General features: G+C 43.7%; 3 protein-coding genes across 3 annotated transcripts in view; 1 reads left to right on the top strand and 2 right to left on the bottom strand.

Moving 5' to 3' along the window:
* Window positions 1-22,376: 22,376 nt before the first annotated feature.
* Window positions 22,377-24,481, bottom strand: LOC118942787 (uncharacterized). Its single transcript, XM_090199048.1, has 4 exons — window positions 24,308-24,481; window positions 23,903-24,040; window positions 23,111-23,182; window positions 22,377-22,515 (listed from the first exon to the last, which is right to left on the bottom strand). Exons 1-4 carry the CDS (start codon window positions 24,479-24,481, stop codon window positions 22,408-22,410), a joined length of 492 nt encoding a protein of 163 aa, XP_090055174.1. The 3' UTR covers window positions 22,377-22,407.
* A 5,998-nt stretch (window positions 24,482-30,479) lies between these two features.
* On the bottom strand, window positions 30,480-32,534 carry LOC149978208 (uncharacterized). Its single transcript, XM_090201357.1, has 5 exons — window positions 32,320-32,534; window positions 32,083-32,142; window positions 31,734-31,892; window positions 30,888-30,947; window positions 30,480-30,705 (listed from the first exon to the last, which is right to left on the bottom strand). The coding sequence occupies exons 1-5, from the start codon at window positions 32,473-32,475 to the stop codon at window positions 30,619-30,621; spliced, it is 522 nt and encodes a 173-aa protein (XP_090057483.1). The 5' UTR covers window positions 32,476-32,534; the 3' UTR covers window positions 30,480-30,618.
* A 34,059-nt stretch (window positions 32,535-66,593) lies between these two features.
* LOC149978207 (interferon gamma 1-like) overlaps window positions 66,594-67,500 on the top strand; it is a 2,795-nt gene continuing 1,888 nt past the window's right edge. Inside the window, exon 1 of the mRNA XM_090201358.1 lies at window positions 66,594-66,937. Coding sequence (XP_090057484.1) covers window positions 66,785-66,937 — 153 coding nt within the window. The 5' untranslated portion in view covers window positions 66,594-66,784. The remainder of the gene's footprint in view (window positions 66,938-67,500) is intronic.

The following is a 67,500-nucleotide window of genomic DNA, read 5'->3' as shown; positions in this document are numbered from 1 at the left end:
AGCTTTTATTTCTTTCATCACATTGCCAGTGGGTCAGAAGTTTACATACACTCAATGAGTATTTGGTAGCATTGCCTTTAAATTGTTTAACTTGAGTCAAACATTTTTGGTAGCCTTCAACAAGCTTCCCACAATAAGTTGGGTGAATTTTGGCCCATTCCTCCTGACAGAGTTGGTGTAACTGAGTCAGGTTTGTAAGCCTCCTTGCTCGCTCACACTTTTTCAGTTCTGCCCACATATTTTCTATGGGATTGAGGTCAAAGCTTTGTGATGGCCACTTCAATACTTTGGCTTAAGCCATTTTGGCACAATTTTGGAAGTATGATTGGGGTCATTGTCCTTTTAGAGACCCATTTGCGATCAAGCTTTAACTTCCTGAATGATGTCTGGAGATGTTGCTGGGGCGGCAGGGTAGCTTAGCGGTTAGAGCGTTGGACTAGTAACCGGAAAGGTTGCAAGTTCAAATCCCTAAGCTGACAATGTACAAATCTGTCGTTCTGCCCCTGAACAGGCAGTTAACCCACTAAGCTGTCATTGATAATAAGAATTTGTTCTTAACTGACTTGCCTAGTTAAATAAAGGTAAAATGATTTCCACATAATTATCCTGCCTCATGATCTCATCTTTTTTGTGAAGTGCACCGGTCCATTCTGCAGCAAAGCACCCTCACAACACGATGCTGCCACCCCCGTTCTTCAAGGTTGGGATGGTGTTCTTCGGCTTGAAAGCCTCCCCTTTTTCCTCTAAACATAACGAAGGTCATTATGGCCAAAAGGTTCCATTTTTGTTTCATCGGACCAGAAGACATTCCCATGTGCTGTTGCAAACCGTAGTCTGGCCTTTCAATGGCGGTTTTGGAGCAGTGGCTTCTTCCTTGCTGAGCGGCCTTTCAGGTTATGTCGATTTAGGACTCGTTTTACTGTGGATATAGAATCTTTTGTACCTGTTTCCTCCAGCATCTTCACAAGGTCCTTTGCTGTTGTTCTGGGATTGATTTGCACCTTTCGCTCCAAAGTACGTTCATCTCCAGGAGACAGAACGAGTCTCCTTCCTGAGCAGTATGACGTCTGGGTGGTCCCATGGTGTTTATACTTGTGTACTGTTGCTTGTACAGCTGAACGTGGTACCTTCAGGTGTTTGGAAATTGCTTCCAAGGATGAACCAGACTTGTGGAGGTCTACAAAAAAAAAAAGAGATCTTTTGATTTTCCCATGATGTCAAGCAAAGAGGCACTGAGTTTGAAGGTTGGCCTTGAAATACACCAACAGGTACACCTCCAATTATATTACATTATTTCACTTAAATATATATACACTCCACTACCCAGATACATGTCTAAATACCTACCACCTCCACTACCCAGATACATGTCTAAATACCTACCACCTCCACTACCCAGAGACATGTCTAAATACCTACCACTTCCACTACCCAGAGACATGTCTAAATACCTACCACCACCACTACCCAGAGACATGTCTAAATACCTACCACCTCCACTACCCAGAGACATGTCTAAATACCTACCACCTCCACTACCCAGATACATGTCTAAATACCTACCACCTCCACTATCCAGAGACATGTCTAAATACCTACCACCTCCACTACCCAGAAACATGTCTAAATACCTACCACCTCCACTACCCAGAGACATGTCTAAATACCTACCACCTCCACTACCCAGATACATGACTAAATACCTACCACCTCCACTACCCAGAGACATGCCTAAATACCTACCACCTCCACTACCCAGATACATGTCTAAATACCTACCACCTCCACTACCCAGAGACATGTCTAAATACCTACCACCTCCACTACCCTGAGACATGTCTAAATACCTACCACCTCCACTACCTAACATTATCATGTCTAAATACCTACCACCTCCACTACGCAGAAACATGTCTAAATACCTACCACCTCCACTACCCAGAAACATGTCTAAATACCTACCACCTCCACTACCCAGAGACATGTCTAAATACCTACCACCTCCACTACCCAGAGACATGTCTAAATACCTACCACCTCCACTACCCAGAGACATGTCTAAATACCTACCACCTCCACTACCCAGAGACATGTCTAAATACCTACCACCTCCACTACCCAGAGACATGTCTAAATACCTACCACCTCCACTACCCAGATACATGTCTAAATACCTACCACCTCCACTACCCAGAGACATGTCTAAATACCTACCACCTCCACTACCCAGATACATGTCTAAATACCTACCACCTCCACTACCCAGAGACATGTCTAAATACCTACCACCTCCACTACCCTGAGACATGTCTAAATACCTACCACCTCCACTACCTAACATTATCATGTCTAAATACCTACCACCTCCACTACGCAGAAACATGTCTAAATACCTACCACCTCCACTACCCAGAAACATGTCTAAATACCTACCACCTCCACTACCCAGAAACATGTCTAAATACCTACCACCTCCACTACCCAGAGACATGACTAAATACCTACCACCTCCACTACCTAACATTATCATGTCTAAATACCTACCACCTCCACTACCCAGAGACATGTCTAAATACCTACCACCTCCACTACCCAACATTATAATGTCTAAATACCTACCACCTCCACTACCCAGAGACATGTCTAAATACCTACCACCTCCACTACCCAACATTATCATGTCTAAATACCTACCACCTTCACTACCCAGAGACATGTGTAAATACCTACCACCTCCACTACCCAACATTATCATGTCTAAATACCTATAACCTCCACTACCCAACATGATCATGTCTAAGTACCTACTACCTCCACTACCCAGAGACATGTCTAAATACCTACCACCTCCACCACCCAGAGACATGTCTAAATACCTAACACCTCCACTACCCAGAGACATGTCTAAATACCTACCACCTCCACCACCCAGAGACATGTGTAAATACCTACCACCTCCACTACCCAGAGACACGTCTAAATACCTACCACCTCCAATACCTAACATTATCATGTCTAAATACCTACCACCTCCACTACCCAGAGACATGTCTAAATACCTAGCACCTCCACTACCCAGAGACATGTCTAAATACCTACCACCTCCACTACCCAACATTATCATGTCTAAATACCTACCACCTCCACAACCCAGAGACATGTCTAAATACCTACCACCTCCACTACCCAACATTATCATGTCTAAATACCTACCACCTCCACTACCCAGAGACATTTCTAAATACCTACCACCTCCACTACCCAACATTATCATTTCTAAATACCTATAACCTCCACTACCCAACATGATCATGTCTAAGTACCTACCACCTCCACTACCCAGAGACATGTCTAAATACCTACCACCTCCATTATCTAACATTATCATGTCTACATACCTATCACCTCCACTACCCAACATTATCATGTCTAAATACCTACCACCTCTACTACCCAGAGACATGTCTAAATAACTACCACCTCCACTACCCAGAGACATGTCTAAATACCTACCATCTCCATTACCTAACATTATCATGTCTAAATACCTATAACCTCCACTACCCAACATTATCATGTATAAATACCTACCACCTCCATTACCCTAACATTATCATGTCTAAATACCTACCACCTCCACTACCCAGATAAATGTCTAAATACCTACCACCTACACTACCCAGAGACATTTCTTATACCTACCACCGCCACTACCCAGAGACATGTCTAAATACCTACCACCTTCACTACCCAGAGACACGTCTAATAACCTACCACCTCCACTACCCAGAGACATGTCTAAATACCTACCACCTCCACTACCCAACATTATCATGTCTAAGTACCTACAACCTCCACTACTCAACATTATCATGTCTAAATACCTACCACCTCCACTACCCAGAGACATGTCTAAATACCTACCACCTCCACTACTCAACATTATCATGTCTAAATACCTACCACCTCCACTACCCAGAGACATGTCTAAATACCTACCACCTCCACTACCTAACATTATCATGTCTAAATACCTACCACCTCCACTACCCAGAGACATGTCTAAATATCTAGCACCTCCATTACCCAGAGACATGTCTAAATACCTACAACCTCCACTACTCAACATTATCATGTCAAAATACCTACCACCTCCACTACCCAACATTATCATGTCTAAATACCTACCACCTCCAATACCAAACATTATCGTGTCTAAATACCTACCACCGCCACCACCCAACATTATCATGTCTAAATACCTACCACCTCCACCACCCAACGTTATCATGTCTAAATACCTACCACCTCCACTACCGAACATTATCATGTCTATATACCTACCACCTCCACCACCCAACATTATCATGTCTAAATACCTACCACCTCCACTACCCAACATTATCATGTCTAAATACCTACCACCTCCACTACCCAACATTATCGTATCTAAATACCTACCACCTCCACTACCCAACATTATCATGTCCTAGTCAGAAACGTGATACAGTATGTGACCTGCTGTTATACAATATGTTGATCTGCTCAGACGTGCATATATTTTTGTCAATATTTGTATCAATAGTTCACTACAGTTTATCAGCATCACACTGGCTGCCTTTTGACTGTTTTGGTGAGAGATGTCGTACACAGAGAAACTAGGTATGAGAACAGTTTGTAGCTAATCCTAATGCTATGCTGATGACGTAGATTAGGAACTACCAGTAACCAGCTGTGGTTAGTCTTATAGATAATGCTGATGATGTGGTGTAGGAACTACTAGTAACCAGCTGTGGTTAGTCTTATAGATAATGCTGATGATGTGGTGTAGGAACTACTAGTAACCAGCTGTGGTTAGTCTTATAGATAATGCTGATGATGTGGTGTAGGAACTACTAGTAACCAGTTGTGGTTAGTCTTATAGATAATGCTGATGATGTGGAGTAGGAACTACTAGTAACCAGCTATGGTTAGTCTTATAGATAATGCTGATGATGTGGAGTAGGAACTACTAGTAACCAGTTGTGGTTCCAACCATGATGCTCAGAAAGACACTCAGCTTTTCTCTCCCCGCTCACGTATTCCGTTCAGTAATCCTTATATAGTGCACTACCCTATGGGCCCTGGTCTAAAGTAGTGCACTTCCCCTATGAGCCCTGGTCTAAAGTAGTGCACTTCCCCTATGTGCCCTGGTCTAAAGTAGTGCACTACCCCCATGGGTCCTGGTCTAAAGTAGTGCACTACCCCTATGGGTCCTGGTCTAAAGTAGTTCCCTACCCCTATGGGCCCTGGCCTAAAGTAGTGCACTACCCCCATGGGCCCTGGTCTAAAGTAGTTCCCTACCCCTATGGGTCCTGGTCTAAAGTAGTTCCCTACCCCTATGGGCCCTGGTCTAAAGTAGTGCACTACCCCCATGGGCCCTGGTCTAAAGTAGTTCCCTACCCCTATGGGCCCTGGTCTAAAGTAGTGCACTACCCTATGGGTCCTGGTCTAAAGTAGTTCCCTACCACTATGTGCCCTGGTCTAAAGTAGTTCCCTACCCCTATGGGCCCTGGTCTAAAGTTGTTCCCTACCACTATGGGCCCTGGTCTAAAGTAGTGCACTACCCCTATGGGCCCTGGTCTAAAGTAGTGCACTACCCCTATGGGCCCTGGTCTAAAGTAGTTCCCTACCCCTATGGGCCCTGGTCTAAAGTAGTCCCCTACCCCTATGTGCCCTGGTCTAAAGTAGTGCAAAACCCCTATGGGCCCTGGTCTAAAGTAGTGCACTACCCCTATGGGCCCCGATCTAAAGTAGTGCACTACCCCTATGGATCCTGGTCTAAAGTAGTGCACTACCCCTATGGGTCCTGTACTAAAGTAGTGCACTACCCCTATGTGCCCTGGTCTAAAGTAGTTCCCTACCACTATGGGCCCTGGTCTAAAGTAGTGCACTACCCCTATGGGCCCTGGTCTAAAGTAGTGCACTACCCCTATGGGGCCTGGTCTAAAGTAATGCACTACCCCTATGGGCCCTGGTCTAAAGTAGTGCACTACCCCTATGGGCCCTGGACTAAAGTAGTGCACTACCCCTATGGGTCCTGGACTAAAGTAGTGCACTACCCCTATGGATCCTGGTCTAAAGTAGTGCACTAAATAGGGAATAGAGTGTAATTTGGAACATATCCACTTGTTCAACAGCCTCTTATCTCTTTAACCTCAAATAACTTTGACAACAGCCTTAACAACGTTTTCAGGACCAATGCATCTACAATACAATACAATCCTCCCTTTATTGATCTATTTGTACAGAAACTCTATATGTTGTGAGGTCACAGTGGCCTTATGGGTGACGTGTAGAGAGGAACTGCATTGGCCAAAGTGGAACAAAGTGAGCGCTGAAGGGCTTGGAATACAAGAGCATGTGAAGTGGCCTGATCCTTATCAAGTGTTTCCTGTGTGGCTCATTTGGTAGAGCCTGGTGCTTATAAAGCCAGGGTTGTGGGTTTGATTCCCACGGGAGACCAGTACAGGAAAAAAACGTAATGTGTGCACTCACTACTGTATGATATCAATGTCTGCTAAACAATATATACAGTGGGGAGAACAAGTATTTGATACACTGCTGATTTTGCAGGTTTTCCTACTTACCATTCCTACTTACCCATTCCTCCATGCAGATCTCCTCTAGAGCAGTGATGTTTTGGGGCTGTTGCAGGGCAACAGGGACTTTCAACTCCCTCCAAAGATTTTCTATGGGGTTTAGATCTGGAGACTGGCTAGGCAACTCCAGGACCTTGAAATGCTTCTTACGAAGCCACTCCTTCGTTGCCCGGGCGGTTCGTTTGGGATCATTGTCATGCTGAAAGACCCAGCCATGTTTCATCTTCAATGCCCTTGCTGATGCACTCAAAATCTCCCGATACATGGCCCCATTCATTATTTCCTTTACACGGATCATTCGTCCTGGTCCCTTTGCAGAAAAACAGCCCCAAAGCATGATGTTTCCACCCCCATGCTTCACAGTAGGTATGATGTTCTTTGGATGCAACTCAGCATTCTTTGTCCTCCAAACACAACGTGTTGAGTTTTTACCAAAAAGTTTTATTTTGGTTTCATCTGACCATATGACATTCTCCCAATCTTCGTCTGGATCATCCAAATGCTCTCTAGCATCAGATGGGCCTGGACATGTACTGGCTTAAGCAGGGGGACACGTTTGGCACTGCAGGATTTGAGTCCCTGGCGGCGTAGTGTGTTACTGATGGTAGGCTTTGTTACTTTGGTCCCAGCTCTCTGCGAGTCATTCACTAGGTCCCCCTGTGTGGTTCTGGGATTTTTGATCACTGTTCTTGTGATCATTTTGACCCCACGGGGTGAGATCTTACCTGGAGCCCCAGATCGAGGGAGATTATCAGTGGTCTTGTATGTCTTCCATTTCCTAATATTTTCTTCCACAGTTGATTTCTTCAATCCAAGCTGCTTACCTATTGCAGATTCAGTCTTCCCAGCCTGGTGCAGGTCTACAATTTTGTTTCTGGTGTCCTTTGACAGCTCTTTGGTCTTGGCCATAGTGGAGTTTGGAGTGTGACTGTTTGAGTTTGTGGACAGGTGTCTTTTATACTGATAACAAGTTCAAACAGGTGCCATTAATACAGGTAACGAGTGGAGGACAGAGGAGCCTCTTAAAGAAGAAGTTACAGGTCTATGAGAGCCAGAAATCTTGCTTGTTTGTAGGTGACCAAATACTTATTTTCCACTATAATTTGCAAATAAATTCATTAAAAATCCTACAATGTGATTTTCTGGATATATTTTCTAATTTTGGCTGTCATAGTTGAAGTGTACCTATGATGAAAATTACAGGCCTCTCTCATCTTTTTAAGTGGGAGAACTTGCACAATTGGTGGCTGACTAAATACTTTTCTGCCCCACTGTATAGGAGGTAACCTGGGCTGAATTGGTGTGATGTATAGGAGTAAACCTTGGCTGAGTAGTGTGATATATAGGAAAGTTGTTCTTGTAAAAATGTAAAATTTGCATCAACAATATTACATCCCAAATGGCAAACTATTCCATACATAGTGCACTACGCTTTGGGCCCTGGTCAAAAGTAGTGAACTATATATGGTGTGATTTTGGATACATGCAGAGGCTGAGTTTCCACACTGTAAGCATTACTAGAAATTGAAGGTGTCTAGCAGCAAAGTTATTTCCAAACCACAGTGAATTGTCTACCAAGGTAAACGTGTCTCTGTGGCTGCTACACTTCCTGAATTCCCCACAGGAAGTATGATGCTGTGTAGCACTCAGCTATTTCTACCAAAATGAAACTATATCTCTTATCTTTATCTAATCTAATCTATCCTTTATGTCATGTCATCTGATCTTTATGTCATGTCATCTATCCTTTATGTCATGTCATCTTATCTTATCTTTATCTAATCTAATCTATTCTTTACGTCATGTCGTCTTATCTTTATGTCATGTAGTGTTATGTAATCTTATCTTCACACTTATCTTTATGTTATCTTAACTTTATGTTATCTTATCTTTATGTTATCTTATCTTAATGTTATATTTGTTATCTTCACCTTTATCTTATGTTATCTTCAAATGTGTCTTATATTTATGTTGTCTTATCTCTATCCTATGTTATCTTATCTTTATGTTATCTTACCTTTATGTTATCATATCTTTATGTAATCTTATCTTCACTCTTATCTTCATGTTATCTTATCTTTATGTTATCTTATCTTTATGTTATCTTATCTTCATGTTATCTTATCTTTATGTTATCTTTATGTTATCTTATCTTTATGTTATCTTATCTTCATGTTATCTTATCTTTATGTTATCTTATCTTTATGTTATCTTTATGTTATCTTATCTTTATGTTATCTTATCTTTATATTTATCTTATAGAATAAATGAAATACAATATTTGTATCGTAGAATAATAGAAAACAATGGAATGGAACTTTATTAATGTTGTCAATCAATGTTGTCATCCAGAATGGTTTGTCAAAATGTGTATTGGGATGGATTTGATCAACTCTGTACCAAAGGGATAAATGATCAATTGACAGAGAGAGATAAAAGTGATTTCTGTCCAACCACAAAGTGGATTACTTGTCATCGTACTGCTGATGTAACTGATACCCACGTAGGGCCTTTCTTCCAGTCAGTCAGTCACTGATTATAGAAGGAGAACTGTTTCCTCCAGTCAGTCAGTTCTGAGAGATGGAGAAATGTTTCCTATTGGCTCTCAGGCTGACATAGTGACATGCGTGTTGGTGGAGAGTATTTCCGTAAAGCAGTCTGTGGTTTGCTGCTGTTTGACTGAGTCTAACAGAATCAAATCTAATCAAATTGTATTTGTCACACACACATGGTTAGCAGATGTTAATGCGAGTGTAGCGAAATGCTTGTGCTTCTAGTTCCGACAATGCAGTAATAACCAACGAGTAATCTAACCTAACAATTTCACAACAACAACCTTATACACACAAGTGTAAAGAGATTAAGAATATGTACATAAAGATATATGAATGAGTGATGGTCCAGAACGGCAAACGCAAGATGCAGTAGATGGTATAGAGTACAGTATATACATATGAGATGAGTAATGTAGGGTATGTAAACATATAAAAGTGCCATTGTTTAAAGTGGCTAGTGATATATTTTTCACATCAATTTTTCCATTATTAAAGTGGCTGGAGTTGAGTCAGTGTGTTGGCAGCAGCCACTCAATGTTAGTGGTGGCTGTTTAACAGTCTGATGGCCTTGAGATAGAAGCTGTTTTTCAGTCTCTCTGTCCCAGCTTTGATGCACCTGTACTGACCTCGCCTTCTGGATGATAGCGGGGTGAACAGGCAGTGGCTCGGGTGGTTGTTGTCCTTGATGATCTTAATTTCCTTCCTGTGACATCGGGTGGTGTAGGTGTCCTGGAGGGCAGGTAGTTTGCCCCCGGTGATGCGTTTTGCAGACCTCACTACCCTCTGGAGAGCCTTACGGTTGTGGGCGGAGCAGTTGCCGTACCAGGCGGTGATACAGCCCGACAGGATGCTCTCGATTGTGCATCTGTAAAAATAACTTAAAATGTACTACCCTCTCCACTACTGTCCCGTCGATGTGGATAGGGGGGTGCTCTCTCTGCTGTTTCCTGAAGTCCACGATCATCTCCTTTGTTTTGTTGACGTTGAGTGTGAGGTTATTTTCCTGACACCACACTCCGAGGGCCCTTACCTGCTGAGGAACTTAAAACTTACTACCCTCTCCACTGCTGTGGATAGGGGGGTGCTCCCTCTGCTGTTTCCTGAAGTCCACGATCATCTCCTTAGTTTTGTTGGCGTTGAGTGTGAGGTTATTTTCCTGAAATCACACTCCGAGGGCCCTCACCTCCTCCCTGTATGTCATCTCGTTGTTGTTGGTAATCAAGCCTACCACTGTAGTGTGGTCCGCAAACTTGATGATTGATTTGGAGGCGTGCATGGCTACGCAGTCGTGGGTGAACAGGGAGTACAGGAGAGGGCTCAGAATACACCCTTGTGGGGCCCCAGTGTTGAGGATCAGCGGGGTGAAGATGTTGTTACCTACCTTCACCACCTGGGGGCGGCCCGTGAGGAAGAACAGGACCCAGTTGCACAGGGTGGGGTCGAGATCCAGGGTCTCGAGCTTGATGACGAGTTTGGAGGGTACTATGGTGTTAAATGCTGAGCTGTAGTCAATGAACAGTATTCTCACTTAGGTATTCCTCTTGTCCAGGTGGGTTAGGGCAGTGTGCAGTGTGGTTGCGATTGCATTATTTGTGGACCTATTGGGCCGGTAAGCAAATTGGAGTGGGTGTCAGGTAGGGTGGAGGTGATATGGTCCTTGACTAGTCTCTCAAAGCACTTCATGATGACAGAAGTCGTTTAGCTCAGTTAGCTTAGGTATGATATTGTCCTGTCAGTACAGTCCTGTAGGTATGATATTGTCCTGTCAGTACAGTCCTGTAGGCATGATATTGTCCTGTAGGTATGATATTGTCCTGTCAGTACAGTCCTATAGGTATGATATTGTCCTGTAGGTATGATATTGTCCTGTCAGTACAGTCCTGTAGGTATGATATTGTCCTGTAGGTATGATATTGTCCTGTCAGTACAGTCCTGTAGGTATGATATTGTCCTGTAGGTATGATATTGTCCTGTAGGTATGATATTGTCCTGTGGGTATGATATTGTCCTGTAGGTATGATATTGTCCTGTCAGTACAGTCCTGTAGGTATGATATTGTCCTGTAGGTATGATATTGTCCTGCCAGTACAGTCCTGTAGGTATGATATTGTCCTGTAGGTATGATATTGTCCTGTCAGTACAGTCCTGTAGGTATGATATTGTCCTGTAGGTATAACATTGTCCTGTAGGTATGATATTGTCCTGTAGGTATGATATTGTCCTGTCAGTACAGTCCTGTAGGTATGATATTGTCCTGTAGGTATGATATTGTCCTGTAGGTATGATATTGTCCTGTCAGTACAGTCCTGTAGGTATGATATTGTCCTGTAGGTATGATATTGTCCTGTCAGTACAGTCCTGTAGGTATGATATTGTCCTGTAGGTATGATATTGTCCTGTAGGTATGATATTGTCCTGTCAGTACAGTCCTGTAGGTATGATATTGTCCTGTAGGTATGATATTGTCCTGTAGGTATGATATTGTCCTGTAGGTATGATATTGTCCTGTAGGTATGATATTGTCCTGTCAGTACAGTCCTGTAGGTATGATATTGTCCTGTAGGTATGATATTGTCCTGTGGGTATGATATTGTCCTGTAGGTATGATATTGTCCTGTCAGTACAGTCCTGTAGGTATGATATTGTCCTGTAGGTATGATATTGTCCTGTAGGTATGATATTGTCCTGTAGGTATGATATTGTCCTGTCAGTACAGTCCTGTAGGTATGATATTGTCCTGTCAGTTATTGAGTTATTGCTCCATAACAGTAGCAGTAGCATGCTAGTTGATCTCAGGCAGCCCACCTAAACAAGGGTTGTGGTCTGAGAAAAATGGGTTATTTTGTGGTCTGTGATCGGCATGGTCGTGTCAGAGGCCGACCCCTTCCAGGAACTCAAGCTGAGCCACACAGGCAGACGGTAGTGAGTGGGATGGAGGAGCTCAGGTCCTCAGCAGTACACCGTTTCTAAACCATTTCATACAGTAACTATTAACTAAGCCTGTGCTGTCTCCTCAGAGGAGAGCTGCAGATTACTATGTAGGATAATGTATAGAATGGATCCATGACGTGACTTGTGTGTCTATTACTGTATGTTGTGGAAATGGGTTCAATACTTCACACAGCAGCACAATTAAAGTAATCTACTGTTCTTCTTTAATCTGGTTTTATTTTGCGTCATCTCTCTCACTTTCTCTCTGTCCCTCTCTTTGTCTCGTTTTCTGTCTCTCTTTCTCTCTTTGTGTCTCTCTGTGTCTCTCCTCTCTCTGTCTGTCTCTCTCTCTCCTCCCTCTCTCTTTGTCCCTTTCTCTCTCTCTCTTTCTCTCTCTGTGTCTCTCTTTCTCTCTCTCTGTCTTTCTCCCTCTCTCTCTGTCTTTCTCCCTCTCTCCTCTCTCTCTCTCTCTTCCTCTCTGTCTTTCGTTCTCTCCCTCCACATTTCAAATGAGATGTGAGTTATAAAATATTACCACTAGGGGGAGTAAATCCAAGCAAATGAGACACCTTTTAGTTTCACATGGTTGAAGACCAGTAGATTAATAATGAGTCTATCAGTTTTTAGTTTCACATGGTTGAAGACCAGTATATTAATAATGAGTCTATCAGCTTTTAGTTTCACATGGTTGAAGACCAGTAGATTAATAATGAGTCTATCAGCTTTTAGTTTAACATGGTTGAATACCAGTAGATTCACAAGGCTGAAATCTGAGCACTACTTTCTCACAGGATACGTTCCAAATGGCACCTTATACCCTACAGAGTGCACTACTCTGAGTACACTACATTGACCACTACTTTGTGCTATAAAGGACATAGGGTGCCGTTTGGGAGTCCGACTAGTTCAAGACAATGCTGATCACCTATTAAAATCACAAGATGCAGTGATGGATAGAATGGATTGGTTGACACGTCACAAACGGCTGTTTCTCATATAGTTTTGGGTTCATAACTGATTGGATTTATCCAGTAGTTAATTTGTACATCGGGAGGTTCCGGAACAAAAAGTGAGAACGAGGGGAGAGGTGTGGGGGGGGGGGGGGGGGGGGAGTTCTGAGGTAGCGGAACGCATGAGAAAGAATAATCTACTTTGAAATGAAGCGTCAAGCATATCGTCGTCGTATTTGCGTATTGACAACGAGCAGAAGAGTTGAGGCTCTTACTGAAGTTACACACATGGGGAACATTTTTAGTAGCCTGGGATCCGGGAAAAAAATGTGGCGTTTTATCAACACATTTCATCTAATTCTATGTCATTTTACACGTGTCACGTTCTGACCTTAGTTCCTTTGTTTTGTCTTTTGTTTTAGTATGGTCAGGGTGTGAGTTGGGTGGGTTGTCTATGTTAGTTTTTCTATCATTTTCTATTTCTGTGTTTGGCCTGGTATGGTTCTCAATCAGAGGCAGCTGTCAATCGTTGTCCCTGATTGAGAATCATATTTAAATATCCTGTTTTCGATTGTGTTTTGTGGGTGGTTGTTTTCATTCTTTGTGTGTCTTCACCAGACAGAACTGTTCCGGTTGTTTCTGTGTTGTTTTGTTATTCAGTGTTCCGTTTTGATTATATTAAAAATCATGAGCACTTACCACGCTGCACCTTGGTCACTTACCACGCTGCACCTTGGTCACTTACCACGCTGCACCTTGGTCACTTACCACGCTGCACCTTGGTCACTTACCACGCTGCACCTTGGTCACTTACCACGCTCCACCTTGGTCACTTACCACGCTGCACCTTGGTCCTCACCTTCTTCCACCACCGACGGCCGTTACAACATGACTGGAGACTTTGACAGAATATGTTTTAATATGGAGGTGAAAGTAGCGAACACCTGTTTAAGAGAGGTGATGTCTAGCAGAGTAGAACACCTGTTTAAGAGAGGTGATGTCTAGCAGAGTAGGACACCTGTTTAAGAGGTGATGTCTAGCAGAGTAGGACACCTGTTTAAGAGAGGTGATGTCTAGCAGAGTAGAACACCTGTTTAAGAGGTGATGTCTAGCAGAGTAGAACACCTGTTTAAGAGGTGATGTCTATCAGAGTAGGACACCTGTTTAAGAGAGGTGATGTCTAGCAGAGTAGGACACCTGTTTAAGAGGTGATGTCTAACAGAGTAGGACACCTGTTTAAGAGAGGTGATGTCTATCAGAGTAGAACACCTGTTTAAGAGAGGTGATGTCTAGCAGAGTAGGACACCTGTTTAAGAGAGGTGATGTCTAGCAGAGTAGAACACCTGTTTAAGAGAGGTGATGTCTATCAGAGTAGAACACCTGTTTAAGAGAGGTGATGTCTAGCAGAGTAGAACACCTGTTAAAGAGAGGTGATGTCTAGCAGAGTAGAACACCTGTTTAAGAGAGGTGATGTCTAGCAGAGTAGAACACCTGTTTAAGAGGTGATGTCTAGCAGAGTAGAACACCTGTTTAAGAGGTGATGTCTATCAGAGTAGGACACCTGTTTAAGAGAGGTGATGTCTAGCAGAGTAGAACACCTGTTTAAGAGGTGATGTCTATCAGAGTAGAACACCTGTTTAAGAGGTGATGTCTATCAGAGTAGAACACCTGTTTAAGAGGTGATGTCTATCAGAGTAGAACACCTGTTTAAGAGGTGATGTCTATCAGAGTAGAACACCTGTTTAAGAGGTGATGTCTAGCAGAGTAGAACACCTGTTAAAGAGAGGTGATGTCTATCAGAGTAGAACACCTGTTTAAGAGAGGTGATGTCTATCAGAGTAGAACACCTGTTTAAGAGAGGTGATGTCTAGCAGAGTAGAACACCTGTTTAAGAGAGGTGATGTCTATCAGAGTAGGACACCTGTTTAAGAGGTGATGTCTAGCAGAGTAGAACACCTGTTAAAGAGAGGTGATGTCTATCAGAGTAGAACACCTGTTTAAGAGAGGTGATGTCTAGCAGAGTAGAACACCTGTTTAAGAGAGGTGATGTCTAGCAGAGTAGAACACCTGTTAAAGAGAGGTGATGTCTAGCAGAGTAGAACACCTGTTTAAGAGAGGTGATGTCTATCAGAGTAGAACACCTGTTTAAGAGAGGTGATGTCTAGCAGAGTAGAACACCTGTTAAAGAGAGGTGATGTCTAGCAGAGTAGAACACCTGTTAAAGAGAGGTGATGTCTAGCAGAGTAGAACACCTGTTAAAGAGAGGTGATGTCTAGCAGAGTAGAACACCTGTTTAAGAGAGGTGATGTCTAGCAGAGTAGAACACCTGTTTAAGAGAGGTGATGTCTATCAGAGTAGAACACCTGTTTAAGAGAGGTGATGTCTATCAGAGTAGAACACCTGTTTAAGAGAGGTGATGTCTAGCAGAGTAGAACACCTGTTTAAGAGAGGTGATGTCTATCAGAGTAGAACACCTGTTTAAGAGAGGTGATGTCTAGCAGAGTAGAACACCTGTTTAAGAGAGGTGATGTCTATCAGAGTAGAACACCTGTTTAAGAGAGGTGATGTCTATCAGAGTAGAACACCTGTTTAAGAGGTGATGTCTAGCAGAGTAGGACACCTGTTTAAGAGAGGTGATGTCTAGCAGAGTAGAACACCTGTTAAAGAGAGGTGATGTCTAACAGAGTAGAACACCTGTTTAAGAGGTGATGTCTATCAGAGTAGAACACCTGTTTAAGAGAGGTGATGTCTATCAGAGTAGAACACCTGTTAAAGAGAGGTGATGTCTAGCAGAGTAGAACACCTGTTTAAGAGAGGTGATGTCTAGCAGAGTAGGACACCTGTTTAAGAGAGGTGATGTCTAGCAGAGTAGAACACCTGTTTAAGAGGTGATGTCTAGCAGAGTAGAACACCTGTTTAAGAGAGGTGATGTCTAGCAGAGTAGAACACCTGTTTAAGAGAGGTGATGTCTATCAGAGTAGGACACCTGTATAAGAGAGGTGATGTCTAACAGAGTAGAACACCTGTTTAAGAGGTGATGTCTATCAGAGTAGAACACCTGTTTAAGAGAGGTGATGTCTATCAGAGTAGAACACCTGTTAAAGAGAGGTGATGTCTAGCAGAGTAGAACACCTGTTTAAGAGAGGTGATGTCTATCAGAGTAGGACACCTGTATAAGAGAGGTGATGTCTAACAGAGTAGAACACCTGTTTAAGAGGTGATGTCTATCAGAGTAGAACACCTGTTTAAGAGAGGTGATGTCTATCAGAGTAGAACACCTGTTAAAGAGAGGTGATGTCTAGCAGAGTAGAACACCTGTTTAAGAGGTGATGTCTAGCAGAGTAGAACACCTGTTTAAGAGGTGATGTCTAGCAGAGTAGAACACCTGTTTAAGAGAGGTGATGTCTAGCAGAGTAGAACACCTGTTTAAGAGAGGTGATGTCTAACAGAGTAGGACACCTGTTTAAGAGAGGTGATGTCTATCAGAGTAGAACACCTGTTTAAGAGAGGTGATGTCTAGCAGAGTAGGACACCTGTTTAAGAGAGGTGATGTCTATCAGAGTAGAACACCTGTTTAAGAGGTGATGTCTATCAGAGTAGGACACCTGTTTAAGAGAGGTGATGTCTAGCAGAGTAGAACACCTGTATAAGAGAGGTGATGTCTAGCAGAGTAGGACACCTGTTTAAGAGAGGTGATGTCTATCAGAGTAGAACACCTGTTTAAGAGAGGTGATGTCTATCAGAGTAGAACACCTGTTTAAGAGAGGTGATGTCTATCAGAGTAGGACACCTGTTTAAGAGAGGTGATGTCTAGCAGAGTAGAACACCTGTTTAAGAGAGGTGATGTCTAGCAGAGTAGAACACCTGTTTAAGAGAGGTGATGTCTATCAGAGTAGAACACCTGTTTAAGAGAGGTGATGTCTAGCAGAGTAGGACACCTGTTAAAGAGAGGTGATGTCTAGCAGAGTAGAACACCTGTTTAAGAGAGGTGATGTCTAGCAGAGTAGAACACCTGTTTAAGAGAGGTGATGTCTAGCAGAGTAGAACACCTGTTTAAGAGAGGTGATGTCTATCAGAGTAGAACACCTGTTTAAGAGAGGTGATGTCTATCAGAGTAGAACACCTGTTTAAGAGGTGATGTCTAGCAGAGTAGAACACCTGTTTAAGAGAGGTGATGTCTATCAGAGTAGAACACCTGTTTAAGAGAGGTGATGTCTAGCAGAGTAGAACACCTGTTTAAGAGAGGTGATGTCTATCAGAGTAGAACACCTGTTTAAGAGAGGTGATGTCTAGCAGAGTAGAACACCTGTTTAAGAGAGGTGATGTCTAGCAGAGTAGAACACCTGTTTAAGAGAGGTGATGTCTAACAGAGTAGGACACCTGTTTAAGAGAGGTGATGTCTAGCAGAGTAGAACACCTGTTAAAGAGAGGTGATGTCTAGCAGAGTAGAACACCTGTTTAAGAGAGGTGATGTCTAGCAGAGTAGAACACCTGTTTAAGAGAGGTGATGTCTAGCAGAGTAGAACACCTGTTTAAGAGAGGTGATGTCTATCAGAGTAGAACACCTGTTTAAGAGAGGTGATGTCTATCAGAGTAGAACACCTGTTTAAGAGGTGATGTCTATCAGAGTAGAACACCTGTTTAAGAGAGGTGATGTCTAGCAGAGTAGGACACCTGTTTAAGAGAGGTGATGTCTAGCAGAGTAGAACACCTGTTTAAGAGAGGTGATGTCTAGCAGAGTAGAACACCTGTTTAAGAGGTGATGTCTAACAGAGTAGGACACCTGTTTAAGAGAGGTGATGTCTATTAGAGTAGAACACCTGTTTAAGAGAGGTGATGTCTAGCAGAGTAGAACACCTGTTTAAGAGGTGATGTCTAGCAGAGTAGAACACCTGTTTAAGAGAGGTGATGTCTAGCAGAGTAGAACACCTGTTAAAGAGAGGTGATGTCTAGCAGAGTAGAACACCTGTTAAAGAGGTGATGTCTATCAGAGTAGAACACCTGTTTAAGAGGTGATGTCTATCAGAGTAGGACACCTGTTTAAGAGAGGTGATGTCTAGCAGAGTAGAACACCTGTTTAAGAGAGGTGATGTCTAGCAGAGTAGAACACCTGTTTAAGAGAGGTGATGTCTAGCAGAGTAGAACACCTGTATAAGAGAGGTGATGTCTATCAGAGTAGGACACCTGTTAAAGAGAGGTGATGTCTAGCAGAGTAGAACACCTGTATAAGAGAGGTGATGTCTAGCAGAGTAGGACACCTGTTTAAGAGAGGTGATGTCTAGCAGAGTAGGACACCTGTTTAAGAGAGGTGATGTCTAGCAGAGTAGAACACCTGTTTAAGAGAGGTGATGTCTAGCAGAGTGGAACACCTGTTTAAGAGAGGTGATGTCTATCAGAGTAGAACACCTGTTTAAGAGAGGTGATGTCTAGCAGAGTAGAACACTTGATGAAGAAAAGGAGACTCGTAGACTCTAGGAGCTCAGATGCAGTAATTGAATAACCTACAGTAATATAGGAGCTCAGATGCAGTAATTGAATAACCTACAGTAATATAGGAGCTCAGATGCAGTAATTGAATAACCTACAGTAATATAGGAGCTCAGATGCAGTAATTGAATAACCTACAGTAATACAGGAGTTCAGATGCAGTAATTTATTAACCTACAGTAATATAGGAGCTCAGATGCAGTAATTGAATAACCTACAGTAATATAGGAGTTCAGATGCAGTAATTGAATAACCTACAGTAATATAGGAGCTCAGATGCAGTAATTGAATAACCTACAGTAATATAGGAGCTCAGATACAGTAATTGAATAACCTACAGTAATATAGGAGCTCAGATGCAGTAATTGAATAACCTACAGTAATATAGGAGCTCAGATGCAGTAATTGAATACACTACAGTAATATAGGAGCTCAGATGCAGTAATTGAATAACCTACAGTAATATAGGAGCTCAGATGCAGTAATTGAATAACCTACAGTAATATAGGAGCTCAGATGCAGTAATTGAATAACCTACAGTAATATAGGAGCTCAGATGCAGTAATTGAATAACCTACAGTAATATAGGAGCTCAGATGCAGTAATTGAATAACCTACAGTAATATAGGAGCTCAGATGCAGTAATTGAATAACCTACAGTAATATAGGAGCTCAGATGCAGTAATTGAATAACCTACAGTAATATAGGAGCTCAGATACAGTAATTGAATAACCTACAGTAATATAGGAGCTCAGATGCAGTAATTGAATAACCTACAGTAATATAGGAGCTCAGATGCAGTAATTGAATAACCTACAGTAATATAGGAGCTCAGATACAGTAATTGAATAACCTACAGTAATATAGGAGCTCAGATGCAGTAATTGAATAACCTGCAGTAATATAGGAGCTCAGATGCAGTAATTGAATAACCTACAGTAATATAGGAGCTCAGATGCAGTAATTGAATAACCTACAGTAATACAGGAGCTCAGATGCAGTAATTGAATAACCTACAGTAATATAGGAGCTCAGATGCAGTAATTGAATAACCTACAGTAATATAGGAGCTCAGATGCAGTAATTGAATAACCTACAGTAATATAGGAGCTCAGATGCAGTAATTGACTAACCTACAGTAATATAGGAGCTCAGATGCAGTAATTGAATAACCTACAGTAATATAGGAGCTCAGATGCAGTAATTGAATAACCTACAGTAATATAGGAGCTCAGATGCAGTAATTGAATAACCTACAGTAATATAGGAGCTCAGATACAGTAATTGAATAACCTACAGTAATATAGGAGCTCAGATGCAGTAATTGAATAATCTACAGTAATATAGGAGCTCAGATACAGTAATTGAATAACCTACAGTAATATAGGAGCTCAGATGCAGTAATTGAATAACCTACAGTAATATAGGAGCTCAGATGCAGTAATTTAATAACCTACAGTAATATAGGAGCTCAGATACAGTAATTGAATAACCTACAGTAATATAGGAGCTCAGATACAGTAATTGAATAACCTACAGTAATATAGGAGCTCAGATGCAGTAATTGACTAACCTACAGTAATATCCAACGTTCCCACAGACAAGCTGTCTGATGTAGAATCTGTTTTAACACCACACAAAGTATTAAAATGGCAGGGTACTTTGACTCTGACAAACAGAATCTGAGATCAATCAAAACAACCTTGTCTTGAATCCATCAATAGCCCAGTCCAAGATGTGTGGAGAGACATATTGTAGGCTACAGTATGAGGAGGAAATTACAGTCCTAAAAATGCTTTCCAGTTTCACTGACTCACCCAATGATACGTAGCTCACTATCTGGTGATGGTCGATGCAGCTCAAAAGCATCTCTCTCTCGTTTTACTTAGTAAAACAATATTGGAAGTTGATGAATGTGTTGGTAGTCTATAGCATAGAGTCTTCTCTTTTCAGCAGGAGACATCTGCTTTCCAACATGTGTTTTTCCTAGATTGTATTTGAAATATTGAGAAAGGCCTGTTTTGTCTGCCTGCTGTTTGTTCACTGACGCTTCGATCACACCGTTCGGTGTGGTGCATTCGTTGGATTTATCGAACATATGAGTCAAACTGAATGCGTGGACGGCTTGACAGAAATGGTAGCAGAAGGTGAATGCGTGGACGGCTTGACAGAAATGGTAGCAGAAGGTGAATGCGTGGACGGCTTGACAGAAATGGTAGCAGAAGGTGAATGCGTGGACGGCTTGACAGAAATGGTAGCAGAAGGTGAATGCGTGGACGGCTTGACAGAAATGGTAGCAGAAGGTGAATGTTGAACTGTTGTTGAATACAAACAGATGAAGCTGCGTATTATCTGCGTATTATTTTGCGAATTGTCACTGTTGGTGTCTTCCAAGAAAGACAGATTTGCTGCGCGTTCCCGACTGTAGAGTTCATTGTTATTGGGCTACAATCCACAGCTATTTAAATATATATATTTATCATCTGTGGCTAAATTTTCTTCTCGTGGTGTAGTAGCCTATTCTGAATAATTAAATTTATTTCTAACAGACAGCGGTAATTCTTTAACTTTGGCAAATGTATTTTAATGTATCAGGGGTGCTACACACTTCGCGCGATTCTATAAGGAAATAAATGATGAAGTGCAACGCTGGAGAGATGAGCGTTTCAGGGTCATGTCTACCAGGACAGAGAGGGAGAGAGATCGAAAAGGAATCTCCTTCTAGTTATGTGAGAGATACTGGCGCAATGTTCATACAGCCACGCGTTTGTCCCAAATAGGTTTTGCACAAATCATAAACCCGGTCCAACCCAAATCTACTCATAGAATATTAGGCCTGGGCTGAAAATGTACTTTTTCACATGTTTTTTTGTGGGGCGGGAGAATTAACAAAGAAGCAGCTTGAATAAACTTTGATCGCTTTTGTTAGTGTTTACATTGCAAAAAGTGAATAAAAATGATTTATGCAACAAGAGGTTCCGGAACAAGACCTTCCAAAACCGAGGCTCAAATTAAGCACTGCGTTTTGTCGCAAATCGCATGTTTGAAATTTAAGTGCTCATCGTTCCTTCCTGATTCCCTCCTAAAAATCACGAGATTTAGAAAACTCCTGATTTTAGAAATACAAATTGTATTTTATTTTGATAATAAAAAGGCAGACAGATATTTGGTATAAAAAAAAAACATTAACTTAAACAATACATTAAATATATATCATTTTGAATACCACTATGTTCACCTGTCACAGACAATAACATCCTCATTTATATGAAAAATAATAATAATATCATATTTTATAAAACAATAAATATGAACCTAAGTAAATATAACTAAAGAAAAACATGTATTAAGAAAATACACTTTTCCTTTTAAATACTAAAATACTGCTAAAATCCTACATGGAGTAGATATGATTCAAAGCTTTGACAATTGCATTGATGGGTGGGTGGATGGGTGGATGGGTGGATGGATGGGTGGGTGGATGGATGGGTGGACGGATAGGTGGATGGGTGGATGGACGGATGGGTGGGTGGACGGACGGATGGGTGGGTGGACGGAGGGGTGGGTGGACGGAGGGGTGGGTGGACGGAGGGGGGGGGTGGACCGAGGGGTGGGTGGGTGGACGGATGGATGGGTGGGTGGACGGATGGGTGGGTGGATGGGTGGGTGGATGGGTGGGTGGACGGATGGGTGGGTGGATGGATGGATGGATGGACGGATGGGTGGACGGGTGGATGGACGGATGGGTGGATGGGTGCATGGATGGGTGGATGGATGGGTGGGTGGGTGGGTGGGTGGGTGGGTGGGTGGGTGGGTGGGTGGATGGGTGGGTGGGTGGAAGACTACTGGCATTTATCCGTTGACGTTTCCTTTCTCTCTCTCATGTCACTGATCCACAGGAGGACGGTCTTGAACTCTCCGATGGCCTTGTAAGTCCCGTTGGTGTCCAGCTGCCAAAAGAGGGAATGAATGGTTGACAACATATCATAAACACACTCTACTTTTGGATACTAAAGTCATAGGGGATGGAACTGATTGGATACTAAAGCCATAGGAGATGGAACTGATTGGATACTAAAGCCATAGGGGAGGGAACTGATTGGATACTAAAGTCATAGGGGATGGAACTGATTGGATACTAAAGCCATAGGGGATGGAACTGATTGGATACTAAAGCCATAGGGGATGGAACTGATTGGATACTATAGTCATAGGGGATGGAACTGATTGGATACTATAGTCATAGGGGATGGAACTGATTGGATACTATAGTCATAGGGGATGGAACTGATTGGATACTATAGTCATAGGGGATGGAACTGATTGGATACTATAGCCATAAGGGATGGAACTGATTGGATACTATAGCCATAGGGGATGGAACTGATTGTGAAGTCACAGAGGTGCAGATAAGAGTTCAATCTCAGGTAAATGTCAACAGTTGAGGAATCATTAAAACAGGTCAATTAGATCTAGAGATGAGTTTTGTTTTGTCATAAAGCATAGTGTTGAGATGTGTAAGAGGGTTGGATAAATCATATTCACCTTCTTAAATGTGTTCTCCATCTTCCTGATGGTTGTCTTGGTCCATGTTGGTCTAGTTGGGCACTCCACCAGCTGTAGAGAGGAAGAACGGTCAGTTGTCATTTCTGTTTGTCTGTCCGTCTACTATATCTTACAATAACATGGGTGGGTGGTCAGTGTGTTCTGCAGGTATACAACTACATCCATCCTGCTAGTCTACAGTAAAAGTGCCTGTAGGAACCTTCTGGGCTGCCACACTGGCCGAACCTTTCCAGTTGAACCTGGAACCTCTCTGAAAAGGGTCTTCGAGGAACCCCTGTGTAAATGTGGGAGCCAGAACCTTGTTGTGATGGGAGGGGTTCCATTTTGAGCCTTTTTAATAATATATTGTAGAGGTGTCAGCCTATCAGATTGGAGGTGGGGCTGATTGGAGGTGGGGCTGATTGGGGGTGGGGCTGATTGGAGGCTTTCAGACTATTATTTTTGGTCACCCGTTAGTGTAAATGTAGTTCCTGTTCATCATGTTAAAATTAATTAAAATGTTCCATGAATATTTATGAATATTACATATTATAATATTCATAATATTAACATTGCTGATTACATACAGTAATAAAGTGGTATCTATTCTAACTGGGGGATTTGCATCGGCTCTTGAGGAAGTCATACACCTCTGTTAGCCTCATTGAAGCTACAACACTGTCAGTGTTTAGCCTTAACATGTGATGACAATACAACACAACAGATGAACAGAAATGACATTTCCTCTAACAGGTGGTCAAATAAAGAACTATCTTAAAGTTCAATACTCACACAAGATTGGACATCTGTTTTCAGCCTTGCCAGGAGATCCTCAAAGTGTTTGGGGTAGAGACCTTCCAAAGATTCCTGGTTGAACACGTTGGAATAGACATCCAATATCTTGTTGATTTCCCAGATTCCAGGTTGTTTCTAAAAAATAAAATGAAAACAATTCAGGTTTTGTTGCTTTGCTTTGTTTAATAAAATGCAAAATTAGTTCAGTAACAGTCTATGTTTTGATTTAGAAATATGATTTATAAATATACCTTAGCACACGTTGTACAGATTTTGGGCAGAAGTCTTTCATATATTTTTCTGGGGAACGTCTGTAACAAAATACATTTAAATTAATTACTACGCACATAACAACACTTATTTAATGGACTTGAAACAGTATTAAAACAATTTTCTACTTACTGGTAAAGAGTTAGTGAGAGTTTGTGTTTTGATGAGTAATTCCTTGATCAGTCTGGGAGAGACCGTCCGTTGGAGACAGTTTGGTCTGTCGCGTCGTTTCTCGCCATGAGCGCGTCCATCCAGGTGTCCAATCAGCGCCAGCAGACCAACCGTCACCAAAATCACAGCGCGCATCTTTTCGGTCTTATTGTTTAGAGTCGTAATTAACGACGAAGAGAAGAGCAGAGAATCAGAACTGTAGTTTGACAGTCTGCACCTGTTCTTTCATGTTATATACCCATCACTTCACCTTTCAAAAATTCCCACAGTCGAAACGTGATGCTTAAAAGTGTAACAGCATTTCGTTTGCGGCAAATTTCCTTGGAGTGGCCAGCACAAGACGCATTGGTGCTGAGCTTGCTGTTATCTCTCTTTTTGATCTACGAAGTCCTGAGGTTAGATTTGTTTGTTTGTTGTGGTTTTGCGTTCTAGAGAGGGTTTACCACTTCGAGATTACTGGATGGATAAAACGAGGTTGAAGGGTCATGATTGGGGTTATTCCCCCGTCAAGCAGCTGTAGTTCCATTGACGTTAAGGAAGAGATGCGTCTCTGAGTATCTGGTGCTCTACATCCATCTTCTTGATAACTGCTGTTCTGTAGGCTTCTAAACTGTGCTCCTCTCTACTAAATGTGAACCTGACCCACTCATGTGCTTTAACAGCCTACTTTCTAAACTTGTATTGTAATATCATAGTAAATATGCCCTTTCTGGGAAATAATTTAGATAAGACAATTCCATTTTGTTTTTATGACTTGTAATGATTCTACTACTGAGGAGGGATTGATTCATTATTTGTTTTAAAAACATTGTTTATTTTGTGTCATTAATTGTTTGGTTGTCTGGCACTTACTGGAAGAGGTTGGTTCTGTTCATCCCTGGGTAGGATGAGTTAGCAACTCTTCTCTCTCCCCCTGATCTGTGTTACCCACTTAAACCAGGTCATCCTCCTACATGTTTCACCACTGCTAGGTCGGGTCTGACCCAGATAGATGGAGTTGTAGACGTCTGCACGTCGCCTTTCGGCTCCAATCTAAGTACTCTATGAGTCAATGTGGTCAGAGACAAACTGGTTCTGACTGACTGAAGAGTTCAGCTGAGTTCCAGTCAGTCAGTTTTAAATGGTTTACAAACCTCCATCAGTTGGACATTGAACCATATGGAGAAGGTGGAGATCAAATCATTTTACCTGCTACTGTGACCAACTGCATTTTAACCCTGGTCGTCTGTGCAGCAAAATATAACGACAGCCCACTGAGCTAAAGCCTAGGCATTAGTTCTGGGAACTTACCTCAGAGAGCAAACACAAGTCTTCAGGTTTTAGGTAAGATTACTTATCAAGCATCATTCACTGATCTTCCTCCAAAGTCCTACAAGGACCTTTAGGTTCTACAAATCAGCAACGCAGCAAAAAATATTTTTGTATCTAGATGTTAAAAAAATGGAAAATTCATCATTCAGAGAAAATCGGCGGAAGTTCGTATGAGGTTGCCTTTTCAAGTGTCCTCAATTGTCTTCCCCGTCATCATAATGTGTTTCATTCTCCTTCCATCATAACTGGGTTAGACCTCTGGCCATAAGAACTGGGTTAGACCTCTGTCATAAGAACTGGGTTAGACCTCTGGCCATAAGAACTGGGTTAGACCTCTGGCCATAAGAACTGGGTTAGACCTCTGGCCATAAGAACTGGGTTAGACCTCTGTCATAAGAACTGGGTTAGACCGCTGTCATAAGAACTGGGTTAGACCTCTGTCATAAGAACTGGGTTAGACCTCTGGCCATAAGAACTGGGTTAGGTCTCTGTCATAAGAACTGGGTTAGACCTCTATCATGAGAACTGGGTTAGACCTCTGTCATAAGAACTGGGTTAGACCTCTGGCCATAAGAACTGGGTTAGACCTCTGTCATAAGAACTGGGTTAGACCTCTGTCATAAGAACTGGGTTAGACCTCTGGTCATAAGAACTGGGTTAGACCTCTGTCATAAGAACTGGGTTAGACCTCTGTCATAAGAACTGGGTTAGACCTCTGGCCATAAGAACTGGGTTAGGTCTCTGTCATAAGAACTGAGTTAGACCTCTATCATGAGAACTGGGTTAGACCTCTGTCATAAGAACTGGGTTAGACCTCTGTCATAAGAACTGGGTTAGGCCTCTGTCATAAGAACTGGGTTAGGCCTCTGTCATAAGAACTGGGTTAGACCTCTGTCATAAGAACTGTGTTAGACCTCTATCATGAGAACTGGGTTAGACCTCTGTCATAAGAACTGGGTTAGACCTCTGGCCATAAGAACTGGGTTAGACCTCTGTCATAAGAACTGGGTTAGACCTCTGTCATAAGAACTGGGTTAGACCTCTGTCATAAGAACTGGGTTAGACCTCTGTCATAAGAACTGGGTTAGACCTATGGCCATAAGAACTGGGTTAGACCTCTGTCATAAGAACTGGGTTAGACCTCTGTCATAAGAATTGGTTTAGACCTCTGTCATAAGAACTGGGTTAGACCTCTGTCATAAGAACTGGGTTAGACCTCTGTCATAAGAACTGGGTTAGACCTCTGTCATAAGAACTGGGTTAGACCTCTGTCATAAGAACTGGGTTAGGCCTCTGTCATAAGAACTGGGTTAGACCTCTGTCATAAGAACTTGGTTAGACCTCTGTCATAAGAACTGGGTTAGACCTCTGTCATAAGAATTGGGTTAGACCTCTGGCCATAAGAACTGGGTTAGGTCACTGTCATAAGAACTGGGTTAGACCTCTGTCATAAGAACTGGGTTAGACCTCTGTCATAAGAACTGGGTTAGACCTCTGTCATAAGAACTGGGTTAGACCTCTGGCCATAAGAACTGGGTTAGGTCTCTGTCATAAGAACTGAGTTAGACCTCTATCATGAGAACTGGGTTAGACCTCTGTCATAAGAACTGGGTTAGACCTCTGGCCATAAGAACTGGGTTAGACCTCTGTCATAAGAACTGGGTTAGACCTCTGTCATAAGAACTGGGTTAGACCTCTGTCATAAGAACTGGGTTAGACCTCTGGCCATAAGAACTGGGTTAGGCCTCTGTCATAAGAACTGGGTTAGGCCTCTGTCATAAGAATTGGGTTAGGCCTCTGTCATAAGAACTGGGTTAGACCTCTGTCATAAGAACTGGGTTAGACCTCTGTCATAAGAACTGGGTTAGACCTCTGGCCATAAGAACTGGGTTAGACCTCTGTCATAAGAACTGGGTTAGACCTCTGTCATAAGAACTGGGTTAGGCCTCTGTCATAAGAACTGGGTTAGACCTCTGTCATAAGAACTGGGTTAGACCTCTGACCATAACAACTGGGTTAGACCTCTGTCATAAGAACTGGGTTAGAGGTGGTGTTGCGGGGGGTCACAGGAGATGAGAGGTGGTGGTGGGGGGGGGTCACAGTTAGGAGCTGAGTGGTGTGGTGGTGGTGGGGGGGGGTCACAGTTAGGAGATGAGAGGTGGTGGTGGGGGGGGATCACAGTTAGGAGATGAGAGGTGGTGGTGGGGGGGGATCACAGTTAGGAGATGAGAGGTGGTGTTGGGGGGATCACAGTTAGGAGCTGAGAGGTGGTGTTGGGGGGGATCACAGTTAGGAGATGAGAGGTGGTGGTGGTGGGGGTCACAGTTAGGAGATGAGAGGTGTGGTGGGGGGGGGGGGGGGGTCACAGTTAGGAGCTGAGAGGTGGTGGTGGGGGGGGGGGGGTCAGAGTTAGGAGCTGAGAGGTGGTGGTGGTAGTGGTGGGGGGGGGGGGGGGGTCAGAGTTAGGAGCTGAGAGGTGGTGGTGGTGGGGGGGGTCACAGTTAGGAGATGAGAGGTGGTGGTGGTGGGGGGGTCACAGTTAGGAGCTGAGAGGTGTGGTGGTGGTGGGGGGGGTTACAGTTAGGAGATGAGAGGTGGTGGTGGTGGGGGGTCACAGTTAGGAGCTGAGAGGTGGTGGTGGGGTCACAGTTAGGAGTTGAGAGGTGTGGTGGTGGGGGGGGGGGGGGGGGGGGGGGGGTCACAGTTAGGAGCTGAGAGGTGTGGTGGTGGTGGGGGGGGTTACAGTTAGGAGATGAGAGGTGGTGGTGGTGGGGGGTCACAGTTAGGAGCTGAGAGGTGGTGGTGGGGGGGTCACAGTTAGGAGTTGAGAGGTGTGGTGGTGGGGGTCACAGTTAGGAGCTGAGAGGTGTGTGTGTTTGTGGGGGGGTCACAGTCACTGTCACCATGGGGTAATTCTGGGTAATTCTCAAGAAGATACATCCTCTGTTTCCTCTGCTGATGTGTAACAGGGAATAGCTGTAAAAACACCAGGTCTTTATCTCTCTCTGTCTGTGTTTCATCACCTTAAACACTCCAGAGGTGGAATACAAGAACCTGGCCCGGCCACGCCCCCGGCCACGCCCCAGGCCAAACCTCCGCCAGCTGCTTCCCCTGAGCAGAGAAGAGCAGAGAGGAACCAGGAAGTAAGTGTTTACCTGTCTCAGGTGTCATCATGTTGTCATTTACCTGAACTGGGGAAGCAGGTAAACTTCCTGATTGGACTATCCCACTGTTGGAGCATGCTTTCTGCATGACACAATACACACTCATGCACCAACACACCCTCACACACCCACACCCACACACACACACACACACACACACACACTCGGAGACACACACACGTGTCAACGATAGTTGATGTTATTGTATGTTCCAGACTCTCTCAGTAACGACCATCCAAGGTTTAGGTAATATGTTTTCAGAGCATAATGACAGCCCTTCTGCTTCTGTCATCAACTCTCACTGAATAGAGACATATTATATATTGTTTGCTATAATAATGAAGGCCTAAATTGCCTGTGTAATTTGACTGAAAATGATTCCTATTTCAATATCACAGTCTGTAGAGGTTTTCCGGACTCAGATTAAGTCTAGTACTGGACTCAATGGAGAATCTCCAGGAAACTGGCCCAATCAATTTAGGAACCATTTATTGATGAATTCACCCTTAAACCTTGCTGTGTGGTCGCTGTACACAGTGAACAATGTATTTAATTAGTTTGTATGTTTAGCGTCTAAAGATCTTTCTGGAAAAATAAAGATATTCCACGTCTGTCTCAGTCTATAACGTACACCGTGTAAAGACAATAATATATTTGACAAGAAGAATGTGCTTTTGAAAAGTGTTTAATGTTAGGAATCTTAGGTTACAAACACTGTGGCAAATTCAATACATTTCCCCATGTTACAGACAGCTGCATTCACTTCCTATATAAATACAATCACTTTATAGCTAAATACACATTAGCTCAATAGATGTATAAATAACATTTCATAATCATTAAAACAATGACAATAACTTAAAAATTGAATAAATTCTCTGGTTAAATATATTCTCCAAAAAGTTTTCATAAATATAATATTATTAATGTGTCCAGCACAAGATGTAGAAAGTAAGGGCCACCATGGGGCTACATATGAAATGCTCAAGACCCTGCACATCTGATGTCAACAGAATCGGGATGCATTTGAAATACATTTCACCAGTTTGCATGTTGCTTAGTAACAACAATAAATAGATCAATAATAAATAAGCAATGCAAAATGAATAAAAATATAACACACAATATCCTTATAGGATATAAGGTACAGAAACATAGCATGACTCAAATCTAGAGGTACATCTCTATGTGGTGATATAGGATGATGTTGGATCTAGATGTACATCTCTTTGTGATGATATGGGATGTGTTGGATCTAGATGTACATCTCTATGTGATGATCTAGATGTGTTGGATCTAGATGTACATCTCTATGTGATGATATAGGATGTGTTGGATCTAGATGTACATCTCTATGTGGTGATATAGGATGATGTTGGATCTAGATGTACATCTCTTTGTGATGATATGGGATGTGTTGGATCTAGATGTACATCTCTATGTGATGATCTAGATGTGTTGGATCTAGATGTACATCTCTATGTGATGATATAGGATGTGTTGGATCTAGATGTACATCTCTATGTGGTGATATAGGATGATGTTGGATCTAGATGTACATCTCTATGTGATGATATAGGATGTGTTGGATCTAGATGTACATCTCTATGTGATGATATAGGATGTGTTGGATCTAGATGTACATCTCTATGTGGTGATATAGGATGATGTTGATGTACATCTCTATGTGGTGATATAGGATGATGTTGGATCTAGATGTACATCTCTATGTGGTGATATAGGATGTGTTGGATCTAGATGTACATCTCTATGTGGTGATATAGGATGATGTTGGATCTAGGCGTGCACACAGAAGTCTTTCAGGAAGGTGAAGAGGATGTCGATCTCTCCAATGGCTTTCTTGATCCCTTTCCCCTCCTCCATCTGAAACAACAAACCAAAAATAATGGAGGTTTTAGACAAAGATCACATTCAATCAAATGTTCAATGGATTCATTTTCACTTTGATTAATGCATTAACTCTTGTTCATAACTTTGTTTATCGTGTTTCTTTTGTGACAAGTATGAAAATGATCAAGTCTGAACAGGGAATCCTGGAGAATTACCTCGGACAACTTCTTGCGGAAAGCAATGCTGTGGTGGTGGTCATTGTAGTGTTTAATAGCCTTGAAGAAAGAGAGAGAGAAAATCAGTCACTTTCTCTGAGTGATTTAAACACCATCTCTACACAATATCACACTTAAGATCGCAGAGAGAGGAGAGAGGAGATAGAGAGAGGAAAGAGAGAGGAGAGAGAGGAGAGAGAGGAAGGAGAGGGGAGAGAAAGAGACATGAAGAGAGAGACGAAGAGAGACAACGAAGAGAGGGAGAGAGAGAGACAAAGAGAGGGACGAAGAGAGACACAAAGAGAGACAACGAAGAGAGACAACGAAGAGAGACAACGAAGAGAGACAACGAAGAGAGAGACGAAGAGAGAGACGAAGAGAGACACAAAGAGAGACAACGAAGAGAGAGAAACAGACAAACAGAGAAACAGTGGAAGGTGTAGAAAAGGTAAAGAATGGATGAAGAGAGAGACGAAGAGAGAGACGAAGAGAGAGACGAAGAGAGACGAAGAGAGAGAGAGACAGAGAAACAGAGAAACATTGGAAGGTGTAGAAAAGGTAAAGAATGGATGAAGAGAGACAATGAAGAGAGAGACGAAGAGAGACACAAAGAGAGACACAAAGAGAGACAACGAAGAGAGAGAAACAGACAAACAGAGAAACAGTGGAAGGTGTAGAAAAGGTAAAGAATGGATGAAGAGAGAGACGAAGAGAGAGACGAAGAGAGAGAGAGACAGAGAAACAGAGAAACATTGGAAGGTGTTGAAAAGGTAAAGAATGGATGAAGAGAGAAGGGGATGAAACAAAGGAGTGTAGGTGAAGCAGATGACAGAGAGGAGAACTTACACAGCCGTGTTCCTTCAGGTCTCTGCTGACTCGGGCCAGGTCTTCCTTCAGGGCAGGGAGTTTAGGATGATGCTTGTCCTGCTTCTCCTTAGTGGTCAGGATGTTACTCAGGTAGAAGTCCAGGATGTTAGCATGCAGGCAGCAGATGTCTCTGTGGTTCTGCCGTTGGAGACATCAGTTCAAAGTTCAGTTCAAAGGCATCAATCAATTCATTAGTATGATATGGTTAGTATTGCCTACAGCTGCATCAGGTGGTAGAAATAGAAAAAACACCTAAATACCATTTCACACCAAGTTGTAAAATAATGTAGGCTTAACATGACATTAGTCATTGGTTTAATAGACAGACCTTTTTAGTATCGATGTCTGGCATCAGTTTAGTGTCAGTATCGGTGTCAGAACTTTGCGCCTGTTGAAACAGACAGGAATGGCATCATTAGGCTTTTTAAAGTCATAATCATAATTAAATAAACCCGAATAAATTGACTAAATAATAGGCTACTAGTTCTACAAGTATAATATATTTAGTTAATAGTCCTACAATTATAAGCCATTATGGAATATGAAATATGATAAAGTAACTTACATGTTGAGCCACCTGCTGTACCATGGTGTCGGTATCCGCGCTGTGCAGGGGGGCGCTGAGCGGGCGATGGATGGAGTGCGCCACGGATTCGCGCAGCAGACAGACGCTCATCACCACTACCACAGCGGCTACGAGTTGGACGGTGCTGAACTTCATATTGGCTCCGGGAGATTTGTCTTTCTTCAGTTTGAATAATAATGCGAAAATATCACAGTTCACCTGGAAAGAATAAATTACAGTCAGATAACTTGTTTTGATTTAGGTCAGCCTTATCTAATCCTATTGGCTACACGCTACAGGTGATCATAAATATATTTTGTATGAGAGACCTGTTGTAATACTACAACCAAGATCGCAGATTAGGCTGCTTACCTTGCGGGTTGGTTTGGTAGGTTGTCATGTTTTCTACCTGGTAGGGACAGTATTTATATTGTCTAGGAGGCCTTGGTGGAGGAGACGTCATTGTGGTTCCTTTCTCGGACATCCTCCCTCCCCAGCTTCCCTACCTGGATTAACCAGGTCAACTTTATTACACCGAACTCAAAGCTATACAGAAATATACACAAAAATAACATAACAGTAAAAAAAAGGGAAGGTGATTTATGAACAAAAAGATGACATAATATAAATACGTGTGTGTTCCTAAATGAATGGAATCAGTCATCAGTTCAAAACGAGAAGTGATGGCGAAGGTTCTGGATGTTGTGCCCAGTTAATTCATATTTGGAATGATTGCGTGAGTTTTCTCCTCGGGTGGTTTAGGATGCTGGAACATCCTGGGGGTACACCAAATAAAAATGTGATTCACAATTTTTTTTTTTTTTCAATTTAAAGTTTTATTAAGTTGTCTTGTTTTGCAATCAACCAACAAAACACATTCCACATTCACAGATGTGACAGGCTTAAAAAAAAAAAAAAATCAAAAAAAAAAAAAATATTTTTAAACAACATTTTAAACAACATTTTAAAAAAAATATACAATTAAAATGAAAGATTAAGAAAAATATTTTTTTTAATTTATTTTTACCTTTATTTAACCAGGCAAGTCAGTTAAGAACAAATTCTTATTTTCAATGACGGCCTGGGAACAGTGGGTTAACTGCCTGTTCAGGGGCAGAATGACAGATTTGTACCTTGTCAGCTCGGGGGTTGGAACTCGCAACCTTCCGGTTACTAGTCCAACGCTCAAACCACTAGGCTACCCTGCCGCCCCAAATGTTTTTATTTTATTCTACTTATTTTACTCCTTGGTGCATATATATATACATAAATACATACATACATACATACGCACAAGTACTCAAAAATAAAATTTAAATAAAAACACACAAAAAACATAACACTTGCAGCAGCACTATCAAGGTTCTTATCGGCTACTTCTCGCTGAGACGACGGGCCAATAATTTGTTGGTTTTACAGCACCTTACACAACATGTATCTGCCATGAGTCCAAGATGGCGTAGCAGTCGGACGTCTTGTCGTGTCGTGTCCCTTGTATATATCGTTTTTTTTACAGATTTTTCTTCGCATATCTTTTAAAACATTTTGCTAAACCTCAACTTCGAAATACTCTCCTGCAACCCGCCTCACCCAATGTAGCGCGGATCTGCTTTTTTTTCTAAAGTACTTATATTTACTTCGGATCCGGAACCCCTCAACTGAAGCTAGCCAGCTAACTAGCAGCAAACCATTGCTAGCGGTCATCAGCTAACCGGTCATCAGCTAACCTTCAGCGCGGAAAGCTCTCGCCAGTTCGAACAACGCGACTCTAACCAGAGCATAACGGACCTATTATTATTATCCCCGGATTCCCACCGCAAACGGAACATTTTCAGCTGGATCTTCACAACTAGCTGACTAGCTAACCGCAACCCCGGATGATTACTCCTGGCTAGCGTTTCCATCCACTTAGCTTGAAGCTAGCCCGGCCAGAGCTCCTGTGCTACCACCGAAGCATACTCCTGGAGCCGCACTCAGGCTCTGTGTGTAGTTAATCCGACCCTCCCTGCCTAGTCAACGCCATTTTACCTGCTGTTGTTGTGCTAGCTGATTAGCTGTTGTCTCACCTACTGTTTAGCTAGCTCTCCCAATTCAACACCTGTGATTACTGTATGCCTCGCTGTATGTCTCTCTCAAATGTCAATATGCCTTGTATACTGTTGTTCAGGTTAGTTATCATTGTTTTAGTTTACAATGGAGCCCCTAGTTCCACTCTTCATACCCCTGATACCTCCTTTGTCCCACCTCCCACACATGCGGTGACCTCACCCATTACAACCAGCATGTCCAGAGATACAACCTCTCTCATCATCTCCCAGTGCCTGGGCTTACCTCCGCTGTACCCGCACCCCACCATACCCCTGTCTGCGCAATATGCCCTGAATACATTCTACCATGCCCAGAAATCTGCTCCTTTTACTCTCTGTCCCCAACGCTCTAGGCGACCAGTTTTGATAGCCTTTAGCCGCACCCTCATACTACTCCTTCTCTGTTCCGCGGGTGATGTGGAGGTAAACCCAGGCCCTGCATGTCCCCAGGCACCCTCATTTGTTGACTTCTGTGATCGAAAAAGCCTTGGTTTCATGCATGTCAACATCAGAAGCCTCCTCCCTAAGTTTGTTTTACTCACTGCTTTAGCACACTCTGCTAACCCTGATGTCCTTGCCGTGTCTGAATCCTGGCTCAGGAAGGCCACCAAAAATTCTGAGATTTCCATACCCAACTATAAAATTTTCCGTCAAGATAGAACCGCCAAAGGGGGAGGAGTTGCAGTCTACTGCAGAGATAGCCTGCAAAGTAATGTCATAATTTCCAGGTCCATACCCAAACAGTTCGAACTACTAATTTTTAAAATTATTCTCTCCAGAAATAAGTCTCTCACTGTTGCCGCCTGCTACCGACCCCCCTCAGCTCCCAGCTGTGCCCTGGACACCATTTGTGAATTGATCGCCCCCCATCTAGCTTCAGAGTTTGTTCTGTTAGGTGACCTAAACTGGGATATGCTTAACACTCCGGCAGTCCTACAATCTGAGCTAGATGCCCTCAATCTCACACAAATCATCAAGGAACCCACCAGGTACAACCCTACATCTGTAAACAAGGGCACCCTCATAGATGTCATCCTCACCAACTGGCACTCCAAATACACCTCCACTGTCTTCAACCAGGATCTCAGCGATCACTGCCTCATTGCCTGTATCCGCTACGGAGCCGCAGTCAAACGACCACCCCTCATCACTGTCAAACGCTCCCTAAAACACTTCTGTGAGCAGGCCTTTCTAATCGACCTGGCCCGGGTATCCTGGAAGGACATTGACCTCATCCCGTCAGTTGAGGATGCCTGGTCATTCTTTAAAAGTAACTTCATCACCATTTTAGATGAGCATGCTCCGTTCAAAAAATGCAGAACTAAGAACAGATATAGCCCTTGGTTCACTCCAGACCTGACTGCCCTCGACCAGCACAAAAACATCCTGTGGCGGACTGCAATAGCATCGAATAGTCCCCGCGATATGCAACTGTTCAGGGAAGTCAGGAACCAATACACGCAGTCAGTCAGGAAAGCCAAGGCCAGCTTCTTCAGGCAGAAATTTGCATCTTGTAGCTCCAACTCCAAAAAGTTCTGGGACACTGTGAAGTACATGGAGAACAAGAGCACCTCCTCCCAGCTGCCCACTGCACTGAGGCTAGGTAACACGGTCACCACCGATAAATCCATGATTATCGAAAACTTCAACAAGCATTTCTCAACGGCTGGCCATGCCTTCCGCCTGGCTACTCCAACCTCGGCCAACAGCTCCGCCCCCCCCCCCGCAGCTACTCGCCCAAGCCTCTCCAGGTTCTCCTTTACCCAAATCCAGATAGCAGATGTTCTGAAAGAGCTGCAAAACCTGGACCCGTACAAATCAGCTGGGCTTGACAATCTGGACCCTCTATTTCTGAAACTATCCGCCGCCATTGTTGCAACCCCTATTACCAGCCTGTTCAACCTCTCTTTCATATCGTCTGAGATCCCCAAGGATTGGAAAGCTGCCGCAGTCATCCCCCTCTTCAAAGGGGGAGACATCCTGGACCCAAACTGTTACAGACCTATATCCATCCTGCCCTGCCTATCTAAGGTCTTCGAAAGCCAAGTCAACAAACAGGTCACTGACCATCTCGAATCCCACCGTACCTTCTCCGCTGTGCAATCTGGTTTCCGAGCCGGTCACGGGTGCACCTCAGCCACGCTCAAGGTACTAAATGATATCATAACCGCCATCGATAAAAGACAGTACTGTGCAGCCGTCTTCGTCGACCTTGCCAAGGCTTTCGACTCTGTCAATCACAATATTCTTATCGGCAGACTCAGTAGCCTCGGTTTTTCTGATGACTGCCTTGCCTGGTTCACCAACTACTTTGCAGACAGAGTTCAGTGTGTCAAATCGGAGGGCATGCTGTCCGGTCCTCTGGCAGTCTCTATGGGGGTGCCACAGGGTTCAATTCTCGGGCCGACTCTTTTCTCTGTATATATTATCAATGATGTTGCTCTTGCTGCGGGCGATTCCCTGATCCACCTCTACGCAGACGACACCATTCTATATACTTCCGGCCAGTCCTTGGACACTGTGCTATCTAACCTCCAAACGAGCTTCAATGCCATACAACACTCCTTTCGTGGCCTCCAACTGCTCTTAAACGCTAGTAAAACCAAATGCATGCTTTTCAACCGTTCGCTGTCTGCACCTGCACGCCTGACTAGCATCACCACCCTGGATGCTTCCGACCTTGAATATGTGGACATCTATAAGTACCTAGGTGTCTGGCTAGACTGTAAACCCTCCTTCCAGACTCATATCAAACATCTCCAATCTAAAATAAAATCTAGAGTCGGCTTTCTATTCCGCAACAAAGCCTCCTTCACTCACGCCGCCAAACTTACCCTAGTAAAACTGACTATCCTACCGATCCTCGACTTCGGCGATGTCATCTACAAACTTGCTTCCAACAATCTACTCAGCAAACTGGATGCAGTTTATCAGAGTGCCATCCGTTTTGTCACTAAAGCACCTTATACCACCCACCACTGCGACCTGAATACTCTAGTCGGCTGGCCCTCGCTACATATTCGTCGCCAGACCCACTGGCTCCAGGTCATCTACAAGTCCATGCTAGGTAAATCTCCGCCTTATCTCAGTTCACTGGTCACGATGGCAACACCCACCCGTAACACGCGCTCCAGCAGGTGTATCTCACTGATCATCCCTAAAGCCAACACCTCATTTGGCCGCCTTTCGTTCCAGTTCTCTGCTGCCTGTGACTGGAACGAATTGCAAAAAATCGCTGAAGTTGGAGACTTTTATCTCCCTCACCAACTTCAAACATCTGCTATCTGAGCAGCTAACCGATCGCTGCAGCTGTACATAGTCTATCGGTAAATAGCCCACCCATTTTTACCTACCTCATCCCCATACTGTTTTTATTTATTTTATTTTCTGCTCTTTTGCACACCAATATCTCTACCTGTACATGACCATCTGATCATTTATCACTCCAGTGTTAATCTGCAAAATTTTAATTATTTGCGTACCTCCTCATGCCTTTTGCACACAATGTATATAAACTCTCCTTTTTTCTACTGTATTATTGACTTGTTAATTGTTTACTCCATGTGTAACTCTGTGTTGTCTGTTCAAACTGCTATGCTTTATCTTGGCCAGGTCGCAGTTGCAAATGAGAACTTGTTCTCAACTAGCCTACCTGGTTAAATAAAGGTGTTCTCAACTAGCCTACCTGGTTAAATAAAGGTGTTCTCAACTAGCCTACCTGGTTAAATAAAGGTGAAATAAAAAAATAAAAAAATAAAAAAATACTGCTACTACCACTAGGACATCATACTGCTACTACCACTAGGACGTCATACTGCTACTACCACTAGGACATCATACTGCTACTACTACTAGGACATCATACTGCTACTACCACTAGGACATCATACTGCTACTACCACTAGGACATCATACTGCTACTACTACTAGGACGTCATACTGCTACTACCACTAGGACATCATACTGCTACTACCACTAGGACATCATACTGCTACTACCACTAGGACGTCATACTGCTACTACCACTAGGACGTCATACTGCTACTACTACTAGGACGTCATACTGCTACTACCACTAGGACATCATACTGCTACTACCACTAGGACGTCATACTGCTACTACCACTAGGACATCATACTGCTACTACTACTAGGACATCATACTGCTACTACTACTAGGACATCATACTGCTACTACTACTAGGACATCATACTGCTACTACTACTAGGACATCATACTGCTACTACTACTAGGACATCATACTGCTACTACTACTAGGACATCATACTGCTACTACCACTAGGACATCATACTGCTACTACCACTAGGACATCATACTGCTACTACTACTAGGACGTCATACTGCTACTACCACTAGGACATCATACTGCTACTACCACTAGGACATCATACTGCTACTACCACTAGGACGTCATACTGCTACTACCACTAGGACGTCATACTGCTACTACTACTAGGACGTCATACTGCTACTACCACTAGGACGTCATACTGCTACTACCACTAGGACATCATACTGCTACTACTACTAGGACATCATACTGCTATTACTACTAGGACATCATACTGCTACTACCACTAGGACATCATACTGCTATTACCACTAGGACATCATACTGCTACTACCACTAGGACATCATACTGCTACTACTACTAGGACATCATACTGCTACTACTACTAGGACATCATACTGCTACTACCACTAGGACATCATACTGCTACTACCACTAGGACATCATACTGCTACTACCACTAGGACATCATACTGCTGCTACCACTAGGACATCATACTGCTGCTACCACTAGGACATCATACTGCTACTACCACTAGGACATCATACTGCTACTACCACTAGGACATCATACTGCTACTACCACTAGGACATCATACTGCTACTACCACTAGGACATCATACTGCTACTAGGACATCATACTACTACTAGGACATCATACTGCTACTACTACTAGGACATCATACTGCTACTACTACTAGGACATCATACTGCTACTACTACTAGGACATTATACTGCTACTACTACTAGGACATCATACTGCTACTACCACTAGGACATCATACTGCTACTACTAGGACATCATACTGCTACTACTACTAGGACGTCATACTGCTACTACTACTAGGACGTCCTACTGCTACTACTACTAGGACGTCATACTGCTACTACTACTAGGACATCATACTGCTACTAGGACATCATACTGCTACTACTACTAGGACATCATACTGCTACTACTACTAGGACATCATACTGCTACTACTACTAGGACATCATACTGCTACTACCACTAGGACATCATACTGCTACTACCACTAGGACATCATACTGCTACTACCACTAGGACATCATACTGCTACTACCAGCAGTACTACACCTGCACCTGTCAACGACACAAGTTGTTCTGCTTCCACGACAACATCCAATGCTAGTATCAGTAATTCTACATTTGTTGTTAGCTCAGCTAGCATGGGCACTGACAGTTGTGAATCTGATGCAGCTGACGAGCTACTGCCCCCTTACCCAGGAAAGCACCGAACAACAGACTCGGACGTTGGACCATCGTAGAGGCCCAAATATGATGAGAACTACATTGATTTGGGGTTCACTTATGTTGGGAGTAGTGCCTTTACTCATCCACAGTGTGTTATATGTGCACAAGTATTATCTCACAACTCGATGAAACCTTCACTCTTCCGCAGACATTTAGAAACAAAACATGCCAATTTTAAAAATAAGCCACAGGAGTTTTGAGCGAGAACTTTCGAGTAGTAGGACATGTATAAAGGCAACAGACACCATTAATAAGAAGGTGCTAGAAGCGTCTTATATGGTGAGCTACCGACTGGCCAGGACAGGCAAGCACCATACTATTGTGGAGGACTTAATTCTTCCTGCTGCCACGGATATGGCTGGGACAATGCTGGGGGAAAAGGACAAAAAACTATACGGACAATGTCTTCATCAAACAACACTGTTTCATGATGCATCAGTGACATGGCAGGAGATGTTTTGAAACAATTACTGCTTTGCACACAAGCCAGTGAATTATATGCGTTACAGCTGGATGAGTCAACAGATGTTGCGACCTGGCACAGCTCCTGGTATATGTCTGTTACAGCTGGATGAGTCAACAGACGTGGCGACCTGGCACAGCTCCTGGTATATGTCCATTACTTTCATTTTGGGGTCAATTAAGGAAGACATCCTCTTGAGGCCGTAGTGAAAGTGCAGGGCACCAAATTCAAACTACAGGCTATGATTAAGACGTTGGAGTTCTTATATGAAGAGCTCCAACGTCTTAATCATAGCCTGTAATTTGAATTTGGCGCCCTGCACTTTCACTACGGTCCCACCAGTCTTAACTCAGAGGAGACCCGTGGAACCTCTATAACCAACCAGTCTTAACTCAGAGGAGACCTGTGGAACCTCTATAACCAACCAGTCTTAACTCAGAGGAGACCCGTGGAACCTCTAGAACCAACCAGTCTTATCTCAGAGGAGACCCGTGGAACGTACGGAAATTATTACCAATTATGAAACAGAGGCTGAGTGGTAGACTGGATCTAGAGGTTTTAACACAGAGGCTGAGTGGTAGACTGAATCTAGAGGTTTTAACACAGAGGCTGAGTGGTAGACTGATTCTAGAGGTTTTAACACAGAGGCTGAGTGGTAGACTGATTCTAGAGGTTTTAACACAGAGGCTGAGTGGTAGACTGATTCTAGAGGTTTTAACACAGAGGCTGAGCGGTAGACTGAATCTAGAGGTTTTAACACAGAGGCTGAGTGGTAGACTGAATCTAGAGGTTTTAACACAGACTGAGTGGTAGACTGAATCTAGAGGTTTTAACACAGAGGCTGAGCGGTAGACTGAATCTAGAGGTTTTAACACAGAGGCTGAGCGGTAGACTGAATCTAGAGGTTTAAAAGGGCTAAACAGATCAATTGAATGAATTACATTTCTGACCCTCGTGGCGATCCAGCTATGTTTTGGAAGGTTATTAAATCACCAAAAAGAAGCATCCGTTCTATTGAGCTCCAATACTATAATGGTCGTCGTATGAAGGAGAGGACCAAGGTGCAGCGTGGTAAGTGTTCATCTTGTTTTAATAAGAAATACTGAACAAAACGACAAAACAAACAGTCCTGACCGGTGAACCAAAACACAGAACAGAAAATAATCACCCACAACTCAAAAGTGAAACCAGGCTACCTAAGTATGGTTCTCAATCAGGGACAACCGATTGACAGCTGCCTCTGATTGACAACAATACCAGGCCAAACACAGAAATCCCAAATGATAGAAAAAAGAACATAGACAACCCACCCAACTCACGCCCTGACCAATACTAAAACAAAGACATAACAAAAGAACTAAGGTCAGAACGTGACAATAACAGACAAAATGTCCAGCATGTTACTGCAGCAGTCCGTTTATCTGAAAGGGGAAACCGCAGCAATAAGGACAACTCTGAGAAGACTGTTCATGAGGACAACTCTGAGAAGACTGTTCATGAGGACAACTCTGAGAAGACTGTTCACGAGGACAACTCTGAGAAGACTGTTCACGAGGACAACTCTGAGAAGACTGTTCACGAAGACAACTCTGAGAAGACTGTTCACGAAGACAACTCTGAGAAGACTGTTCACGAAGACAACTCTGAGAAGACTGTTCACGAGGACAACTCTGAGAAGACTGTTCACGAGGACAACTCTGAGAAGACTGTTCACGAGGACAACTCTGAGAAGACTGTTCACGAGGACAACTCTGAGAAGACTGTTCACGAGGACAACTCTGAGAAGACTGTTCACGAGGACAACTCTGAGAAGACTGTTCACGAGGACAACTCTGAGAAGACTGTTCATGAGGACAACTCTGAGAAGACTGTTCATGAGGACAACTCTGAGAAGACTGTTCACGAGGACAACTCTGAGAAGACTGTTCACGAGGACAACTCTGAGAAGACTGTTCACGAGGACAACTCTGAGAAGACTGTTCACGAGGACAACTCTGAGAAGACTGTTCACGAGGACAACTCTGAGAAGACTGTTCACGAGGACAACTCTGAGAAGACTGTTCACGAGGACAACTCTGAGAAGACTGTTCACGAGGACAACTCTGAGAAGACTGTTCATGACACAAGCTCATCTCTAAAGCACGGTGCTGTTCAATCATAGACTTACCTGATACTGTAAATTGTGTCCCACTGTTCTCTCTAAGGCAAGTCACTACTAAGGAGGTTCTGGATGTTCAGTCTTCATCAAGTCACTACTAGAGAGGTTCTGGATGTTCTGTCTTCATCAAGTCACTACTAGGGAAGTTCGGGATGTTCTGTCTTCATCAAGTCACTACTAGGGAAGTTCTGGATGTGCTGTCTTCAGACAGACATGCTTGACACGTCTCTTCTACAGCTTGCTGGGGCCAGACATGCTTGACCCGTGTCTTCTACAGCTTCCTGGGCCAGACATGCTTGACCCGTCTCTTCTACAGCTTCCTGGGCCAGACATGCTTGACCCGTCTCTTCTACTGCTTCCTGGGCCAGACATTCTTGACCCGTGTCTTCTACGGCTTCCTGGGCCAGACATGCTTGACCCGTGTCTTCTACAGCTTCCTGGGCCAGACATGCTTGACCCGTGTCTTCTACAGCTTCCTGGGCCAGACCCGTGTCTTCTACAGCTTGCTGCTCCTCATGTTGAAGTCAATCTGCTGAAGGAGTACAGTCTAATGTTCTTAACATAACCAACAGAGTTCTCAATAATAATAATAATGTGGGTTTGTCCCTGAATAATAACAACTGGGACCTACACCTACAGCTCAAGCAGCTAAGTTAGCTAGCTAGTTAACATGAGTCTATCAGGCTACATCTAGGCTACAAATTACACTTCAATCGTCTCAGGACAGTGGCACATTATATGAATTCATGGTTAGATCAGAATCGCCATCATAGTCATTGTAATGTACAGAGAATTAAGTCAAAACCACAAGTCCAAATCCCCATCTCCATCCATGGCTTAGGAAAGGGATGATTTAGCAAGCTAGCTACAGCAGGACATCAACACAAGCTAGCTACAGCAGGACATCGACACAAGCTAGCTACAGCAGGACATCAACACAAGCTAGCTACAGCAGGACATCAACACAAGCTAGCTACAGCAGGACATCGACACAAGCTAGCTACAGCAGGACATCAACACAAGCTAGCTACAGCAGGACATCAACACAAGCAGGCCAGAAACAGACACTTTTTTCTGACAATGATGAAGTTTTGCTTAGGATGTGATTTGATCGGTGTGAAGCCAAATCCAAACTAGCCTCCCTTGGGGGGAGTTTTACTACGCTAGGACAACCCACAGTTGAGTTCAGCTCAACACTGATTGGCTAATTCCTTTATATATATTTTTTATTAAGGGAGGCCAACCGCTTGCTGGCATCAATCAATCAAACACTACGACGGCAACATGTCGTACTCCTTTTGACCAGACAGCATCAGATACATGTGCTTCACATACTCAGACAGAGGGGGGTGATTTCAGATGATTTCTCTGGTGAGATATAGCCACTTGCAAATCTATGAAAAAATGATAAAAAAACACAGAGAGACGAACAAGATTATTATTTCAAATGTTTTTAGATATATATTTGAGGAAGCTTGGCTTCCCTTGGCAATAAATGTTTATCTCTGTATCTGATAAACATGCTCCATTGAAGAGATTAGGAATGAAAGATAGAGCCAACCCATGGTTCACGCCTGAACATGACCAGTTATTTCAGCTGAGGAACAAAGCTTGGTCTGAAGACAGACAGTCAGACTGGTAGCTCCACTGACTGGCTCACCTTCAGACAACGTAGAAACACATGTACTACTTCCACTAAATAGAGCTGTTATTGTTTATGACTCTCCTTTTCTTATTTAAGTGTTATACTGCGCTCGCCATCACCTCGCTTAAACAGGTGTCGTTTCTTTCACCTCCAGATTTAAAAAGTCTCCAGTCGTGTAAAATGACATAGAATTAGATGAAACGCGTTGATAAAACGCCACATTTTATTCCCGGATCCCAGGCTACTAAAAATGTTCCCCATGTGTGCAACTTCAGTAGGAGCCTCAACTCTTCTGCTCGTTGTCACTACGCAAATACGACGACGATATGCTTGACGCTTCATTTCAAAGTAGATTATTCTTTCTCATGCGTTCCAGTACCTCCCCAGGTCAACCCCCCCTCGTTCTCACTCTTTGTTCCGGCACCTCCCGATGTACAAATTAACTACTGGATAAATCCAATCAGTTATGAATTCAAAACTCTATGAGAAACAGCCGTTTGTGACGTGTCAACCAATCCATTCCATCCATCACTGCATCTTGTGATTTTAATAGGTGATCAGCATTGTCTTGAACTAGTCGGAGTCCCAAACGGCACCCTATGTCCTTTATAGCACAAAGTAGTGGTCAATGTAGTGTACTCAGAGTAGTGCACTCTGTAGGGTATAAGGTGCCATTTGGAACGTATCCTGTGAGAAAGTAGTGCTCAGATTTCAGCCTTGTGAATCTACTGGTCTTCAACCATGTGAAACTAAAAGCTGTCTCATTTGCTTGGATTTACTCCCCCTAGTGGTAATATTGTATAACTCACATCTCATTTGAGATGTTGAGGGAGAGAAAGAAAGACAGAGAGGAAGAGAGAGAGAGAGGAGAGAGGGAGAAAGACAGAGAGAGAGAAAGAGAGACACAGAGAGAGAAAGAGAAAGGGACAAAGAGAGAGGCAGAAAGAAAGAAAGAGAGAGGGACAGAGAGAGACGGAGAGAGACGGAGAGAGACAGAGAGAGTGAGAGAGAGAGTGAGAGTGAGGGAGAGAGAGGGAACGAGGGAGAGTGAGGGAGAGAGAGGGAACGAGGGAGAGAGAGAAGTAGAGAAAGTGAAACAGAGAGAGGGACAGAGAGAGAGACAGAGAGAGAGTGAGGGAGAGAATGAGAGAGAGTGAGGGAGAGAATGAGAGAGAGAGAGAGGTGAAGAGGGAGAGTGAGTGAGAGTAAGAGGGAGAGAGGGAGGAGAGAGGGAGAGAGAAAGAGAGAGACAGAGGAAGAGAGAGAAAGAGAGACAGAGGGAGAGAGGGGGGAGAGAGAGAGAGAGAGAGAGAGAGAGAGAGAAAGGGGAGAGAAAGGGACAGAGAGACAGAGAGACGGAGAAAGCGAGAGAGAGTGAGGGAGAGAAAGAGAGAGAGAAAGAGCTATAAAGAGAGAGGCAGAGAGAGAGTATACGTGGAGCCAAAGAGTGTGAGAGAGAGAGATATATAGATAGAGAGAGATGACAAAACATAAAACCAGATTAAAGAACAGTAGATTACTTTAATTGTGCTGCTGTGTGAAGTATTGAACCCATTTCCACAACATACAGTAATAGATACACAAGTCACGTCATGGATCCATTCTATACATTATCCTACATAGTAATCTGCAGCTCTCCTCTGAGGAGACAGCACAGGCTTAGTTAATAGTTACTGTATGAAATGGTTTAGAAACGGTGTACTGCTGAGGACCTGAGCTCCTCCATCCCACTCACTACCGTCTGCCTGTGTGGCTCAGCTTGAGTTCCTGGAAGGGGTCGGCCTCTGACACGACCATGTCGATCTCAGACCACAAAATAACCCATTTTTCTCAGACCACAACCCTTGTGTAGGTGGGCTGCCTGAGATCAACTAGCATGCTACTGCTACTGTTCTGGTGCACACGGCATGCAGTACACGTCAAGCCTTACACTGTGGTCCCAGAGGCCAATACTGTTAAACATGCTGCACACTGACAGTTCTCCACTGGACTGTTCATAGCACCCTGGGTAAGAACCATTGATGTGGAACTGAGTGTTACTGGCTGTGAACCACAGGTGACAACACGTTAGGTCAAATGAAAGGTGCTGTGACATCCTGTACATGATGGGCTAAGCTAACTATCTATTTAGTCATTTTGTCACCAATACAAACAGTGTAGCTATTCCCTCTGCAAGGCAATCAAACAAGCTAAGCGTCAGTATAGAGATCAAGTAGAGTCGCAATTCAACGGCTCAGACACAAGAGGTATGTGGCAGGGTCTACCGTCAATCACGGACTAAAAAAAGAAAACCAGCCCCGTCGCAGACCCAGATGCTCCCAGACAAACTAAACAACTTCTTCGCTCGCTTTGAAGACAATACAGTGTCACCGACATGGCCCGCTACCAAAACCTGCGGACTCTCCTTCACAGTAGCCAACGTGAGTAAAACATTTAAACGTGTTAACCCTCGCAAGGCTGCAGGCCCAGACGGCATCCCCAGCCGCGTCCTCAGAGCATGAGCAGACCAGCTGTCTGGTGTGTTTTTGGAAATATTCAATCAATCCTTATCCCAGTCTGCTGTTCCCACATGCTTCAAGAGGGCCAGCTAAACGACTATCGCCCCGTAGCACTCACTTCAGTCATCATGAAGTGCTTTGAGAGACTAGTCAAGGACCATATCACCTCCACCCTACCTGACACCCTAGACCCACTCCAATTTGCTTACCGCCCCAATAGGTTTACAGACTATGCAATCGCAATCACACTGCACACTGCCCTAACCCATCTGGACAAGAGGAGTACCTATGTAAGAATGATGTTCATCGACTACAGCTCAGCATTTAACACCATAGTACCCTCCAAACTCGTCATTAAGCTCAAGACCGTGGATCACGACCCCACCCTGTGCAACTGGGTCCTGGACTTTTTTACGGGCCGCCCGCAGGTGGTGAAGGTAGGAAACAACATCTCCACCCCGCTGATTCTCAACACTGGGGCCCCACAAGGGTGCATTCTCAGCCCTCTCCTGTACTCCCTGTTCACCCATGACTGCGTGGTCATGCACGCCTCCAACTCAATCATCAAGTTTGCAGACGACACTACAGTGGTAGGCTTGATTAGTGCTGTGGGGGCTGTGCTTTGACAAAGTGGGTGGGGTTATATCCTAACTGTTTGGCCCTGTCCGGGGGTATCGTCGGATGGGGCCACAATGTCTCCCAACCCCTCCTGTCTCAGCCTCCAGTATTTATGCTGCAGTAGTTTATGTGTCGGGGGGCTAGGGTCAGTCTGTTATATCTGGAGTATTTCTCCTGTCTTATCCAGTATCCTGTGTGAATTTAAGTATACTCTTTCTTTCTTTCTCTCTCTTTCTCGGAAGACCTGAGCCCTAGGACCATGCCTCAGGACTACCTGACATGATGACTCCTTGCTGTCCCCAGTCCACCTGGCCGTGCTGCAGCTCCAGTTTCAACTATTCTGACTGCGGCTATGGAACCCTGACTTGTTCACCGGATGTGCTACCTGTCCCAGACCTGCTGTTTTCAACTCTCTAGAGACAGCAGGAGCAGTAGAGATACTCTGAATGATCGGCTATGAAAAGCCAACTGACATTTACTCCTGAGGTGCTGACCTGTTGGACCCTCGACATCCACTGCGATTATTATTATTTGACCATGCTGGTCATCTATGAACGTTTGAAAATCTTGGCCATGTTCTGTTATCTCCACCCGGCATAGCCAGAAGAGGACTGGCCACCCCACATAGCCTGGTTCCTCTCTAGGTTTCTTCCTAGGTTCTGGCCTTTCTAGGGAGTTTTTCCTAGCCACCGTGCTTCTACACCTGCATTGCTTGCTGTTTGGGGTTTTAGGCTGGCTTTCTATACAGCACTTTGAGATATCAGCTGATGTAAGAAGGGCTTTATAAATACATTTGATTTGATTTGATTACCATCAATGACGAGACGGCCTACAGGGAGGAGGTGAGGGCCCTCGGAGTGTGGTGTCAGGGAAAACAACCTCACACTCAATGTCAACAAAACAAAGGAGATGATTGTGGACTTCAGGAAACAGCAGATGCAGCACCCCCCTATCCACATCGACGGGACAGTAGTGGGGAAGGTGGAAGTTTTAAGTTCCTCGGCATACACATCACGGACAAACTGAAATGGTCTACCCACACAGAGAGCGTGGTGAAGAAGTTGCAGCAACACCTCTTCAACCTCAGGAGGCTGAAGAGATTTGGCTTGTCACCAAAAACACTCAAACTTTACAGATGCACAATCGAGAGCATCCTGTCGGGCTGTATCACCGCCTGGTATGGCAACTGCTCCGACCACAACCGCAAGGCTCTCCAGAGGGTAGTGAGGTCTGCACAACGCATCACCGGGGGCAAACTACCTGCCCTCCAAGACACCTACACCACCCGATGTCACAGGAAGGCCATAAAGATCATCAAGGACAACAACCACCCGAGCCACTGCCTGTTCACCCCGCTATCATCCAGAAGGCGAGGTCAGTACAGGTGCATCAAAGCAGGGACCGAGAGACTGAAAAACAGCTTCTATCTCAAGGCCATCAGACTGTTAAACAGCCACCACTAACATTGAGTGGATGCTGCCAACATACTGACTCAACTCCAGCCACTTTAATAATGGAAAAATTGGATGTAATAAAAGGTATCACTAGTCACTTTAAACAATGCCACTTTATATAATGTTTACATACCCTACATTACTCATCTCATATGTATATACTGTACTCTATACCATCTACTGCATCTTGTCTATGCCGTTCGGCCGTCGCTCATCCATATATTTATATGTACATATTAATTCCTTTACATTTGTGTGTATTAGGTAGTTGCTGTGAAATTGTTAGATTACTTGTTAGATATTACTGCATGGTTGGAACTAGAAGCACAAGCATTTCGCTACACTCACATTAACATCTGCTAACCATGTGTAAGTGACCAATAGAATTTGATTTGATTTGACTCACTCAGTAACTCCTGAATCTACTGGACAATATCATACCCACAGGACAATATCATACCTACAGAACTGTACTGACAGGACAATATCATACCTACAGGACAATATCATACCTACAGGACTGTCCTGACAGGATAATATCATACCTACAGGACAATATCATAGCTACAGGACAATATCATACCTACAGGACAATATCATACCGACAGGACAATATCATACCTACAGGACAATATCATACCTACAGGATAATATCATAGCTACAGGATAATATCATACCTACAGGACAATATCATAGCTACAGGACAATATCATACCCACAGGACAATATCATAGCTACAGGACAATATCATAGCTACAGGACAATATCATAGCTACAGGACAATATCATACCTACAGGACAATATCATACCCACAGGACAATATCATACCTACAGGATAATATCATAGCTACAGGATAATATCATAGCTACAGGATAATATCATAGCTACAGGACAATATCATACCCACAGGACAATATCATACCCACAGGACAATATCATACCCACAGGACAATATCATACCTACAGGACAATATCATACCTACAGGACAATATCATAGCTACAGGACAATATCATACCTACAGGACAATATCATACCTACAGGACAATATCATACCTACAGGACAATATCATACCTACAGGACAATATCATACCTACAGGACAATATCATACCTACAGGACAATATCATACCTACAGGACAATAAACAAACTACATGCACACTGAAGCCTGCCACTGGTATCCTGTCACTGGTACCCTGCCACTGGTATCCTGCCACTGGTATCCTGCCACTGGTACCCTGCCACTGGTAGCCTGCCACTGGTAGCCTGCCACTGGTAGCCTGCCACTGGTAGCCTGCCACTGGTATCCTGCCACTGGTAGCCTGCCACTGGTAGCCTGCCCCTTGTAGCCTGCTACTGGTATCCTGCCACCGGTTGGACAGAAATCACTTTTATCTCTCCCTGTCAATTGATCATTTATCCCAAGATAAGACGACATAAAGATAAGACGACATAAAGATAAGACGGCATAAAGATAAGACGGCATAAAGATAAGACGGCATAAAGATAACATAGCTTAAAGATAAGATAACATAAAGATAAGATAACATAGGATAAAGATAAGAAAACAAAGATAAGATACCATAAAAGATAAGATAACATAAAGATAAGAAAACATAAAGATAAGACAACATAGATAAGACAACATAGATAAGACAACATAGATAAGACAACATAAAGATAAGATAACATAAAGATAAGATAACATAAAAACATAAAAAGATAACATAAAGATAAGATAACATAAAGATAAGATAACATAAAGATAAGATAACATAAAGATAAGATAACATAAAGATAAGATAACATAAAGATAAGATAACATAAAGATAAGATAACATAAAGATGAAGATAACAATAAGATAACATAAATTAAGATAAGACAACATAAAGATAAGACAACATAAGATAAGACAACATAAGATAAGACAACATAAGATAAGACAACATAAGATAAGACAACATAAGATAAGACAACATAAGATAAGACAACATAAGATAAGACAACATAAAGATAAGACAACATAAAGATAAGACAACATAAAGATAAGATAAATATAAAGATAAGATAACATAAAAGATAACATCAATTAAGATAAGATAACATAAATTAAGATAAGATAACATAAAGATAAGATAAATAATAAGATAAGATAACATAAATTAAGATAACATAAATTAAGATAACATAAATTAAGATAAGATAACATAAATTAAGATAAGATAACATAAATTAAGATAGCAAAATATAAAGGTGAAGATAAGATAACAATAAAATAAGATTAAGGTAAGATTAAATAACATGTCATAAAGATAAGATGACATAAAGGATAGATTAGATTAGATAAGGATAAGATGACATGACATAAAGGATAGATTAGATTAGATAAGGATAAGATGACATGACATAAAGATAAGATGACATGACATAAAGGATAGATTAGATTAGATAAAGATAAGATAAAATGACATGACATAAAGGATAGATTAGATTAGATAAGGATAAAATGACATGACATAAAGGATAGATTAGATTAGATAAAGATAAGATAAGATGACATGACATAAAGGATAGATGACATGACATAAAGATAAGATGACATGACATAAAGATAAGATGACATGACATAAAGATAAGATGACATAAAGGATAGATGACATGACATAAAGGATAGATTAGATTAGATAAGATAAGAGATATAGTTTCATTTTGGTAGAAATAGCTGAGTGCTACACAGCTTAATACTTCCTGTGGGGAATTCGCGAAGTGTAGCAGCCACAGAGACACTTTTACCTTGGTAGACAATTCACTGTGGTTTGGAAATAACTTTGCTGCTAGACACCTTCAATTTCTAGTAATGCTTACAGTGTGTGGAAACTCAGAATGTGGAAACTCAGACTCTGCATGTATCCAAAATCACACCATATATAGTTCACTACTTTTGACCAGGGCCCAAAGAGTAGTGCACTATGTAGGGAATAGTTTGCCATTTGGAATGTAATATTGTTGATGAAAAGTTTCCATTTTTACAAGAACAACTCTCCTGTAAATCACACCAACTCTACGTTGACTAATATATATTTTTCAATGCAGTTCCTCTCTACACGTCACCCATAAGGCCACTGTGACCTCACAACATATAGAGTTTCTGTACAAATAGATCAATAAAGGGAGGATTGTATTGTATTGTAGATGCATTGGTCCTGAAAACGTTGTTAAGGCTGTTATTTGAGGTTAAAGAGATGAGAGGCTGTTGAACAAGTGGATATGTTCCAAATGGCACCCTATTCCCTATTTAGTGCACTACTTTAGACCGGGACCCATAGGGGTAGTGCACTACTTTAGACCGGGGCCCATAGGGGTAGTGCAATACTTTAGACCAGGGACCATGGGGTAGTGCACCACTCTAGAAAAGGGCCCATAGGGGTAGTGCACTACTTTAGACCAGGACCCATCTGGGTAGGGCACTACTTTAGACCAAGGCCCATCGGGGTAGTGCACTACTTTAGACCAGGGCCCTTAGGGTAGTGATCCATATAAGGATTTGGGTGCAGCCTTTCAGTGAAAGCAGTGTGTGTACTGAGCGGAATAGTGAGCGGGGAGAAAAGAGAGAAAAGCTGAGTGTCTTTCTGTGCATCATGGTTGGAACCACAGCTGGTTACTAGTAGTTCCTACACCACATCATCAGCATTATCTATAAGACTAACCACAGCTGGTTACTAGTAGTTCCTACACCACATCATCAGCATTATCTATAAGACTAACCACAGCTGGTTACTAGTAGTTCCTACACCACATCATCAGCATTATCTATAAGACTAACCACAGCTGGTTACTAGTAGTTCCTACTCCACCTCATCAGCATTATCTATAAGACTAACCACATCTGGTTACTAGTAGTTCCTACACCACATCATCAGCATTATCTATAAGACTAACCACAGCTGGTTACTAGTAGTTCCTATTCCACATCATCAGCATTATCTATAAGACTAACCACAACTGGTTACTAGTAGTTCCCACTCCACATCATCAGCATTATCTATAAGACTAACCACAGCTGGTTACTAGTAGTTCCTACTCCACATCATCAGCATTATCTATAAGACTAACCACAGCTGGTTACTAGTAGTTCCTACACCACATCATCAGCATTATCTATAAGACTAACTACAGCTGGTTACTAGTAGTTCCTACTCCACATCATCAGCATTATCTATAAGACTAACCACAGCTGGTTACTAGTAGTTCCTACTCCACATCATCAGCATTATCTATAAGACTAACCACAGCTGGTTACTAGTAGTTCCTACTCCACGTCATCAGCATTATCTATAAGACTAACCACAGCTGGTTACTAGTAGTTCCTACACCACATCATCAGCATTATCTATAAGACTAACCACAGCTGGTTACTAGTAGTTCCTACTCCACATCATCAGCATTATCTATAAGACTAACCACAGCTGGTTACTAGTAGTTCCTACTCCACGTCATCAGCATTATCTATAAGACTAACCACAGCTGGTTACTAGTAGTTCCTACTCCACATCATCAGCATTATCTATAAGACTAACCACAGCTGGTTACTAGTAGTTCCTACACCACATCATCAGCATTATCTATTAGACTAACCACAGCTGGTTACTAGTAGTTCCTACTCCACATCATCAGCATTATCTATAAGACTAACCACAGCTGGTTACTATTCTATGATAAATATATTATATTTCATTATATTCTAGAAGATACGGTAAAGATGAGACAACATGAAGATGAGACAACATGAAGATGAGACAACATGAAGATGAGACAACATGAAGATGAGACAACATGAAGATGAGACAACATGAAGATGAGATAACATGAAGATGAGATAACATGAAGATGAGATAACATGAAGATGAGATAACATGAAGATGAGATAACATGAAGATGAGATAACATGAAGATTAGACAAAGATAACGTAACATGATGTGACATAAAGATGAGATAACATGAAGATGAGATAACATGAGGATAAGATAACATGACATGATGTGACATAAAGATGAGATAACATTACATAACACATAGATACGATTAGATAAAGTTAAAAGATATATTTCCATTTTGGTAGAAATAGCTGAGTGACACACAACACCTTACTTCCTGTGGGGAATTCAGAAAGAGTAGCAGCCACATTGGGCAGAGAAACTTTTACCTTGGTAGACAATAAACTGTGGTTTGGAGATAACATTGCTGCAAGACACCTTCAATTCCGAGTAATGCTTACAGTGTGAAAACTCAGACTGTCAGTGTGTCCCAAATCACACCATATTCCCTATATAGTTCACTACTTTTGGCCAGGGCCCATAGCGTAGTGCACTATGTAGGGAATAGGTTGCCATTTGGGAAGCAGATTTGGTGACAGGAACTCTCCTATATATCACACCGACTCAGCCCAGGTTACCTCCTATATATCACACCGACTCAGCCCAGGTTACCTCCTATATATCACACCGACTCAGCCCAGGTTACCTCCTATATATCACACCGACTCAGCCCAGGTTACCTCCTATATATCACACCGACTCAGCCCAGGTTACCTCCTATATATCACACCGACTCAGCCCAGGTTACCTCCTATATATCACACCGACTCAGCCCAGGTTACCTTCTATATATCACACCAACTCAGCCCAGGTCACCTCCTATATATCACACCAACTCAGCCCAGGTCACCTCCTATATATCACACCGACTCAGCCCAGGTCACCTCCTATATATCACACCGACTCAGCCCAGGTCACCTCCTATATATCACACCGACTCAGCCCAGGTCACCTCCTATATATCACACCAACTCAGCCCAGGTTACCTCCTATATATCACACCGACTCAGCCCAGGTGTACTCCTATATATCACACCGACTCAGCCCAGGTCACCTCCTATATATCACACCAACTCAGCCCAGGTCACCTCCTATATATCACACCAACTCAGCCCAGGTCACCTCCTATATATCACACCAACTCAGCCCAGGTCACCTCCTATATATCACACCAACTCAGCCCAGGTCACCTCCTATATATATATATCACACCAACTCAGCCCAGGTCACCTCCTATATATATCACACCAACTCAGCCCAGGTCACCTCCTATATATCACACCGACTCAGCCCAGGTCACATCCTATATATGACACCGACACAGCCCAGGTCACCTCCTATATGTCACACCAACTCAGCCCAGGTCACCTCCTATATATCACACCAACTCAGCCCAGCACACCTCCTATATATCACACCAACTCAGCCCAGGTCACCTCCTCTTTATCACACCGACTCAGCCCAGGTCACCTCCTATATATCACACCGACTCAGCCCAGGTTACCTCCTATATATCACACCGACTCAGCCCAGGTTACCTCCTATATATCACACCGACTCAGCCCAGGTTACCTTCTATATATCACACCAACTCAGCCCAGGTCATCTCCTATATATCACACCGACTCAGCCCAGGTCACCTCCTATATATCACACCAACTCAGCCCAGGTCACCTCCTATATATCACACCAACTCAGCCCAGGTCACCTCCTATATATCACACCAACTCAGCCCAGGTCACCTCCTATATATCACACCGACTCAGCCCAGGTCACCTCCTATATATCACACCGACTCAGCCCAGGTCACCTCCTATATATCACACCAACTCAGCCCAGGTCACCTCCTATATATCACACCGACTCAGCCCAGGTCACCTCCTATATATCACACCGACTCAGCCCAGGTCACCTCCTATATATCACACCAACTCAGCCCAGGTCACCTCCTATATATCACACCGACTCAGCCCAGGTCACCTCCTATATATCACACCAACTCAGCCCAGGTCACCTCCTATATATCACACCAACTCAGCCCAGGTCACCTCCTATATATCACACCAACTCAGCCCAGGTCACCTCCTATATATATATATATCACACCAACTCAGCCCAGGTCACCTCCTATATATATATCACACCAACTCAGCCCAGGTCACCTCCTATATATCACACCGACTCAGCCCAGGTCACCTCCTATATATATATGACACCGACACAGCCCAGGTCACCTCCTATATGTCACACCAACTCAGCCCAGGTCACCTCCTATATATCACACCAACTCAGCCCAGCACACCTCCTATATATCACACCAACTCAGCCCAGGTCACCTCCTCTTTATTACACCGACTCAGCCCAGGTCACCTCCTATATATCACACCAACTCAGCCCAGGTCACCTCCTATATATCACTCCAACTCAGCCCAGGTTACCTCCTATATATCACAGCAACTCAGCCCAGGTTACCTCCTATATATCACACCGACTCAGCCCAGGTCACCTCCTATATATCACACCAACTCAGCCCAGGTTACCTCCTATATATCACACCGACTCAGCCCAGGTTACCTCCTATATATCACACCGACTCAGCCCAGGTTACCTCCTATATATCACAGCAACTCAGCCCAGGTTACCTCCTATATATCACAGCAACTCAGCCCAGGTTACCTCCTATATATCACACCGACTCAGCCCAGGTTACCTTCTATATATCACACCAACTCAGCCCAGGTCATCTCCTATATATCACACCGACTCAGCCCAGGTCACCTCCTATATATCACACCAACTCAGCCCAGGTCACCTCCTATATATCACACCAACTCAGCCCAGGTCACCTCCTATATATATATATCACACCAACTCAGCCCAGGTCACCTCCTATATATCACACCGACTCAGCCCAGGTCACCTCCTATATATGACACCGACACAGCCCAGGTCACCTCCTATATATCACACCAACTCAGCCCAGGTCACCTCCTATATATCACACCAACTCAGCCCAGCACACCTCCTATATATCACACCAACTCAGCCCAGGTCACCTCCTATATATCACACCGACTCAGCCCAGGTCACCTCCTATATATCACACCAACTCAGCCCAGGTCACCTCCTATATATCACACCGACTCAGCCCAGGTCACCTCCTATATATCACACCAACTCAGCCCAGGTTACCTCCTATATATCACACCGACTCAGCCCAGGTGTACTCCTATATATCACACCGACTCAGCCCAGGTCACCTCCTATATATCACACCAACTCAGCCCAGGTCACCTCCTATATATCACACCAACTCAGCCCAGGTCACCTCCTATATATCACACCAACTCAGCCCAGGTCACCTCCTATATATCACACCAACTCAGCCCAGGTCACCTCCTATATATATATATATATCACACCAACTCAGCCCAGGTCACCTCCTATATATATCACACCAACTCAGCCCAGGTCACCTCCTATATATCACACCGACTCAGCCCAGGTCACCTCCTATATATGACACCGACACAGCCCAGGTCACCTCCTATATGTCACACCAACTCAGCCCAGGTCACCTCCTATATATCACACCGACTCAGCCCAGGTCACCTCCTCTTTATCACACCGACTCAGCCCAGGTCACCTCCTATATATCACACCAACTCAGCCCAGGTCACCTCCTATATATCACTCCAACTCAGCCCAGGTTACCTCCTATATATCACAGCAACTCAGCCCAGGTTACCTCCTATATATCACACCGACTCAGCCCAGGTCACCTCCTATATATCACACCGACTCAGCCCAGGTTACCTCCTATATATCACAGCAACTCAGCCCAGGTTACCTCCTATATATCACAGCAACTCAGCCCAGGTTACCTCCTATATATCACACCGACTCAGCCCAGGTTACCTTCTATATATCACACCAACTCAGCCCAGGTCATCTCCTATATATCACACCGACTCAGCCCAGGTTACCTCCTATATATCACACCAACTCAGCCCAGGTTACCTCCTATATATCGCACCAACTCAGCCCAGGTCACCTCCTATATATCACACCAACTCAGCCCAGGTCACCTCCTATATATCACACCAACTCAGCCCAGGTCACCTCCTATATATCACACCAACTCAGCCCAGGTCACCTCCTATATATCACACCGACTCAGCCCAGGTCACCTCCTATATATCACACCGACTCAGCCCAGGTCACCTCCTATATATCACACCGACTCAGCCCAGGTCACCTCCTATATATCACACCGACTCAGCCCAGGTCACCTCCTATATATCACACCGACTCAGCCCAGGTCACCTCCTATATATCACACCGACTCAGCCCAGGTCACCTCCTATATATCACACCAACTCAGCCCAGGTTACCTCCTATATATCACACCGACTCAGCCCAGGTGTACTCCTATATATCACACCGACTCAGCCCAGGTCACCTCCTATATATCACACCAACTCAGCCCAGGTCACCTCCTATATATCACACCAACTCAGCCCAGGTCACCTCCTATATATATATCACACCAACTCAGCCCAGGTCACCTCCTATATATATCACACCAACTCAGCCCAGGTCACCTCCTATATATCACACCGACTCAGCCCAGGTCACCTCCTATATATGACACCGACACAGCCCAGGTCACCTCCTATATGTCACACCAACTCAGCCCAGGTCACCTCCTATATATCACACCAACTCAGCCCAGCACACCTCCTATATATCACACCAACTCAGCCCAGGTCACCTCCTCTTTATCACACCGACTCAGCCCAGGTCACCTCCTATATATCACACCAACTCAGCCCAGGTTACCTCCTATATATCACAGCAACTCAGCCCAGGTTACCTCCTATATATCACACCGACTCAGCCCAGGTCACCTCCTATATATCACACCAACTCAGCCCAGGTTACCTCCTATATATCACACCGACTCAGCCCAGGTTACCTCCTATATATCACACCGACTCAGCCCAGGTTACCTCCTATATATCACAGCAACTCAGCCCAGGTTACCTCCTATATATCACAGCAACTCAGCCCAGGTTACCTCCTATATATCACAGCAACTCAGCCCAGGTCACCTCCTATATATCACACCGACTCAGCCCAGGTCACCTCCTATATATCACACCAACTCAGCCCAGGTTTACTCATATATATCACACCAACTCAGCCCAGGTCACCTCCTATATATCACACCAACTCAGCCCAGGTCACCTCCTATATATATCACACCAACTCAGCCCAGGTCACCTCCTATATATCACACCAACTCAGCCCAGGTCACCTCCTATATATATCACACCAACTCAGCCCAGGTCACCTCCTATATATCACACCAACTCAGCCCAGGTCACCTCCTATATATCACACGGACTCAGCCCAGGTTTACTCCTATATATCACACGGACTCAGCCCAGGTCACCTCCTATATATCACACCAACACAGCCCAGGTTACCTCCTATATATCACACCAACTCAGCCCAGGTCACCTCCTATATATCACACCAACTCAGCCCAGGTCACCTCCTATATATCACACGGACTCAGCCCAGGTTTACTCCTATATATCACACGGACTCAGCCCAGGTCACCTTCTATATATCACACCAACTCAGCCCAGGTCACCTATATATCACACCAACTCAACCCAGGTCACCTCCTATATATCACACCAACTCATTCCAGGTTTACTCCTATATATCACACCAACTCAGCCCAGGTTACCTCCTATATATCACACCAACTCAGCCCAGGTCACCTCCTATATATCACACCAACTCAGCCCAGGTTTACTCCTATATATCACACCAACTCAGCCCAGGTCACCTCCTATATATCACACCAACTCAGCCCAGGTCACCTCCTATACATCACACCAACTCAGCTGTAACGGTTTTCATATAGTGAAGGAGAGTCGGACCAAACTGCAGCGTGCCGATTGCGATCCATGTTTATTTAAACAAACGTAAACACGACTAAACACGAACACTACAAAACCTTAAACGAAACAAAAACCGAAAACAGCCTATACTTGTGTCAACTAACATCAAACAAGGACATCAAGACACTCAGGACAATCACCCACGACAAACTCAAAGAATATGGCTGCCTAAATATGGTTCCCAATCAGAGACAACGATAAACACCTGCCTCTGATTGAGAACCACTCCAGACAGCCATAGACTTTGCTAGATAACCCCACTAGCTACAATCCCAATACATACACACCACAATACAAAAACCTGATGCCACACCCTGGCCTGACCCAATACATGAAGAAAAACACAAAATACTTAGACCAGGGCGTGACAGAACCCCCGCCCTAAGGTGCGGACTCCCGAACGCACCTCAAAACAATAGGGAGGGTCCGGTTGGGCGTCTGTCCATGGTGGCGGCTCCGGCGCGGGACGTGGAACCCACTCAGTCAATGTCTTAGTCCCCTCTCCTCGCGTCCCTGGATAGTCCACCCTCGCCGCCGACCATGGCCTAGTAGTCCTCACCCAGAAACCCACTGGACTGAGGAGCAGATCGGGACTGAAGCACAGCTTGGGAGTGAGGGGAAGCTCGGGAGTGAGGGGAAGCTCGGGAGTGAGGGAAAGCTCGGGAGTGAGGGAAAGCTCGGGAGTGAGAGAAAGCTCGGGAGTGAGAGAAAGCTCGGGAGTGAGAGAAAGCTCGGGAGTGAGAGAAAGCTCGGGAGTGAGAGAAAGCTCGGGAGTGAGAGACAGCTCAGGAGTGAGAGACAGCTCAGGAGTGAGAGACAGCACAGGCAGGTAGGTAGATCTACCAGATCCTGGCTGGCTGGTGGTTTTAGCAGATCCTGGCTGGCTGGCAGATCCTGGCTGACTGGCAGATCTGGCAGATCCTGGCCGACTGGCAGATCCGGGCCGACTGGCAGATCCTGGCCGATCTGGAAAAGTCTGGTTGACTGGCGGATCTGGAAGAGTCTGGTTGACTGGCAGATCTGGAAGAGTCTGGTTGACTGGCAGATCTGGAAGAGTCTGGCTGACTGGCGGATCTGGAAGAGTCTGGCTGACTGGCGGATCTGGAAGAGTCTGGCTGACTGGCGGATCTGGAAGAGTCTGGCTGACTGGCGGATCTGGAAGAGTCTGGCTGACTGGCGGATCTGGAAGAGTCTGGCTGACTGGCGGATCTGGAAGAGTCTGGCTGACTGGCGGATCTGGAAGAGTCTGGCGGATCTGGAAGAGTCTGGCTGACTGGCGGATCTGGAAGAGTCTGGCTGACTGGCGGATCTGGAAGAGTCTGGCTGACTGGCGGATCTGGAAGATTCTGGCGGATCTGGAAGAGTCTGGAAGAGTCTGGCGGATCTGGAAGAGTCTGGCTGACTGGCAGATATGGAAGAGTCTGGCTGACTGGCAGATATGGAAGAGTCTGGCTGACTGGCAGATCTGGAAGAGTCTGGCTGACTGGCAGATCCTGGCAGACTGAAAGATCTGGCTGCTCCATACTGTCTGGCGGCTCTGGCTGCTCCATGCTGACTGGCGGCTCTGGCTGCTCCATGTAGGCTGACAGCACTGGCAGCTTCTTACAGACTGGCAGCTCTGGCGGCTCCGTGCAGAATGGCAGCTCCTTGCAGACTGGCAGCTCCTTACAGACTGACAGCTCCTTACAGACTGGCAGCTCCGTGCAGACTGGCAGCTCCGTGCAGACTGGCAGCTCATTGCAGACTGGCAGCTCGGGCTGCTTCATGCAGACTGACAGCTCTGGCTGCTCCATGCAGACTGACAGCTCTGGCTGCTCCATGCAGACTGACAGCTCTGGATGCTTCATGCAGACTGACAGCTCTGGCTGCTTCATGCAGACTGACATCTCTGGCTGCTTCATGCAGACTGACAGCTCTGGCTGCTTCATGCAGACTGACAGCTCTGACTGCTCCATGCAGGCTGACAGCTCTGGCTGCTCCATGCAGACTGACAGCTCTGGCTGCTCCATGCAGACTGACAGCTCTGGCTGCTCCATGCAGACTGACATCTCTGGCTGCTTTATGCAGACTGACAGCTCTGGCTGCTCCATGCAGGCTGGCAGCTCTGGCTTCTCCATGCAGGCTGGCAGCTCTGGCTGCTCCATGCAGGCGGGAGACTCCGGCAGCGCAGGAGAGGAGAGAGGCTCTGGCTGCGCTAAACAGGCGGGAGACTCCGGCAGCGCAGGAGAAGAGAAAAGCTCTGGCTGCGCTAAACAGGCGGGAGGCTCCGGCAGCGCTGTAGAGGAGAAAGGCTCTGGCTGCGCTAAACAGGCGAGGCGCACTGAAGGCCTGGTGCGTGGTGCTGGAACTGGTGGTACTGGATCGAGGACACGCACAGGAAGCCTGGTGCGGGGAGCTGCTTCCGGAGGACTGGAGTGTGGAGGTGGCACAGGATGGGCTAGACCGTGAAGGCGTACTGGAGATCTTGAGAGCAGTGTTGGCACAGGACGTGCAAGGCTAGGGATGTGCACAGGAGGCCTGGTGCGTGAGGCTGGCACCGACTTCACCAGCCGACTAACACGCACCTCAGGACGAGTATGGAGCGCTAACCCAGGTGCCATCAAATCCCCGACACGTTCCGTCGGGTGAATTCCATGCAAAAAGCACCAACACAGCAACTCCCTCATTTCTCTCTCCTCCAACTTCCCCATTAACTCCTTCACAGTCTCTGTTTCGCTCACCTCCAACACCGGCTCTGGTCTCCTCCTTGGCTCCTCACGATAAACAGGGAGAGTTGGCTCAGGTCTGACTCCTGACTCTGCCACACTCTCCCTGAGCCCCCCCCCAATAACATTTTTGGGGCTGATTCTCAGGCTTCCATCCGCTACGCCGTGCTGCCTCCTCATATCTGCGCCTCTCAGCTTTCGCCGCCGCCAGTTCTTCCTTGGGCGGCGATATTCTCCAGGCTGAGCCCAGGGTCCTTTACCGTCCAGTTCTTCATCCCATGTCCATTTCTCCAGGTGGTGCAGCCTCTCCCACTGCAGCTGCTGCTTTTCCTGCTGCCTCTCCTGTGGCTCCTGCCTGTTAACACGCTGCTTGGTCCGTTGGTGGTGGTAAATTCTGTAACGGTTTTCATATAGTGAAGGAGAGTCAGACCAAACTGCAGCGTGTCGATTGCGATCCATGTTTATTTAAACAAACGTAAACACGACTAAACACGAACACTACAAAACCTTAAACGAAACAAAAAAAACAGCCTATACTTGTGTCAACTAACATCAAACAAGGACCTCAAGACACTCAGGACAATCACCCACGACAAACTCAAAGAATGTGGCTGCCTAAATATGGTTCCCAATCAGAGACAACGATAAACACCTGCCTCTGATTGAGAACCACTCCAGACAGCCATAGACTTTGCTAGATAACCCCACCAGCTACAATCCCAATACATACACACCACAATACAAAAACCTGATGCCACACCCTGGCCTGACCCAATACATGAAGAAAAACACAAAATACTTTGACCAGGGCGTGACATCAGCCCAGGTCACCTCCTATATATCACACCAACTCAGCCCAGGTCACCTCCTATATATCACACCAACTCAGCCCAGGTTACCTCCTATATATCACACCAACTCAGCCCAGGTTACCTCCTATATATCGCACCAACTCAGCAATGGTTCATTGGATCAGTCTAAAACTTTGCAAATATAGTGCTGCCAAATTCTAAATTGTGACTGGGCCGGAATAATACATTATGGCCTTTCTATTGCAATTCAAAGATGATGGTACAACAAAACAACTCTTCGTATTATATTTTACCAGATGTAATGTGTTGTATTCTCCTACATTCCTTTCACATTTTCACAAACTTCAACGTTTTTTCTTTCAAACGGTATGAAGAATATGCATATCCTTGCTTTAAGTCCTGAGCTACAGGCAGTTAGATTTGGGTCATTTTAGGTAAAAAAATGTTTTAAAAAAAGTTGTTTTGATCTGTTCTTTACTTGACTATTTATATTTTTGATAGCGTTTACCTTTAATTCACTACGTTCCTAAAGAAAATAATGTACTTTTTACTCTATACATTTTCGTCATATCATTTTGAATGCTTAGCGGGACAGGAAAATGGTCCAATTCACGTACTTATCAAGAGAGCATCCCTGGTCATCCCTACTGCCTCTGATCTGGTGGACCTCACTAAACACATATTAATAGTTTATAAATGATGTCTGAGTGTTGGAGTGGCCCCTGGCTATCTGTACATTATGTCTAAGTGTTGGAGTGGCCCCTGGCTATATGTACATTATGTCTAAGTGTTGGAGTGGCCCCTGGCTATATGTACATTATGTCTAAGTGTTGGAGTGGCCCCTGGCTATCTGTACATTATGTCTAAGTGTTGGAGTGGCCCCTGGCTATCTGTACATTATGTCTAAGTGTTGGAGTGGCCCCTGGCTATATGTACATTATGTCTAAGTGTTGGAGTGGCCCCTGGCTATCTGTACATTATGTCTAAGTGTTGGAGTGGCCCCTGGCTATCTGTACATTATGTCTAAGTGTTGAAGTGGCCCCTGGCTATCTGTACATTTTAAAAACAAGAAAATGGTGCCGTCTGCTTTGCTTAATGTAAGGAATTTGAAATGATTTATAATTTTACTATATTTTATCAATTACATTTCCTTTGATGTTTAAGTATATTTAGAACCAAATACTTCTGGACTTTTACTCAAGTGATATTTTACGGTGTAACTTTCACTTCAACTTGAGTAACTTTCTATTAAGGTATCTATACTTTTACTAAAGTATGACAATTGGGCACTTTTTCCACCAATGTATGTACAGGATAACATACAGTACATTCTATACCATAGATAACATACAGTACAGTACATTACATTCTATAACATAGATAACATACAGTACAGTACATTATATACCATAGATAACATACAGTACATTACATTCTATAACATAGATAACATACAGTACATTACATTACATTCTATAACATAGATAACATACAGTACATTACATCATATACCATAGATAACATACAGTACAGTACATTATATACCATAGATAACATACAGTACATTACATTATATACCATAGATAACATACAGTACATTCTATACCATAGATAACATACAGTACATTACATTATATACCATAGATAACATACAGTACATTATATACCATAGATAACATACAGTACAGTACATTACATTATATAACATAGATAACATACAGTACATTACATTCTATAACATAGATAACATACAGTACATTGCATTATATACCATAGATAACATACAGTACATTACATTATATACCATAGATAACATACAGTACATTCTATACCATAGATAACATACAGTACATTACATTATATACCATAGATAACATACAGTACATTATATACCATAGATAACATACAGTACATTATATACCATATATAACATACAGTACATCCCATTATATACCATAGATAACATACAGTACATTACATTATATAACATAGATAACATACAGTACATTCTATACCATAGATAACATACAGTACATTACATTCTATACCATAGATAACATACAGTACATTACATTCTATACCATAGATAACATACAGTACATTATATACCATAGATAACATACAGTACATTACATTATATACCATAGATAACATACAGTACATTATATACCATAGATAACATACAGTACATTATATACCATATATAACATACAGTACATCCCATTATATACCATAGATAACATACAGTACATTACATTATATAACATAGATAACATACAGTACATTCTATACCATAGATAACATACAGTACATTACATTCTATACCATAGATAACATACAGTACATTACATTCTATACCATAGATAACATACAGTACATTATATACCATAGATAACATACAGTACATTATATAACATAGATAACATACAGTACATTACATTCTATACCATAGATAACATACAGTACATTACATTCTATACCATAGATAACATACAGTACATTATATACCATAGATAACATACAGTACATTATATACCATAGATAACATACAGTACATTCTATACCATAGATAACATACAGTACATTACATTATATCACATGTGTAACATAACGTCAGAGTGTTTATCATTTTGAATAAAACTTTAACATAAAAAAAACAAACTATTTCAGTCATTTATCAGACGCTCTTATCCAGAGAGACTTACATCATCAGTGCATTCATATGAAGATAGCTAGGTGACAAAACAACCAACATTTTCCCTCTACAAAGTAGCCAGCGGGAGCAGGAAAAGACAAGTGCATTAGCTGAGAAGGCAGATTGTCATACTCCTAATCACCAACCTCCGACAACAGTATCTACACTCTTAGAAAAAAGGGTTCCAAAAGGTTTCTTCGGGTTCTTTGGAACCCTTTAAGTTCCATGTAGTACCCTTTATACAGAGGGTTCTACATGGAACTCAAAATGGTTCTACTTGCGACCAGAAACGGTTATTCGAAGGGTTTCTCCATGAGGTCAGCCGAAACACCTTGTTAGGTTCTAGATACCAACCTTTATTTCCTCATGTCACTCAACAAACTGACTCACCCCGCTCCCCCACCTCCATTGTGGCCCTTCCAAAAAATCCCTTAAAAATGACCTGATCAGAGGTAGCGCGGGGGGGTGGGGGGGTGGGGGGGGGGGGGTTTGGGGAAGAGTCACCCATTTAGGAGCAGAACATCTCTGATTTAAAGGAAACCTACCGAGAAGAGGAACCCACAAACCCCAAAACCTCTGTAACGTCTAACCATCATCATTGTCTCTAGCAGACTCTGCTGCTGCACAGCTCTCTGTCTCACATATAAATAAACCCCAGAGAGACACCAGGCCACCATTACTGACTCACATTGACACTCCATCTACAGACAGGTACAGTCAACAGAGACTCCACAGCTTAACTCTAAAAGGACTCTCAAAGACTCTCAAGACTCTCAAAGAATTTCTCAAAGACTTCTCAAGGACATAGTTTGATATATTTTACGGGGCTTTTGTTCTGTGGATTGAAAGAACGTGAGCCACTGTATCCAGGATAATAATATGAATTCAGCCCTGGATCTTGTGGTGGTAGTATGGTTGGGATTCTGCTCTGTAGTGGTTCTGGGACGCCCCCACGACTCTGGCGCTGACCTTGGGGCCAGATCCGTGTCCGAAAACATGGAGAAGGACATCGAATCCCTGGAAGGCCCTTTGGTGAGTTACAATAGAAAGCCTTAAACCTGTTTAAACTGATTTATCTGGTCTGTGGTCATGGATGTGTCCCAAACACCACCCTTTTCAGTATGTAGTGCACTACTTTGGCCATATACCACAAACCCCTGAGGTTCCTTCTTGCTTTTATAAAGAGGTTACCAATGTAAATAGAATCGTAAATAGGTTTTTTGTGTTATGGGGTCTGATATACCATAGCTTTCAGCCAATCAGCATTCAGGGCTTGACCCACCCGGTTCATAATATCTTGTAATGCCTAATGCATGTGGTACTATGACAGTCCTGTCCTGTACTACTGAGAGGTTCCCTTCTCCTGGCCTTCATCACATGACCAACAAGAAACTTACAGTACATTCACAGACGTCTTGGGATTTTATCACCTCTTCATCTTGGTCTCAAAGTGTCATGCACATGTTCAAAGCCCCCCAAGGGTTTAGATGTGGGCTGTGATGTCCTCAGTTACAGTAGCCTAGTTCCCAGCATCAGAGAGAACCATAGACTACTGTGAGGTTGCCTAATAGGGGGAGGAGATTGAAAGGTGGCCT

This window comes from Oncorhynchus mykiss, chromosome 15 (genome assembly GCF_057628025.1).
Source record: "Oncorhynchus mykiss isolate SJ-2025 chromosome 15, ASM5762802v1, whole genome shotgun sequence".
NCBI classification, from domain to species: Eukaryota; Metazoa; Chordata; class Actinopteri; order Salmoniformes; family Salmonidae; genus Oncorhynchus; species Oncorhynchus mykiss.
Note: the sequence above shows the minus strand (reverse complement) of the source record. Positions and strands in the feature narration are given on the sequence as shown.

Excerpts from the sequence above, each read along its gene's own strand:
- LOC118942787 (XM_090199048.1), bottom strand. The coding sequence starts at position 24,481 with ATGCGCGCTGTGATTTTGGTGACGGTTGGTCTGCTGGCGCTGATTGGA. Across the intron at positions 23,183-23,902 it reads AAACAGATGTCCAATCTTGT|CTGGTGGAGTGCCCAACTAG; the intron begins GTGAGTATTGAA and ends TCCTCTCTACAG. Across the intron at positions 22,516-23,110 it reads TGGAGAACACATTTAAGAAG|CTGGACACCAACGGGACTTA; the intron begins GTGAATATGATT and ends CTCTTTTGGCAG.
- LOC149978208 (XM_090201357.1), bottom strand. The coding sequence starts at position 32,475 with ATGAAGTTCAGCACCGTCCAACTCGTAGCCGCTGTGGTAGTGGTGATG. Across the intron at positions 32,143-32,319 it reads TACAGCAGGTGGCTCAACAT|GCGCAAAGTTCTGACACCGA; the intron begins GTAAGTTACTTT and ends CTGTTTCAACAG. Across the intron at positions 31,893-32,082 it reads CAGACATCGATACTAAAAAG|AACCACAGAGACATCTGCTG; the intron begins GTCTGTCTATTA and ends CTCCAACGGCAG.